Source organism: Oncorhynchus mykiss, chromosome 3, assembly GCF_057628025.1.
Source record: "Oncorhynchus mykiss isolate SJ-2025 chromosome 3, ASM5762802v1, whole genome shotgun sequence".
In the NCBI taxonomy this organism is placed as follows: Eukaryota; Metazoa; Chordata; class Actinopteri; order Salmoniformes; family Salmonidae; genus Oncorhynchus; species Oncorhynchus mykiss.
In genome coordinates this window covers 77354342-77426430 of record NC_143024.1, presented here as the reverse complement: position 1 = coordinate 77426430, position 72089 = coordinate 77354342, and the positions used below count along the sequence as shown (strand labels likewise).

The 72089-nt window shown below is 42.9% G+C and overlaps 3 protein-coding genes across 8 annotated transcripts in view; 2 read left to right on the top strand and 1 right to left on the bottom strand.

Moving 5' to 3' along the window:
• The window catches only part of wars2 (tryptophanyl tRNA synthetase 2, mitochondrial), a 17883-nt gene extending 8744 nt beyond the window's left edge, over positions 1-9139 (bottom strand). Inside the window, exons 1-3 of one of the 2 annotated variants that reach the window (XM_090230190.1) lie at positions 9016-9139; positions 4575-4672; positions 868-1125 (exon numbers count right to left, since the gene is read on the bottom strand). In XM_090230190.1, coding sequence (XP_090086316.1) covers positions 868-1125; positions 4575-4672; positions 9016-9031 — 372 coding nt within the window. In that variant the 5' untranslated portion in view covers positions 9032-9139. The remainder of the gene's footprint in view (positions 1-867; positions 1126-4574; positions 4673-9015) is intronic. The other variant, XM_090230191.1, reaches the window with a different exon arrangement.
• A 32079-nt stretch (positions 9140-41218) lies between these two features.
• LOC110520413 (2-Hydroxyacid oxidase 2-like) lies at positions 41219-54595 on the top strand. Of its 4 annotated transcripts, none has more exons than XM_090230189.1 (9): positions 41219-41337; positions 42422-42482; positions 51370-51522; positions 51668-51819; positions 51929-52212; positions 52555-52773; positions 52996-53154; positions 53242-53311; positions 53657-54595. In XM_090230189.1, the coding sequence occupies exons 2-9, from the start codon at positions 42463-42465 to the stop codon at positions 53713-53715; spliced, it is 1116 nt and encodes a 371-aa protein (XP_090086315.1). In that variant the 5' UTR covers positions 41219-41337; positions 42422-42462; the 3' UTR covers positions 53716-54595. The 4 variants fall into 4 exon arrangements, with proteins under 4 accessions (XP_090086315.1, XP_021453396.1, XP_021453397.1 ...); XM_021597721.3 differs by having other exon boundaries at positions 41227-41337; positions 51352-51522; XM_021597722.3 differs by having other exon boundaries at positions 41250-41337; positions 51929-52218.
• Positions 54596-54693: 98 nt separating this feature from the next.
• Positions 54694-70979, top strand: LOC110520412 (kelch-like protein 9). 2 transcript variants are annotated; one of them, XM_090230188.1, is made up of 10 exons: positions 55311-55538; positions 56138-56191; positions 56291-56365; positions 56672-57011; positions 57649-57781; positions 64274-64470; positions 64827-65649; positions 65773-65886; positions 68351-68559; positions 69035-70979. In XM_090230188.1, the coding sequence occupies exons 3-10, from the start codon at positions 56316-56318 to the stop codon at positions 69320-69322; spliced, it is 2154 nt and encodes a 717-aa protein (XP_090086314.1). In that variant the 5' UTR covers positions 55311-55538; positions 56138-56191; positions 56291-56315; the 3' UTR covers positions 69323-70979. The 2 variants fall into 2 exon arrangements, with proteins under 2 accessions (XP_021453393.1, XP_090086314.1); XM_021597718.3 differs by lacking the exon at positions 56291-56365 and having other exon boundaries at positions 54694-55538.
• The last annotated feature ends 1110 nt before the right edge of the window (positions 70980-72089 follow it).

The following is a 72089-nucleotide window of genomic DNA, read 5'->3' as shown; positions in this document are numbered from 1 at the left end:
CGGGATGAAATATGATTGTCTGTGTTTGTTTGATGGGGTGCTATCCTCAGATAATACAGCGGCTGGATTAACAAGAAGTTTATTTAAACCCGTGTATAACACTTGTATCTTTCATCAATATTTATGATGAGTATTTCTGTAATTTGATTTGGCTCTGCAATTTCACCAGATGTTATTTGAGACAATGCGCCAATTTAAACTGAGGTTTTTGGACATAAAGAGGGACTTTATTGAAAACAAAACAAACATTTATTGTGTAACATGGAGTCCTGGGAGTGCCACCAGATGAAGATCAAAGGTTAGCGATTTAGTTAATTGCTATTTCTGACTTTTGTGAACCCTCTCCTTGGCTGGAAAATGTCTGTTTTTTTGTGGCTAGGCTCTGTCCTAACAAATCGCATGGTGTGCTTTTGCCGTAAATCAATCTTAAAATCAGACACTGTGGTTGGATTAACAAGAAGTTTATCTTTAAAATGATGTATAATACTTGTATGTTCGAGGAATTTTAATTATGAGATTTCTGTTGTTTGAATTTGGCGCCCTGCAATTTCACTGGCTGTGAAACGCTAGCGTCCCACAAATCCCAGGGAGGTTAAAGAATCTCAAATACATTTTGATTTGTTTAACACTTTTTTGGTTACTACATGATTCCATATGTGTTATTTCATAGTTGTGATGTCTTCACCATTTTTCTACAATGTTGAAAATAGTACAAATAAAGAAAAACCCTTGAATGAGTAGGTGTCCAAACTTTTGACTGGTAGTGTAGGTTCAAACTCTTAATAGAGCAGTGTGTGTGTGGGGAGGGGGGGGGGTGAACACTATTGCAGGTGTATGGTGGTCTGTGTGTGTGCGTGTCTGACTAACCTGTGACTGTTGGAAGAGGATAGATGTCTCTGGGTTGATGCCACAGGCCAGCAGGCTGGCAGCCATGTCCAGTATGTTAACCCGCAGCAGGGCTTGGTCCTGGGGCTGGGTGATGGCATGCAGGTCCACTATGCTGTAGAGCACTGAGGGGTACTGGTTCTGCAGGGACACCCAGCTCTCCAGAGCCCCAAGGTAGTTCCCCAGGTGGGGCACACCCGTGGGCTGGATTCCTGAGAACACACGCCCACCTGGAGGCTCCTGGGGTGGAAGAGAGATTTGATTTTCATTGATGAGCTGTTATTGAGATGCTGAATTATCTCCATAGCTAGCACCTCTAACAGTCAGTGGGAGAACAGAACAGCCAACGAAATGAGCCAATGAGGCCAGAGCATGAACAACTACAAACTGCCAATGAAAGCAGGGCAGGCTATCAAACCAATAAGAGTAATTAAAAAGACTCCTCCTATTAAGTGTAGGTATATAGTCAGAGCACAAATCAAATTTGGGAGAGAGAGAGAGAGGTCATACTCAAGATCACCATAAACCAAAGTGTATCAGAAACAAAGGCCTTATTTTAAAGCCATGGAATGGGCCCTTTCCCCTCTAAAAGAGAGAGATCACTCTTCCCTTTCTGATCTGTGGGTAAATAGTGTTTCTGGTTCTGCTGGGTTCTGTCATGCTCAGGTCTGGCTTTGACTTACTCCATTGATCCATGGCATCGATAAAGTCTGCTAGGTTCTGCCCTTGGTCCATTCCTACTAGATATGACATTGTGCCAGGCCTGCACCAAATACTGCGGTATGGAGGTGGCATGGAAGGGGACCTGGAACTTCACTTATGACTTGAGGGGTTTCTTGGCTAAATATATTATACAGCACTGCTGTTCAGCAGAAAAGCGTAAACATTTTGTTTTAGTATGTTAGGAGGGACTGTCTGCTGACTCTGCTATGCCTGTGAGTTTTGGTTATACACAGTGCTTGAAATTGTATCGGTGCACTACCCTTCACACCACAAGCGAAAACAGGTGTCATAAAATCAATTCTGGATACCTTGCAAACAACAAAATTGGGTTGAAATCCCTTGCTGTGTAACTTGAGCTGCAATCTTTGAAATTCTTTATCTTTTTTATTGGTAGTTACCATCGTCTCATCGCTACAACTCCCGTACGGGCTTGGGAGACAAAGGTCGAAAGCCATGCATCCTCCAAAACACAACCCGCACTGCTTCTTAACACAGCGCGCATCCAACCGGTAGCCAGCCGCACCAATGTGTCGGAGGAAACACCGTGCACAGCGCCCGGCCCGCCACAGGAGTCGCTAGTGCGCGATGAGACAAGGATATCCCTACTACGATGCAGTGCCCTAGACCACAATGCCACCCGGGAGGCCCGAAATTCTTTATCTTGACAAATCTTTAGGAACTTACTCTCAGATATTGTGCAGGTAATTGTACAGTATTTTGGGTTATCATAACTAATCAGAAAACCAAAACACTAAAAGGATTTCTTGTACGTTCAGCAAACAGCAGCAGTAGTCTGAATCCCAATCAGTTTCTGTGATGGACAGACAGCCTTCCACAGCCTCTGGGATAAGATAACAGCAGTTCCTAGACCAGTCCCATCCTGTTTGTCGCCTGTCTGTTCGGCCTAGGGGATCAGATAACTGCTCTGAGACCAGCCCTCTGGGATCAGATTCCAGGTCAGTACGGGGCAAGCACTCAGCGCCAGCAGGAAGGAACTGGGTGCTTATGTCATTATTACTGAGGCGGTAATTTCAGCAGAGAGCCATTGATGCTGAGGGCCCCTTCAGAGGTGTCAGGAGTGATTTGGGTGTGGACGGCCTGAATATGGCTCATGTGTTCTCACCTCGCGTTGACATGCCAAATGCACCCCCCCTACTCTCACCCTGGGGGAGGCTATTAGCCATGCAGACATGGTAATGGTGTTATTTGAGACAATCGCAGACTAACAGAGTAAACGCTAACTGCTAACTAGCCACTGGGTAATCAGGCTCACACATCACAGACGCCTGCCTGACACCTCTGCTCAGTTTAGCATTTGGTCAGAGAAAATTCTAAAACTTTCTTTAACATGTGCGACTACAGTTGAGGAAATACATTAAGATACGTAGGAAAGTATGCTAAATGTTGACAACGCGACAATAAATCGGGATAATTAAGGCAAAAATTTAACATGAAAGCGGCTGTTCTTTGAGGAACTGAAATGACCAGATGCTAGGTGAATAGTCAACGATGCAGAATAACTCTCCCATTCGTAACCAAATCCCCTTAACCTGTCTCGCCCTCTCTCTGTGCGTCTCATCCTCTCTCCCACCCGCTGTGGGCCTGTTGATGACACGTAGCAGCATCGGTAACCTCTACTCATATTTTACTATGAGGGGTACGATGCTGTCCTACCACAGCGTAGCCTAGGTGACGAAAGGTTTCTTCATCCACATCTAACATATGGTGATTACATTACACACCGAGTGTGACTAACGCCAACAGCTAGAAGGGTTACGTATACTTTCAGGCCATGTTTCCACAATCACAGACACTTTCCGGGATGCGTGTTCGTATAACAGGTGTGAGTGTGTAAGAGAATGATGGAAATAAACTGAGGGATGGATGGAGGTTGTGTGTGTGTGTGTGTGCGCACAGCAGGAATATGACAGAACTCATCACAGATGGAAAAAGTGAATCACATCTGACATCGAAACCACACTAATGACATTACAGAAATGCAACGCACGGCTTCTATTAAGCAGAAAAACATCAACAATCATCGATGGAAGTTTTGGAAAAGATTCAGTTAATTAGAAAAAGTGTTTTCTTTATGACTTATTTAACCAGAGAAGACCTGTGGCCTAAATTCAACAGAACAGCACAACTCTCCTCCCCAAATTCTCCTCCTAGTTTCCCCCAGACCACATGTGGATCACAGCATATGTGTAAAGAGGAATGCCAGAAATCCTTATTAATTGTGTGCAAAGTACAGTGCTGTGACATCTTTCCACTGGAATGTTTAAAAGATGACAAATATATTGCTTTACAACGGGATAGAGAGAAATCATTTTTAATTGAATGAAGGATTGTGCTCTCAAAGGCCTTCCAAAGGGAAGTCCTCCAAGTTACCACAAAAAGAAGAGTCTGCTTTCCTGACAGTCCTCCAAGCATGTTGTGTAGGTCTACGTCACTTGAGCTACTTCATCTAGGTGGACTTCCAATCTCAGTTGAGTTGACTGGCTGCTGACTTGCAGCCTGTCTGTCTAAGTCTGTGTCCAGCTAGCCAACACCATAAATCACTGGAGTAGCTTGATTGCCATTGGGCAAGAGGCTGGGAAACTGATTTTCTTTTCTCCTCACACATCATATGAGAGTGGCTCACTGACATTCCCCTCACAGGGCTTCCAGAGGACCGGCCCCTGCAGTGGCCACAACTTCACCATGCCAATTTCAACACTTCTCAGAGTCTCCACCGGGGGCACCGGCCACCTCCACAGGGTACCGTCAGCCCCTCCGTGGGACCAGATCCGTCACAGCATGGGAAGGTTCGAGCTGGGCCTAAGCGGTGGGGATTAGATGCTCTCTGGTCCTTGTGTCCGTTTGCCTTAGTCCCTCTCGGTCTCCCACTGAGACAGACACACAGGGTTCAGTGTTCACCCTCACCCCAGGCATCCCATTAAACACAGAAACCATGCTGAACCAACCTCTAAAACAGGCCTCGGTCCTGCCGCTCCCACCACCTCCTTCGTCTCCCCCCTCTCCATCATCCCTCTTTCTCTCCATCCCACTCTCGCATAGGGACCTGTTAAGGCAGGCGACCAACAGAGTCCCACTTCAGTGAGCTATTGAGCAGGAAATGGTGTTTAATGTACACCCTCACTTTTAGAGGGTGATAGGGCAGTGTGTGTGTGTATAGCCTGTATCAGATCACAAAGTGTGAATGATCACAGAGAAAACACAGGGGTAGAATGAAAGCGAGAAGGAAGATATTAAAAAACCGAGAGAAGTTAAAGTGAAGGAGAGCAACGTAGAAGCCAGAGAGGGAAAGAAGGTAGGTCTGGGTGAAAGAGAGATTATTTGTTCTCTAAAAAGGGGTTGTGAGGGGTATGGATGGAGGAGTGGGGTGCCCAAACGGAGCGTTTGATTAAATCTGTGGTTGACGTGTGGGACAGGTGAGATTGATGAGGTTCCTCTGTGCTTCATACTGTGCAGAAAGCGGGGAGGAGAAGGGAGAGAGGAACAGAATGTGTCAGTGAGGCGGGACAGGGACCCCACGGCCATGGGGTCCCCCGGCTGATTAATGGGACTGGAGGCCCTTCAAAAACAGTGCTCCCCGCAGACAGAGACCGACAGCACTCCAAAAATAACCAGGAGGCAGCCCAGCACAGGACTACTCCAATACAGAGCTATGGCTACAGTCGGACATCAGACCAAGCTTAATGCCTACCCAATAAAGCCCTGGCCTAGCTAAGCCGATACAGCTACGGGCCTGGCCTAGCTAAGCCGATACAGCTACGGGCCTGGCCTAGCTAAGCCGATACAGCTACGGGCCTGGCCTAGCTAAGCCGATACAGCTACGGGCCTGGCCTAGCTAAGCCATTACAGCTACAGCTTTGTTGGGCACACCATGGACAAATCAAGACATTGGATAAATTAGGTCCTTGTCAACAGCATTTGATACCATTAATAGGCCATTGCATTAAGTAATGAGTGTTTTAAATTTGCCTATAAAAAGATGGCTGAATGAGTTAATGATGGAGTGGTGTAATTTTACTCCACAGACTAGAAATAATAATACCATAAACACAGCAAAAATAACCTGGAGACACTTCATAAATTATTCAATCTATAATGATGGTAACACTGAAGCCAGGGCCAACCTCTGCCAGGAAACACACGCAGCGTCTGTTGACTTGAGCGCGGCCCAAAAGCACGATTCCAGATACATCTTAATTAAAAACCATCAGACCTTCTGTCCAACGTCTGGGTCTCCACAGATTAAGACATGGGATTGGAAAGCTTTTAAGGCTCCCTGGGTATTAACATAGACATATTAGAGACAGACTTATTCTGCAATTCAGTTTAGGTACATCGAAGAGAGAAAGAAATGCTGACATTCGGGGGAGTTTGGACAAATGGCTGATTTGCAAAGCATTGGTGAGCCTAGCAGGCCTTTGACACACCTAATTATCCAGGATGGAGGAGACTGGTGAGAATTAGAGGGTTTTTCTGACAGTTTCAAATAAATAGAGCAATTAATGAATGTACTCAACTTGAAGTCCATGATGTTTCCCTGTTCCCCTTTCCCGGTTGTGTGGGGCTAGGGAGCTGCTCTAATGGTTTTAGCTGACACCACAGTGAGTGAACTTGGAACTGAGCAGAGCAGAGGCGAATTAGAAGTCACTTCCTTCTTCCTGGAGCGTGGGGTTGAGATGACTGATATCAGCCATTAGGAGCACAGACAAGTTAAGGAGCGGACAGAGAGGAAGGGAGGGAATACCATGTTACACAATGCTAGGAGGAATCATGGCTGCCCAAAGCTGCTGCCACAAGTCTGTACTCAGGTTACTCGCTCTCTGCCCCTAACAACGAATGTAATATCAGTTCTGCTACACCACACCCTAGCCTAAAATAGATGCACCATTATGGCCTTCTCTGGCCAGCTGTACATTCAAGTGCATCAACTGCACACATTCTCATGCTGCAAAATACTTCAAAAAGGTACAAAATCGCTACGCCATTTCCTGGTTGCTAAAATTTGAATAGTTTGCCTTATTTCACTTTCTGTGACAAAACAAGCAATTGTAGAGAATTATTCTACCATCTAAACTGCTGTGAAATATCCTTTCAATAACCAAAAATATTGTATCTTCAGCTGGTGTACAAAATCCAAAGCAAAACTAAACTTAAGAGCAGGAAGCATAGAATAGCACAATGAACAGATCTACTGCTTTTTAGATTTGCTTTCAATTTTATTTTTTATTTTATTTGACCTTTATTTAACTAGGCAAGTCAGTTATGAACAAATTCTTATTTTCAATGACGGCCTAGGAACAGTGGGTTAACTGCCTGTTCAGGGGCCGAACAACAGATTTTTACCTTGTCAGCTCGGGGATTTGAACTTGCAACTTTTCAGTTACTAGTCCAACACTAACCACTAAGCTACCCTGACAGATCTATAATTCACATTTCTATGTGAATTTGGTCAGGTCTCCCAAAAATGTACATATTGCAGATTTAAAGAAAATGTGTTAATACATTTAACTATTTACGTTAAAGGTCATTTCCAAACGAGTAGACAGATGCACCGTTTACCATGTATGCAGTCTCCGTGAATGCGGGAACATTAAATGTCAATCGAGCTATAATATAGATCTTCACCTATACTTCAACAATACGACCTTAGTATTTAAAGGTTCCATAATTTTCCACGACTTTGTAGACTGACGGAGCTGTGTAAACACAAGAGTTAAACTATCTCACTATAAATTGTATGTGTGGATAGGTTACTAAGAAAATATAGCTACAAAATGTGTTAAATAGTCTCAGATTTATAAAAGGCCAAGTCAAACGTCATGGGCTGCTCTAGATCAGTGACAGTTTATAGTTCATCTCTATTGGTCTGCAGAGGTTCTGTGATTTAACACACTTTTTCGAGCTCAATGTCTTGACGCACATCACACCTCGGAGCATTGTGTCCGGATTTGCGCGCTGCCGTCGACGTTTGGAGAAGATTTAAACAAATGAAAACCAACACTTCATTTCTGATGTTATTTCAGGTAATGAAGCACTGCTGTGATGATGCTTTCGGTTCCTCCACTTCCATCTAGCCTTCCGCCTCGGCGCGCACACACCTCTCCAAAATCTCGAGAGACTTAGCCTTAACAAAACACAGATGCAGCGGCGGTGAGCGCGCATTCCGTTCCTCAGCACCACTGGCCAGTCATTAAGGCCCCACAGCTCGTACATCAGTTTAAAAAAATAACTCGGTCGTAACACAATAATTAGCATTCTTACTGTGCCAAAACGCACAAACTATTGTTAGCGGATTGTTGTTGGATTTAACAGTCTATTAATTTATCCAAGGGGGCTCGTGTCATTGCAAGTCAAGGGTGCAGCGCAAGCTCAAAATAGTAAACCATCCTAGAATAAATTACGCATTTTAAGGAGATCAAATATGTAATAATTATAGACCTCTAAATTTGGACACATTTCCTCATGAAACAGCAGTCTAAAGCACTAGGCTTTATCAACTGCTGAGCATTTCACACATGGCCTTACTAAATAGCCTACTCAGTGTGCAGACTTTTGTTCCAGCCCAGTACTAATACACATGAGGGCTTGCTGATTGAGTTCATTAGTGGGGAGTTAGAACAAAAGCCTGCATGACCAGAGTTGGTGACCACCATTCTAGCATAAACTACTACATTAATTGCCTATTTAAGTGTAAGGTTTTTAGTAGTTAGGTTTATTTGATATTGTACACATTCGCAGCTAAAATCTGAATTACATGATAGACAAGAAATTGAACAAATAATTAGATTGAGGAAATTGAAGAGTGATGGATTAAAAAGTTGATTGAAGTAGTTCGGGATGAATGGCGTGTGGTGAAGCACTATTGTATCAAATATGACAAATGGCAGGATAATACTACACAGCCACATTGCTCATAATCTCAATATTTTACCACTAGGAAAATAATAGTAGGCAACTACTAGTTGCTATTATTGAACTCATACAAACTATCGAAATCATAATTATTATAGCACTAACATTGAATTAATACAGCCTACGCGGGGGGGGGGGAGCAAATTTAAATACATCAACTACATCGTTTTCGTTTATAAACAATGCATTTTCCCAACAAGATAATGTCAGGAAGCCTTGCATCAACTAGCACTGTTTCATGAAAATGAACTGTCAAAAACAGCGTCCTACAGTTATCTCCTGGTCTAAACATAATATCAAATCAAATTTGATTTGTCACATGCGCCGAATAGAAAAGGTGTAATGGATCTTTGTGAAATGTTCACTTACGAGCTCAATTTGGAAAAGGAAATGGTAACACAAAAAAATAACAAGGCTATATACAAGGTGTACAATAACAAATCAATATACAGTAAATGTGCATTTGAAACACACTACCTTTCCGTCTGCACATTGTCCAGCGCAGAATAGTCTTTTTGGAGAACGACTCTTTTGAATGAATTGAAGGAGATATTTCACATTGCCCCTGATCGGGAGCGCCATCTTGGAATAAGAAACTACGGTGGCTAACATAGGCCAAACAGCGCGTTCATAATGTACTCCTATATCGGCTACTCTCAGAAATGTGCCTTTTGAGAACTAACTTGAGTTGTATGAGATGGCTGGGGAACCTGCATATTTAATATAATATTATTATACAATAATATAATATTTACTATAATATAGTTACTCTAATGTAAGATATTTTTCACAGTAAAATTGTTTTAATCGAGCCCTTTTACTATAGATAAACCCTTTCAGAAACATGTAGCTACTTTTTTAAGTGGGAAAATAGTATTTGATTTAACAAATAGACATACATAAGTTAAAAGTTATAATAGTGCAAATGTGAAGATGCTGTATATTATATTATATACATTATATATTATGTATATTATCTACATTTTCAATTCCTATGATATTGTTTGTCTTTGTATTTTTAGTATGTATTGGGAAGGCACAGTATAGTAGACCCGACATATATATGTATACATATGTATAGTTGTGTGACAGACATGTATGGTTTCCTCTCTGTCTGAAACCTATGTCTAATTGGCGGGTGTTGTGTCTAGCCAGCTCCTAAAACTTCCCCAGCAGCTGCAGAACTCTGCTCCATACCTCCCTAATTACAAGAGGCGATATATATGATTATACGCTGAGGTGGATTGGATTTCACACGTTTGGAGGGCACGCTCGATCCTCCAAGTCCTCAGAGTTCAAACCCATTGTTTTGCCCCAATCAACATCTGCTCCTGGTTTTCCCCACCTTTACATCTGGCTGTATTTGCACAAATATAATTCCATATTCATTATTATTTCCTGAGGCGCTGAGCTCCTAATGCACCAGGTCTCTGTGGGGATCCTCTCCAATCTGAGTTAGCGGTGTGTGTGTGTGTGTGTGTGTGTGTGTGTGTGTGTGTGTGTGTGTGTGTGTGATGGGCCTGGTGTGTGTTGGCTGGTTTCTCCCGCTTCACCAATGAAGCCTCTGGCCCCGTTTCCTGGCCACCCACTTGAGGTTTGTCTCTCCTCTCCTCCTTCTCTCCCTCACTCAAGAGGAATTTACTCCCCTTGTTTCAAAGTACCAAAGTGTGTCTGCAGGTTATTCCTCTTCATCTCTATTGGTACGGGGAAGGAGGGTTTTGTTTTATCCCCTCTTTTTGTTATCGTCCTCTTCTGTTCTTTTCACACATGGTTTGTTAAATTAACACCCATGTCAAATTAGAGTTTTTAAGTAAATGCATTAAGAATGGGCCTTCCTTCATTGACAGTGTACACTGCCATCTACAGACTTTTGGCAGACTTTTCAGACAGTCCATCTGTGGAAAATGGAGGGAGAAACAACGAGGGCCATTTTGTGCCAAAGTCAGCAGATCTCCTGAGGCCCCTCCTGCATGTCCAGCAGCCTGCTGAGAAATGGTGAGAAGCTGCCAGCTTGCTGAGTGACAGCCTCACCCTTTCATCACTCTCCACAGATCACTAATTGTCTGTCCCTTCCCCACACGTCCATCTGGGGGATTTATCTTTGATCCTCCACAACTTGACTCCTTCACCTTCCTTCACCACCCCTTCAATAGGCAACATTGGGGCCCTATCCCCTTCCAATAGGCTATGTATTTGGGCCAAACCCCTTGTCCAGACATATGTATTTGGCCCGAGACCTATTGACCGCCCCTCCTGAGCTGAACAGAGAATGGGCAGGGTGGTGGCGACCGACGGCCCACCTGTGATAATAAAGACAGGCAGGGGGCAGCGGCCCACCGTGGGCCTGGGCTGGGAAGCCTGGGGCTCTGCAGCACTGTGTATGGGCCTCAGTGTGGATCAACGGATCCCCGACACGGCTGTATCCTGACACTGAAAGACAGGCCCTCCCCTCTGACACAGCGGCCGGCTGAGGCCATGGGGTGTCCGCCACCCAAGTGGATGGACAGATGAGTGGAGGGGTGGATGGATTGAGGAAAAAGAGGGGGCCGAGGGGGTCAGAAAATTGGAGAAGATGAAAATCTCTGCGTTATTTAATGGAAGGTGTCTCTATGGAGTGAGTGTGTAAGGCCTGCAGAAACATTCCCCAAACTCATTTTATTGTTTTCTTAGTGTGAAAGCCTCTGGAAGGATAATAAACATTTTTTGCACTAAAGTATTTTGTATAAAGCAATGTTTGCTTCCCTGAGGAAGGTCTGGCTTTCATTAAGGCAGCAGCGTGTTTGTCTGTCTGTTGTAGCCTGCAGGCAGGCAGGCAGCATAGAGAGACAAGCAGACAGGTAGAGCAGCTGGGCAGAACCCCCCAGGCCTGACAGAGAGGGGCTTTAAGTGAGTTGTCTCTGTCACAGCATCTGATTTGACTGACACCAGAACACCAATCACACGACCAGGGGTCACCTGGGCTTGGACATCAACTAACCACCATGAGCAAGACAGACACTCAGAGTTTCTCTTTTCTTTCTTACACACACTCTCTATCTCTATCTCTCTCTCATGTGCCTCTGATTTGATGGCATCTCCTATGGATAGGTATATACAGTGCCTTGCGAAAGTATTCGGCCCCCTTGAACTTTGCGACATTTTGCCACATTTCAGGCTTCAAACATAAAGATATAAAACTTTATTTTTTTATGAAGAATCAGCAACAAGTGGGACACAATCATGAAGTGGAACGACATTTATTGGATATTTCAAACTTTTTTAACAAATCAAAAACTGAAAAATTGGGCGTGCAGAATTATTCAGCCCCTTTACTTTCAGTGCAGCAAACTCTCTCCAGAAGTTCAGTGAGGATCTCTGAATGATCCAATGTTGACCTAAATGCCTAATGATGATAAATACAATCCACCTGTGTGTAATCAAGTCTCCGTATAAATGCACCTGCACTGTGATAGTCTCAGAGGTCCGTTAAAAGCGCAGAGAGCATCATGAAGAACAAGGAACACACCAGGCAGGTCCGAGATACTGTTGTAAAGAAGTTTAAAGCCGGATTTGGATACAAAAAGATTTCCCAAGCTTTAAACATCCCAAGGAGCACTGTGCAAGTGATAATATTGAAATGGAAGGAGTATCAGACCACTGCAAATCTACCAAGACCTGGCCGTCCCTCTAAACTTTCAGCTCATACAAGGAGAAGACTGATCAGAGATGCAGCCAAGAGGCCCATGATTACTCTGGATGAACTGCAGAGATCTACAGCTGAGGTGGGAGACTCTGTCCATAGGACAACAATCAGTCGTATATTGCACAAATCTGGCCTTTATGGAAGAGTGGCAAGAAGAAAGCCATTTCTTAAAGATATCCATAAAAAGTGTCGTTTAAAGTTTGCCACAAGCCACCTGGGAGACACACCAAACATGTGGAAGAAGGTGCTCTGGTCAGATGAAACCAAAATTGAACTTTTTGGCAACAGTGCAAAACGTTATGTTTGGCGTAAAAGCAACACAGCTGAACACACCATCCCCACTGTCAAACATGGTGGTGGCAGCATCATGGTTTGGGCCTGCTTTTCTTCAGCAGGGACAGGGAAGATGGTTAAAATTGATGGGAAGATGGATGGAGCCAAATACAGGACCATTCTGGAAGAAAACCTGATGGAGTCTGCAAAAGACCTGAGACTGGGACGGAGATTTGTCTTCCAACAAGACAATGATCCAAAACATAAAGCAAAATTTACAATGGAATGGTTCAAAAATAAACATATCCAGGTGTTAGAATGGCCAAGTCAAAGTCCAGACCTGAATCCAATCGAGAATCTGTGGAAAGAACTGAAAACTGCTGTTCACAAATGCTCTCCCTCCAACCTCACTGAGCTCGAGCTGTTTTGCAAGGAGGAATGGGAAAAAAATGTCAGTCTCTCGATGTGCAAAACTGATAGAGACATACCCCAAGCGACTTACAGCTGTAATCGCAGCAAAAGGTGGCGCTACAAAGTATTAACTTAAGGGGGCTGAATAATTTTGCACGCCCAATTTTTCAGTTTTTGATTTGTTAAAAAAGTTTGAAATATCCAATAAATGTCGTTCCACTTCATGATTGTGTCCCACTTGTTGTTGATTATTCACAAAAAAATACAGTTTTATATCTTTATGTTTGAAGCCTGAAATGTGGCAAAAGGTCGCAAAGTTCAAGGGGGCCGAATACTTTCGCAAGGCACTGTAGTATACAATGAGCGGGTACTGTAACTTTAGCATGTCTACAGCAAAAAAGGAAACCTACAAAACCCTTAGGCATGTTTTGCATTGTGGTTGAAAAATGGCGATGGTAACATTTGGTATATTGTCGATGATATATTGTCATCGTGTATATTTCTTTGTTGAAATATTTTGAAAACAACATTGATTGAACCAGTTTGTGTCCAGTAAGTTCTCTCTAGTGGGATTTTAAATCTGTTTAAACGATCTGAATTTCCATGAAAGCTATTTCTACAAGAGTGTCATCATGTCGGATTAAGACAACACACAAGGGGGTGTGTTTGCTGCTCATCTCCACAATAACAAAGATCTGGGGATGACTGCATGTTAGTTAGCGTGTAATCAAAGCCAGCTTCTTACATAAATCAATGCTTGGGTTTATCAGAAAACGACTGACGCTAGTAGATCAAGACTTCTCCTGATTTGACCACAATTGAGGACCAGCATTAGCCAGACTGGCATTATTCATTTAGTGTGAATGCATTAAAATAATGTCTGTCTCTTTAGATGCGAGGTCTTCCTGAATCCACCCTGAGACTGGGTGCCACAGAGCCAAACTCAATTTTGTTGACAGTTTTTTTCCCTTCATAGTTTCACTACATCCATGTGACCGATTACCAAGATCTATCTTCTTGCTCATATTTTCCTCTGTTTTTGTCTCACTAGTTTTGGGGTTCAGTAAGGATTCAGTGATGTGGGAGGAGAGAGGGAGGGAAAAGAAAGAAAAGAGGGTTTACCAGATCGTAGCCAAACAGCCTTGCTTGGCTTACTGTGTGGATTGGCACTGGCACACACACACACACACACACACACACACACACACACACACACACACACACACACACACACACACACACACACACACACAGAGATCGTAGCCAAACAGCCTTGCTTGGCTTACTGTGTGGCTTGGCACACACACACACACACACACACACACACACACACACACACACACACACACACACACACACACAGAATAGACTCTCCATGGAGCGAGGGAGTGTGGTCAAGCCCAGCTATGGAAGGGGGTTTACTTTTGCTCGGCCTATAAGCCTTTGATGATTAAATAATTCATTGTTTCAGGCTATAATTACCCTGCATTAACACATGGTGGAGGGCGGCAATGACGTAGGCGTCGCCCGCCTCTCTCACAACCTAATGACTGATGAAGCGTCAGAACAGTGCACACACTGTTCGCTCAAGTGTCAGTAATCTAGTGTGTCTAGTGTAAAAACACCTAATTTTCTCCAGTTTTAAAGCCAGAGTAGGGGTGAAGGAAAGGTCAGACGTTTTTTTCACTCTACAGATGTTCAAAACACATCAATTTACAGCAAAGTTTCAGCTGGAATTATCTAGATGAATTAGTGATCGTTAATTGATGATTAATTAAAGATGCAGTCCGGGATCTTAAGCACAAAAAATCTTAACATATTGTACGAATTGGATTCATAACATATAATACCAAATATATATATGTATATATATATATATATATATATATATATATACTTTTTTTTGTAGGACGTAACGTAGCATACGAAATGTACACAAAAAAATAGAGATTTCAAACCCAGCTGAAATCATACTAATATTCCAGAGCATCACTTTATAAAAATAAAACACAGAAAATCACGTTTTTGACTGCACTGGGCCTTTAACAAGATCTATATGAATAAGACTGTTTGGTCGGTAGAATGTTCCTGCTCCAGGCTCACCTGGTGCAAAGTCTGGCATCACCTGGTTCATGGATCAGACATGAGTAAGCACAAATCAAGATGTAGACTGTTGTAGTTCTTTACACTTGTACCAGTGTATGGGTTGAAAATGGCAGATTTGGGCACTGATAAGCGCCTAAATTGGAACTCGGTGGCTGAACAGTAAGCAACATTTCCTTTCGTAGGATACCCGGAGGCAAAGTCATTCATATCTGTTGGGTTGAGGCTTCTTGGGTGGCTTCTTGGGTGCTTGACATCACTCCGAGACCTTACCAAAACACAAAACATGGCAGTTAATTTCTCTTGCCTCGGATCTGAAACCAGTAGTAACCACCACCTTCAATTATAAATTGGTGGACTAATCTAACATTCTCGCGCGCAAATAACATTGTCTCTCTCTGTATCTTCCTCTACTTCTCTCTCTCAAGGTACTGATGTGCCCAATCACTCTTAAAATTCTCCTAGAAGATGATTATGCTTAGGTCCAACAAACACTGCCACCAACAGAAACAATCCTACAGTCCTCCAGCACTGGCATGTAATTAGATGCTTAATTACAGCACACAATAGCCAGCTCTGAGACACACAGGATCTGCCGGCTGCTTTTACAGGTAGCTTAGTTTAAGGTTCTTTCTCGGATAATGAAGCGTAGAGGAGCCCAGGCATACCCGCCCCAGTTGGAGTTCATCCTGAAATCCTAAATATGACTGCAACAAACCGTAAAAACAAACCCTAAACATTTCAGACAGATCATTACACGATCATTAGTGGTGGCTGTGTAGTGGCGGGAGGAAAGGCAATATCTACTGGTTGTAAGGCAGGAATGTCGTTAACAACGCAAACGTTGTTGTTTATGTTGCCAGCTAAAAGTCACAAGTTCACAGGTTGTTGTTGTTTCAATAAACAGGTTGTTGTTCTTTCCCATTTTCTGAAATTATTTGTGCAAAAATAAATATAGATAAACTGTAATAGTCTAATAAAAAGCATGCTAACACACCTTTTCTCCATTGGTATTGTTATACTCTTGGCAGTATTTATTCTGTTACTAATTACTTGATTCACATCTACAGTATGGTCTCAGATAAATCAATGAAAATCGATTTATAATTTTTATAATAATTATATCATTTGGATTATATAAGTAGTATATCAATCATAACTAGCCACAATATCTCTCTTTGAAACTAGGAAAGTGTCTTCTAGCGGAAGGGACCAGCCTTTTTACATTTCAAAGCGACTGACAGTTAGGGGGATAGTATTCTCACAGAGAGCGAGACAGAGAAATGGATCCTGCACATCTGCCTGATCTAAGCAGTGCCGCTTCCAAACGGCCTGCCTTTGTAACCCACATCCTCTGTACAGATGCAGGATCTTCATTTGGCCAGCATTGTCGCAGCAAAATAATCCTGCTGCAACAGGATTTCAATGTTTAATCCATATTCACACTTTTCCACCCACCGCTGTAATGTTGCTTGATCGGCCAAAATAAGGCGACAAGTTCAATACTGTTAATATAACATGTGTTAGTGCGGGTTTTCAGTGAATTTATGTAAATCCTGCAGTGCAGCAACAACAGAAGATCCTATATCTGTATGTTATCCAATGACTCTATTGACTTAGCATTTCAAACATCTCCCACATTCCTCCAGGCGTTTGTTCAGCTGGGTCCATACCTCAGGTTCAACAGTTTCTCAGCTCACAAGAGATTCGCACACCCACAACCCTCTGGCCCGAGGCTCAGAACAGACTGCCTCTGCTAACTGTCCACCTTGCCCGCAGCAGCCTGAGCAAATACGGTAACAATAATTACATTTACTGATTTCCCCATTTAAAAGAGGTCACAGGTGCTCCATGTCTTACGGCTGAATAATGTTCTTGTCTTTAGAGTAGTGAATGATTTGATTCATGGAGGTATGACATCTAATAACATGTTATAGTTTAATTAGTTTAAATAATGAGGTGTTGGCAAGAGAGGTAGGGCCCTCTACTGGTTCTGATTGGTCAGCCGGTCTCTCCTGACACTACTGGGGTTGTCCAGATGTTGTACACTCAATCCCAAATCCACCTATAACCCCTACCTCCACCACCCCTAACCCCTAAACTTTAAATGTGTAAATGTGCAATCTGGCAAATATTCCAATAGCCTATAAGAGGGCAAGGTAAAGATAGAACCCATCGAATAGTTCAATATACACAGACAAAGACACATCTTTCTCTGGTATATTTTCTGGCAACAAAAGTCAGGCAGAGATAGTCAGGTCATAAAAGCAGAGACATATTGAAGGCCTGCAAGACTTCTACGTCCCACGTCTGCTTGTCTTCTCCTCAGTCATTTCACATTTAATCTGCAAACCTCCTCTCTAGGAGAGATAGCTGAGGCCAGCAGGCAGAAGCCCTGACTCCACTCCAGGGGCAGACAGCAAGCCTTGGCAGAACACTACTGCAACTATAGCAACCCATGTCAAACAATCCTCCACTTTAGATGGTGAAAGATAACAGCTTTTATCAATTCCCAAATTAAGCAGAAGATGTACTGTATATATACAGTAAGGCACCATTTATTTCACCGTTATGTTAAAATTTTCCAAAAGCCCCCCCAAAATTATTGTTTTCACTAAAATACCAAATGTGACTACTGAACAGAGTAAATATTTCACTAGTTAAACCTCTACACAATATGTGGCATTCCTGATGACGTGGATGTCGTTTAAGGCAGCCTCCCGCCCCTCTCTCTCTGATTCAGAAGGGTTGGGTTAAATGCAGATGACACATTTCTGTTGAACGCATTCAGTTATACAACTGACCAGGTACCCCCCCCCCCCCCCCCCCCTTGCCTTTCCCTTTCCCAATACATGTAATGTACAAGCAGGCAGTGACTCTTTCCTGTGTGAAAGGCCTCCGCCTACTGGCCAGAATGAGAAACCCCTCAGAGAGCAGGGCCCCCATCCACCAGGCTCTTCCCTGAGCAGGAGAGACAGAGAAAAACAACAGAGTTAACCATCCATGACCACTCAGAGAGCGATAAGGTAATCCCAAAGCCGACCACAGTTTACTGGTGAACGAAGCAGAGGAGCGCTACACTAATGGCAGCAATACAGAGTGATCAGGCTTTAATGTGTTCTCAACCCAAGTGGATTGAATATCATAGTGGGGGAAAGTGTGTGTGAGCACATGCATGTGTGTGCGTATGCATGTCTGAGGGAATGAGGGGTGTACTGTATTCAAGATAAGGTGCATCAAGTGTGACACTACATCTGCGCATCAGCAGTCCCATCCCTCCATGAAAACGATCTTCAATCCCACTAATCAAGGGCCCTGGAATAAGAGGATTCAGGTCAGGAGCCGTGTAAATGGAGCTGGGTTGCCGTGGAAACCGAATACAGTACATACTAATTACGTGATCTATTGGTGCCATCTGGAATAGATTGGACCAGGGTGCCGTTGCTGCCTTCCTCTCTCTATATGAAGGGATTCATTACTGTATTTATTTGTGCAACTAAACCCTGGTCGGCGAATGAGATTATGTTGTGGGGGATTGAGAGTATATCCTAAACAAACAGAGCTATTAAAGCTGGATCTCAGCTATTTCCTGAACAATAATGCATTTGCAAGGCAAGAGTTTTCACTTTTCACAACCTCTTCATTTTCCAGAAATTGAAACCAGACCCAGAGAAAGAGAGAGTTCCCTGCTATGTGCACAGTGAGGGGGAGGGACCTGGCCAGTTTAGTTATCATAGTTTAAAAAATCTGAAGTGAGGGAGAGCGAGAGACGGAGATGGACTAGAGAGAGAATACTTACAGAATGAATGTACTTCTCCATACAAGCAAGTTCTGTCAATCTAACTTTTTCTGATCAGTCTAGCTACATTCCTTATTTCATCATCCCTTCTAAATCCTTTCTCCTGATCTCAGAAGAACATAATTCTACCTCTCTCTCTCTCTCCCTCTCTCCCTCTCTCCCTCCATATCTCTTTTTCTCTCTATCTCACCTACTTCTTTAGCATTCTCTCTTGCTCTTATTGTACATGCTCTACCGTTCGGTCTTCAGATTTTCTGTGTTCCTCTGAACAACTCTCTTGCCTTTCTCACGCCAACTGATCAGTGTCATTTTCACTTATTAAAAAACACTCAGGCAAGCAAACTCATGTTAAACTCAATCATCTCTCAGTCAGCAGTAGCGAGGGCTTCCCACAGTGGTGGTGGTAGCTAGTGAAGACTGGCTCTGGATCTGGCCTCTTCTCCATCAATAGACCGGGAGGAATCTTTATCTACTGTTAGTTACTCACTGCATACTTTTTCCATCTGAGCCGTGTCCAGAGGCCTGCTGTAATGTACTGCTCTCTGCTGTGTAGCCTCCTCCAGGGCCTCTGCTCTGTGTTCAATTCTCCGACATCTACCTGAGCAGAACCAGCTATGCTGTTCATCATGTACTGTCCATCATGTACTATACTGTCAATCATGTACTGTACTGAACTCAGCTACACACATATGTGTGAGATGTACAATATGCTTTAAAAACATGTGCGTATTGTATTTCTTCATGAGAAATATGTGAGTTTATATATGTGTGTGTCTAACAGTACAGTAGGCCTAATGCTCAGATGTATCTTTACATTCTTCTGTTAGTCTTGGGAGAGTAAGTTAGGTCCTGTCCCAGCCCTGTGAGTGAGACTGGTGATATCCCTGACCAGCTCTGAGTGAGTGAGACTGTTGATATCACTGACCAGCTCTGAGTGAGTGAGACTGTTGATATCACTGACCAGCTTTGAGTGAGTGAGACTGGTGATATCCCTGACCAGCTCTGAATGAGTGAGACTGTTGATATCCCTGACCAGCTCTGAGTGAGTGAGACTGTTGATATCACTGACCAGCTTTGAGTGAGTGAGGCTGGTGATATCCCTGACCAGCTCTGAGTGAGTGAGACTGGTGATATCCCTGACCAGCTTTGAGTGAGGGAGGCTGGTGATATCCCTGACCAGCTCTGAATGAGTGAGACTGTTGATATCCCTGACCAGCTCTGAGTGAGTGAGAGTGTTGATATCCCTGACCAGCTCTGAGTGAGTGAGACTGTTGATATCCCTGACCAGGTCTGAGTGAGTGAGACTGTTGATATCCCTGACCAGCTCTGAGTGAGTGAGACTGGTGATATCCCTGACCAGCTCTGAATGAGTGAGACTGTTGATATCCCTGACCAGCTCTGAATGAGTGAGACTGTTGATTTCCCTGACCAGCTCTGAGTGAGTGAGACTGGTGATATCCCTGACCAGCTCTGAGTGAGTGAGACTGGTGATATCCCTGACCAGCTCTGAGTGAGTGAGACTGGTGATATCCCTGACCAGCTCTGAGTGAGTGAGACTTGATATCCCTGACCAGGTCTGAGTGAGTGAGACTGTTGATATCCCTGACCAGGTCTGAGTGAGTGAGACTGTTGATATCCCTGACCAGCTCTGAGTGAGTGAGACTGTTGATATCCCTGACCAGTTCTGAGTGAGTGAGACTGGTGATATCCCTGACCAGCTCTGAGTGAGTGAGACTTGATATCCCTGACCAGTTCTGAGTGAGTGAGACTGGTGATATCCCTGACCAGCTCTGAATGAGTGAGACTGTTGATATCCCTGACCAGGTCTGAGTGAGTGAGACTGGTGATATCCCTGACCAGCTCTGAGTGAGTGAGACTGGTGATATCCCTGACCAGCTCTGAGTGAGTGAGACTGTTGATATCCCTGACCAGGTCTGTGTTTGTTTCTGATTGTAGCGGACCACCAACCTCAAAGCCTTGTCTCCATGTGTGTGTCAGCGCCAGGAAGGACCAATCAGGGTGTTGATCAGGAACGAGGGGGGAAACTGCCAGCTATCACGCACACACTGAAGATGACAGGCCCAGATCACAGACAGGAGATAAGAGGGAAATAAAGCGAGACAAAAAAACTGGACCGAGGTAGCTATACCCCCACGCCTTTACTCCCACCCCTATCGACACCCCCACCCCTCCACAGCTTCCACTCTACCTCTCCAATCAACACCAGAGGAACAGAGACAGAGATGGAGAAGGAGAGTGAACACAGAGTCTTTGGAACCTGTCCACAACACAGCTCAGTGGATCGGGCATGTCAACACCATCAGTGTAACATCTAAGGTAAGTCCTAAACACGGGCCTGGGATTCTGAACTGATTTCAATTATCAATCTAGAATCCAGACAGAGACCAAGACAGTTAAGGAGAGTCTGTTTGGAATAGATACAGATTATCAGCACTGATGATTTCTGTTGCCTCCCTCCCTCTCATCATTGGTTCTCATCTGGTCTTGATTTTTCTCTCTGCATCCTCCTCCTGTCTCTTAGTGCTCCAGCAACCAGCCAGCCAGGAACCAGCCAGCCAGGCCAGACCCAGGGAAAGCCGAGAGGAGACTCTGCCTAATTGGGCCTCTTCCACAGAGCCAAGAGGAAGTGGAGCTGCCAGGTCCCCTTTCCCCCACAATCCCTCACCCTGCCTGGGCACAGACCGCCCGGGGCTGGGCCCCTTCAATCTGGAGCTCTCTCCAAGTGCGAGGTGCCAGCTCCAATTTTTTCCGATTTCTCCTCATCTATGCTGGGATGCCCTCACCCCACTATCTGGGATTCTCACTGTGGTTATCCTTCCCTCGCTGTCCAAATTAGTTGTGATTGGGTCTCCTGTCTTGGGTTACGTGTTGACTTGTTAATGTAACTTTTTTTAACAAACAAAGATATGCCTAGGAGTGCAGCTGCATCTCAATTGTTGAACAACACACACACAAACACACACACATATCAACACACTATAGTACATTCCCATACAGTTCACACACTGACACGCACATGCCTGACAGACTCCCGAGGCAGATCGATGTCCACATGAAGCCGAGCACCCCGATACTCAATGTGCTCTACAGATGTGTGTTACCAGAGTTAACAGTTCAGCACAGCATGAGAGGTGTTCACATTTTTATCTGAGACTGTGGAGCCGTCACATTTTACTGGTGTATCTGACACCTTTGTGAAGTTCGAAGCTCAAAGACTGAGATGGCTCAGGATAAGCAGAGGATCAAAACATGAAACATATCTGAAGTCTGGTAGATACCCACACTGTTTGTCTGGTCCATTCCACCTCTCTCTCTCCCTCTCTCTCGATTGCTCTCTCTCTCTCTCTCTCTCTCTCTCTCTCTCTCTCTCTCTCTCTCTCTCTCTCTCTTCTGTTCTCTTTTTACAACAATCATTCTCTCTCTCTCTGAGACATAGTTAAAGTGTTAGTTTGTGAACCAAGTCCAGGTCTCTCTACTTCCCCTGGAGGTTTCCGTCGCTGGCACACAAACCAGGGGACCCCTATGGAGCAGTCTCCACAACAGAAACAACACTCTGTCATGTCTGTGTGGGTCCATTGTCTTTGTGCATGTGTGACTCATACTATAACAACAGCAATAACACATGGCTGATATTTTGATATCATATTAATCAAAGCTGTACTGGAGTATGTCTTTAACGGCATGTTTTGTAGAGCTACACACACACAACATGTTTCTATATAGTGCCAATTAAGGGTTATGGCTTGTAACCATAGCAGATCCCTTGTGCCTTCAGAAAGTATTCACACCTCTTGACTTGTTCCACATTTTGTTGTGTTACAGCCTGAATTTAAAATGGATTACTTTGAGATTTTGTGTCACTGGCTTACATACAATACCCCATAATGCCAAAGTGAAATTATGTTTTTATAAGTTTTTACAAATGATTCAAAATGAAAAGCTGAACTGTCTTGATTCAATAAGTATTCAACCCATTTGGTATGGCAAGCCTAAATAAGTTCAGGAGTAAAAATGTGCTTAACAAGTCACACAATAAGTTTCATGGATTCCCTCTGTGTGCAATAATAGTTTTTATCATGACTACCTCATCTCTGTACCCCACACATACAATTATCTGTAATGTCCCTCAGTCGAGCAGTGAATTTCAAACACAGATTCAACCACAAAGACCAGGGAGGTTTTCCAATATGCCCTCAAAGAAGGGCACCTATTGGTAGATGGGTAAAAAAAAACAGAATATCCCTTTGAGCATGGTGAAGTTATTAATTACACTTTGAATAATGTCTCAAAACACCCAGTCACTACAAAGCTACAGGCGTCCTTCCTAACTCAATTGCTGGAGAGGAAGGAAACCGCTCAGAGATTTAACCAATGAGACCAATGGTGACAATAAAACAGGTATAGAGTTAATGGCTGTGATAGGAGAAAATTAAAGATGGATCAACAGCATTGTAGTTACCCCACAATACTAACCTAATTGACAGAGTGAAAAGAAAGAAGCCTGTATAGAATAAAAAATATTACAAAACATGCATCCTGTTTGCAACAAGGCACTAAAGTAAAACACCTAAAAATGTGGCAAAGAAATTTACTTCATGTCCTGAATACAAATCGTTATGTTTGGGGCAAATCCAACACAACAAATCACTCACTACCAGCATGATACTGGCTGCATCATGTTGTGGGTATGCTTGTCATCGGCAAGGACTATGGAGTTTTTTAGGATAAAAACAAAAGGAATAGAGCTAAGCACAGGTATAGTCCTAAAGGAAAACCTGGTTCAGTCTGCTTTCCAACAGACACTGGGAGACAAATTGATCTCAGCAGGACAATAACCTAAAGCCAAATATACTGGTGTTGCTTACCAAGATGACATTCAATGTTCCTTGGTGGCATGGTTACAGTTTTGACTTAAATCGGCATGAAAATCTATGGCAAGACTTGAAAATGTCTGTCTAACTATGATCAACAACCACCTTGACAGAGCTTGAAGAATTGAAAAAATATAATGTGCAAATATTGTACAATCCGGGTGTGGAAAGCTCTTAGAGAGTTACCCAGAAAGACTCACAGCTGTAATCGCTGCAATATGCAATTTTAACATGTATGGACTCAGGGGTGTGAATACTTATGTAACATTTATATTTCTGCATTTTATTTTCAATTAATTGGCAAAAATGTCTAAAAACATGTTTTCACTTTGACGTTAAAGGGCAAAAATATCGATTGACTCCATTTTGAATTCAGGCTGTAACACAACAAAATGTGGAATAAGTGAAGGGGTATGAATACTTTCTAAAGGCACTGTATAACCATTTTTAAAGGTTCTATAAAGAACCATGCTCATAAGGTTTTAAGTAGAACCTTTATGATTCTAGAAAGAGCCTTCATAAAATATTCTATATAGCACCGAAAAAGGGTTCTGCTAATGTTACAACCTATTCTGGGGCTATATTGAACCCTGTTTTATGGTTCTTTAAATAACCTTCATGGAGAATGGTTATATAAAGAACCCTCAATCTCAAAGGTTCTTTGTAGATCCTTCTGAAGAACCATACAAGGCTTTTTATTCTGGTTAGCCATATTATATTGTTAAATTCCTTAGCCGTTGTTGTTGTATTAATTCAGTTGAATCAGGTGTGCTGGCTCTAGAACACCTAGGGGTTCCTGAGGAGAGATGTGAGAACAACTGATTTAGTCAACAGTTCTCGATTGACACAAGGCCTCATGAGAGTCTTTCACGAGACACTGTCACCGACCATTGAAAATTAGGGAATTTATGCATTGAATTAATTGTAATGAATAAATGAGAAATAAATACATTTCTATTAAATAGAAAAAGCGCATCAGCCCAATGTGAGCAGCCTACATGTGGTCAATATTTTAGCCCGCATTGGGCCCACATCATGCCAATGTGGGCGGCAGGTAGCCTAGTGCATTGGACCACTAACTGAAAGGTTACTGGTTCGAATCCCTAGTCAAAAAAAAAATCTACCGATGTGCCATTGAGCAAGGTACTTAACTCTGGCTAAAAGCATATGCTAAATGACTAAAATGTAAATGTTTGCTGGGAAAAGATGGGCTTATTTCAGGCAAAGTGAGGGCTGCCTTCACCAGATATGAGCTGGCCACACTGGGAAAATTCCTTGGGGACCAACGTAAAGCTGAAGTGCATTGGCCCAATGTTGGCAGCTTAGACATGGGACTAATATTTTAGACCGCATTGGGCCCACATCGTACCAATGTGGATATGTTTGCTGGGTTGTTGGTATGAGGACTGTTTGTACCAAATCTCCAAGTCTGTCAGCACCCATTTTTGACAAACACAGTGGCTTCACTTCAGTCCATTCTACGTTACCATACTCAGCATCAGGCTAGCAGAATACCAGAACAGCAAAGGCTCTAACCAAGAGTTAAATGGGGATAAAGATAAAGATGAAGAGGGGAAGAGCCAGGAGGTTCAGGACATGAGTATCTCTGCTCTGGAGCAGCAGTGGAGAGGTTCTCTATCAAAGACGCTTTTCCTTCCGCTCATAAATACCAAGTCAATGAATAATATCCCTCACTCCAAACGACGGCGGGCATAGAGTCAAAACCTCAGATCTGGTCAACACATGAGCTCCACCCCCCCCCCCCCCCCCCACCCTCTCTCAAAGAGAAGTCCAAATCTTTCTCTGAGTATTGAAGGCATTCAACATTTACTTACCCACAGTTCCTTTCCTAAGTCAGGCCCTGTGATCATTATTATTATTCATCAGTATAGAAATGGACCACTTAGTCAATTTAGAGTAAGTAGGATTCTGTCGAAGAGCAACAATGAAAGTCAGTTGCTCATCTGGCGACCAGTAGTGATGCGTGGATAAAATCACAGGGGAAGCAAAGCCATGGGGGAAAAGCCATATTACAACCTATGTGTTGTGATATTTGCGTTGTTTACTCTATAACCTGTTAGTTCATATGCTTTGACACCGTGATATATAGGTCTAAGGCCGAGACAATAACACAGTTGCAGAATGAATTCAACCACACCTTTGTTTCATTAGAGCAACATCTGTCCGGTCCACAAAAGTCCACAAAACATATTGCAGGTAACAAACAGTTACATGACCTACAGCATGGTCAAGTAAGTTCATGTTTTTCTGACCACTAAACTACTATTGATTTTGAACCACGAAGAGTTACCGCAAGTCGCGAAGAAAACAGGCGCTGCCTCCACTATTAAAGCACCATTTCATCATCAAATCACCTCTGCTTAGTCTAATACTTTGACAACTAAAAGATACCAAAAACGATTTAGTCCAATCAATGTAAGCTAAACATGGTGTGGCTGTCCATGGTACTGATTTGTGTGTGTGTGTGTGTGTGTGTGTGTGTGTGTGTGTGTGTGTGTGTGTGTGTGTGTGTGTGTGTGTGTGTGTGTGTGTGTGTGTGTGTGTTTGTATGTGTGGATGCGTGCGTGCATGCAAGTACAAAAACAAGTTGACTCACCCTACTTGTAGAGAAACTCATTTTTTAATTTAGTAATTTAGCAGACACTCTTATCCAGAGCAACTAACAATAGTGAGTACATACATTTTAATTTGTTCTGGTCCCCCTTGAGAATCTAACCCACAACCCTGGCATTGGAAGTGTCATGCTCTACCACCTAAGCCACACAGGACCCCTATGCCAAACTCCAATGCCATCCTCCTCTTTCATGTTTCCTAAACGGTCTTTGACTCTGTCATGCAGTACACACGTGTAGTTTTTGTAGTCCTAGGCTACATGGCTAAAATCCTTGCTTGCTATCCTAATTTCCTGTAATGGGCAACGATGCACCAGGCCAGCTAGTTAACAATAGTGTACTAGCTACATGTTGAGCATCCATCCATTCAGGCTCACAATGTATGAAATTATGGTTGGATCAGAATCACCGTTATAATCATTGGTCAGTACTGAGAATTAAGTAAAACCGCATGTCCAAATCCCTATCTCCATCCATGGATAATTTAGGAAAGAGGCGATTTTAGCTAGCTAGTCACCGGAAGACAATGACTCAACCAGATGCAACCATTCATTTTCTGTCAATGACGTTTGGCTTCTGATGTGATGTGATTGGTGTGAAGCCAAATCCAAAAATTGACACTTTTTTTGGTGAGCCAGGACCATTCACAGCTGAGCTCACTCAGTTTAGCTCAAAGCTGATTGGCTATTATTTTATATTTGTTTTATCAAGGGAGGACAAATGTTTGATGGCTTCCCTTCCATTCAATGCTACAGGTGAAAACAATGTCATACTCTTCTCGGCCAGACAGCATCAGAAAGACGGGCTACACATACTGAGACAGAGGGGCGCTGTTTCGTTCGCTGGGATGCTTTCTCTGGTGAGATACATTCAGCCTCTTGTGAATTTAAGCAAATTTATGAAACAGAGACAAAATATGAATGGGGAAGGTTTCCCTTGGCATCCATCAACACACGCCACTCCTAGTGACTCTATTTCTATGCTAATGACATAACCAGGATGTAGGCTCTGACAGACGGAAGCTGAGGTCACGCCTGACTTAGTGCAGCTCTGGCTGCAACCCCGGGGGGCTCCAACCAACCACCCAACCTCTGTCTCTCTGAGTCTGAGGAAGGGAATCCTCTAAGACGTCTTAACCAGACAAAGAGCCCAGTGGCCTTAAACACTTCATCTGAGGATTACCCCAGGATGCTCTCTGGCTGAGCCAAGACCGCGGAGAGGGGATATATTGGCCTCAAACAACCCTGCTGCTTCCTTTATTCTGTATCCTGTCTTTATCACGGAGCCAGGCTGAATAGGAGGAGCAGATTGGATTGTTTTTCTCCTTGGAAAAACGGAGCGGGTGGATGGGAGCTTTCCTTCCTTCCAACAGAGATTCAGCACCCAGGACTTTTGCCAGCGAGCAGCGCTTTGAAAGTGAAACACTAGAGTGGCAGATCACAGGCCAAGAAAAATGATATTCCTCTCGTTACGACTCCCCCAGCCGATTCCTTTGTTGTGGGGGCTTCTGCTTTTAACTGGAAACAGGTCTTCCTCTGCTGTCCTGTGTTTTGGAGCAGCCCGCACAGACACACACACACACCATCATCATCATTTCTCCATCTTCTGAGGCCTAGTGACAGCTTGTTAAACCTGATGCCACATGCACACTCTGTCTCTCTGCAGGAACTTTGTCCTCACCTGCCAGTGAGACGTGGGGTGGTGAGGTGGAGGGGTTGGGGGTGTCGACTGCCATAGTAGGCAGCTGGTTGGGGGACATTGATTGTAGTGTACTATAAGAGATCCAAGTGAGGTCTGACCAGGTAGATCTGCTGCAGCACAGAAGGTGAGGAGAGGGAAACGAGAGAGAGAAAGAGAGAGAGAGAGAGAGAGAGCGAGAGAGAGAGAGAGAAAATATAACATCCCTTCTGAGCGTGTTAACCTGTCAGCGGCATTTTTCTCTCTCCACCTGTTACACACCATACTGGGGACTGGTATTCAATCAAACACAACTTAAATTTGTAATGGGATAAGCCAATAACACATTTTCTTTACACTGCACTAATGCGCTAATGCACATGTGGGTTCATGTTCTCCTCAATACCACGTTTAGAGTGTGAAACTCAAAACAAGTTCAACTGCATATTCATTCCAAGAGCATCGATGTGTCTCTACAGAGCAACGTGGCATCTCATTTTCACCCCCAGCAGCCTGGTGCAGGGTGCTTCTGGCTGCCTGTTTTATTGCTGAAGCTGAGCCTTCCTTTCTGGCTGTGTGATGGTGTTGGGAGGCCTGTTACTAACCCAATGGTTAAATGAAACTCCCGTTCTCTGGCTCGGTATGGTAAACCATACCAGAGCACTGCATCCTTCCACAAGTCCATTCTCCAACATTCTTTAACGCTCATGTTTTTGATTTGCCATCTGATATTGCTGATTTGGGGGATTTCATGCTTTGTTTAATAAAACAGAAAATTGTGTAAAGCAAATCTGGCGCCACTTTCTAGTTGGCAAATATGCTTTTGTCTCTGTCACCCTGGTTCTATTTTCTGGAGGGGAGAGATCGGCAGGCTTCAGAGGCTGTGCCGAAGCCTGTAGCGTATGAGTGTGTAGCGTGTAGCATGTGATCGCTCATCTTTTTAGCATTAAAGGAGATTGACAGCTTTTGGTGGAAGCCGGAGGGTGGGATTTGGGACCACTTTTGGTTCCAAATACATACACACAAAACATCGACTCCCCTGTTGAACCCAAAGCGGCATAACAGATTTGTCTTCATAACAAAACAGCTGTTGACTCATTTATTTTTAAATTTAGGGGGGTCATAACCAAGGTCCCAAACTCATATAATATTGAAAATCGCTGAAACAATGCCACTTTGACCCCTGACCCTTCAGTAAAGGTCACAGGACTCGTTGGTTCCTTGTCATTAGTTTTTCACTAACAGGGCCATCATAAAAGCCGGAGTTCCCATGCCTTTCCTCCACATCTGCTGCATATCGTTAAACAGAGAAAACCAGTAAAACATATTTACTTCCCTCTGCCTCTTTGAGCTAAATATACTTGTGGAGACGTGGGAGTGATTGGGCTCTGAAAAATGGCCTTTCTGTCTCTGTGTGCAGCTGTAACAAATTGACTGGTTGATTTTCATCAGGTGGGTTTTCTCTCAGTCCTGTGATAAATTACTGTAGCACAACATCGCATTGCAACGTAACGCGTGAACCATGCTTGAGATTGATGCCTTCGCACCGCCATGAGTATAAAGCCAGAGATATTCAAGTGCTAGACTATTAGAGAGTGAAACGACAATGAGCTCTGTGCTTAGAAATGGACTAAAAACTCAATCACGGTCAGATTGTTATATCCCAGATGACTGCGTTCTCTCAGAGGTAGTCAGACTTCAGAAAATATTGGCAGCTCCAGCTTAAGCACTAAAGATCCCAGACTAGCCAACATGCTGGGCCAAATAAACTGTAGTTGATGCAGTCAGACCTGGGTTTGAGACTGCATCAATAATCCAGACCAAAAAAAGTCCAAGACAGATGTGGACAAACAGAGCACATCACTTGTACAGTGTATGAGTTGGCAGAGGTCCAATGAGTCAAATTGTCCAGCGTATCGCATAGTAGTTTGCATAATGTGCGAGTGGAGTATACAGAGAGTTGATTAGGGGAGATGTCAAAGTGGATTATTCAGATTTCAGCAGCAACTGATTGACCCAAATTAGCCCAGAGGACATGGAAAGTCTTGGAAAGTTGGAGAGAGAAAGAGAGAGACAAAGACACAGAGAGACAGAGAGAGAGACAGAGAGAGAGACAGACAGAGAGAAAGACAGAGAGAGAGAGAGAGACAAAGAGACAGAGGGGTGCTGGAGCATTGTTATCCTGCTCTTATTTCATAGGCATACTAAATCAAAAAATTGGGAGTGAAACTTGCTGGATTTTGGATGATCTGACAGATTCATTCCAGGATATTTACAACGAATGCCAAAGTTATAACGAGTCAGGCGTCATCATGTCTTTCAAGTCGTTCATGTCTGCTTTCATCCTGTCTGTCTCTAGAGGCACGCACAAATATTCATCCCAGTAAAAACGTGGACTAAGATAAGAGGACATAAAAGGTTTATTGTCAGCTTTATACTTTCACTTTGGATAAGGAGAGGCAGACAAATAGATTTGAATCGAGTAGAACTATAGGGAGATCTGTTCTATCTGATTTATATATAGAGGCTGGAGTAGGGCTGATGTCCAGCATAGATAGATGCTGGCAGGACTTTAGAGAGACTGGCTCTGTGCCTTGGGCTCTCCTGTAAAACTAACTGACGTGACAGAGAAGTCTCCGTTGGTGTCTCAGACAGATGGCATTAACACACACAGGCCTAACAGACAGGCCTGAGAAACACACACACACACCTACGGAATACACTGTACTACTTTTGTCCAAAGACATTTAAAAGTTACCCCTTGTCCCGCATGAGAGCTGCCCAGAGTGCTGAACACTACCAACCAACCTTTCTTTGAACATCGAAAGAACCCTGAAAACAACCTGAAAATATTGTGACAGTTTAGGGAGCAGTATGAACCCAGCTAGCACATAACGTTCTGAGAACCATATATTTCTGATATCTTGATGAGAGCGTGGTTGTCCTATGGTTATTTTGTATACAACCTTCCCACAACTTTCTGGGAATTGTTCAGGATAGGTGCTTGGCTTTGGAACATTCTCAGCACATTTATGGAACTTTCATTACTTTAACAGGACTTTTCCTAAAAGTTCAAACACGATTACATTTAATTTCAATTTTAGGTAATAGTAATGTTCTAAGAACGTTCTCCAACTGGTTTGACATTGGTAGTTCAGAGAACGTTAACAAACAACATTCTTCTGTGGGATTATCAGTACTTCAGCATCATGTTTCCTACAGGTTTCCTCATGGTTCTATTTAAAGTCATGTTCTCAAATTTTCCCAAGAACGTTAAGACAACTTTCCATGAAAACCACAAGAAAACTTTAGTAACATTCAGAGAGCGTTCTAAGAATGTTATTTAAAAACATATACAGTACCAGGCAAAAGTTTGGACACACCTACTCATTCCAGCAAAGTTGTCATCAAGGCAAAGGGTGGCTACTTTGAATGATCTCAAATGTAAAATATATTTTGATTTGTTTAACACTTTTTGGGTTACTACTTGATTCCATATGTGTTATTTCATCATTTTGATGACTTCACTATTATTCTACAATGTAGAAAATAGTAAAAATAAAGAAAACCCCTTGAATGAGTAGGTGTGTCCAAACTTTTGACTGGTACTGTACATTCCATTCTCAGCATCAACAAAAATCTCGCTATTCTCTATCTTGTTAAGTGTGATCAGGTGTATTGGCTGCGTCCAGTAATTGGCCACACCTGATCTTAATGAGTGCTTGTTTAATTTGAAATGGGGTCTGTTTGAATAGACTAAAATGAAGTGCTTTGTATGTGTAACAAAACATGGCATGCTATTTTTTTAATTTATCTGTTATTTTACCAGGTAAGTTGACTGAGAACACATTCTCAGTTGCAGCAACAACCTGGGGAATAGTTACAGGGGAGAGGAGGGGGATGAATGAACCAATTGTAAACTGGGGATTATTAGGTGACCGTGATGGTTTGATGGCCAGATTGGGAATTTAGCCAGGACACCACGGTTAACACCCCTACTCTTAAGATAAGTGCCATGGGATCTTTAATGACCTCAGAGAGTCAGGACACCCATTTAAGGTCCCATCCGAAAGACAGCACTCTACACAGGGCAGTGTCCCCAATCACTGCCCTGGGGATTGGGATATTTTTTAGACCAGAGGAAAGAGTGCCTCCTACTGGCCCTCCAACACCACTTCCAGCAGCATCTGTTCTCCCATCCAGGGACTGACCAGGACCAACCCTGCTTAGCTTCAGAAGCAAGCCAGCAGTGGTATGCAGGGTGGTATGCTGCTGGCAAAAATAAATATTCATCTTGGTGGCACAGTGGACTCATTACATGGATAGAGAACAGAATATTATTTGTTTGACTCTCACTGATATCGAGTCACAATAAAAACAAAAATGTGTTTGTGTTAGGGCTGTCCTCAACTAAAAAAATATATTGGTCAACAGAAAGTTGTCTGTTCTTTCAACCAATCAATTGGTCAAATTTTTTAAATGTGTATTTTTCCATATATAGACACACCCTATGTGTTTTAATAAAATCAACAATATGCATTGACCTTGTCCGATGCTTAAAGTTTACGGTTTGATGAATAAGAAATGCCTCAAGAGGGCGCCAGAGATCAAGATAACCAGAAGAAGAAAAAACTTCACCTGACCGAACTGTTCTCCTCCCGCTCTTGCTGGCTTTCGCAGATTCTGCCATTACTCTCCTGTCATGTGGTTAATCAAAATTCTATAAAAATCTAAATGAAAATGATACAAACCTAAAAAGTAACTTATTGCCATTGCCGACTATGTAAAAATAGCCTACATAAAGCCAACAAATAAAAACATTGCAGCCTGCAGGAGTGTGAAGGTGAACGGAAAGGCTCTGGAGCAACGAACCGCCCTTGCTGTCTCTGCCTGGCCGGTTTCCCTCTTTCCACTGGGATTCTCTGCCTCTAACCCTATTACAGGGGCTAAGTCACTGGCTTACTAGGGCTCTTTCATACCGTCCCTAGGAGGGGTGCGTCACTTGAATGGGTTGAGTCACTGATGTGATCTTCCTGTCTGGGTTGGCACCCCCCTTGGGTTGTGCCGTGGCGGAGATCTTTGTGGGCTATACTCGGCCTTGTCTCAGGATGGTAAGTTGGTGGTAGAAGATATCCCTCTGGTGGTGTGGGGGCTGTGCTTTGGCAAAGTGGGTGGGGTTATATCCTTCCTGTTTGGCCGTGTCCGGGGGTGTCATCGGATGGGGCCACAGTGTCTCCTGACCCCTCCTGTCTCAGCCTCCAGTATTTATGCTGCAGTAGTTTATGTGTCGGGGGGCTAGGGTCAGTTTGTTATATCTGGAGTACTTCTCCTGTCCTATCCGGTGTCCTGTGTGAATTTAAGTATGCTCTCTCTAATTCTCTCTCTCTTTCTCTCTTTCTCTCTCCCGGAGGACCTGAGCCCTAGGACCATGCCTCAGGACTACCTGACATGATGACTTCTTGCTGTCCCCAGTCCACCTGGCCGTGCTGCTGCTCCAGTTTCAACTGTTCTGCCTGTGATTATTATTATTTGACCATGCTGGTCATTTATGAACATTTGAACACCTTGGCTATGTTCTGTTATAATCTCCACCCGGCACAGCCAGAAGAGGACTGGCCACCCCACATAGCCTGGTTCCTCTCTAGGTTTCTTCCTAGGTTTTGGCCTTTCTAGGGAGTTTTTCCTAGCCACCATGCTGTTTGGGGTTTTAGGCTGGGTTTCTGTACAGCACTTTGAGATATCAGTTCATGTACGAAGGGCTATATAAATACATTTGATTTGATTTGATTTGCAGGTAGAAAATATCCTGATAAAAATAAATATCCTATAAATCACATTGTCTACTTATGGCCTGTCTGCAACAAACTTGAAACATTGTATCAATTGTTAACTTGGGTCCGACCAGAATTGCCCTAGCGAACTAACAACATTGTGTAAAATATGCTGGGCCCTCAGAGTTTCCTGTGCCAGTGAGCTCGGGACAGACACAGCTGTAGGCTATTTGCGCAAGGGATAAGAAGCCATGCTCGACTTGGGCAGGAGCTCACCAGAGCTGAGTACCAGCACCTCAAATTTGTTACTGCTTGAGCTCCTGTTCCTCTTATAGAATATTATCTCAAAAGTATTGTGGAGCTCCTGCACCTAAACATAAACAGTACCAGCACCCAAAATGAGTATCGGAACCTATTTCAGTCCAAGTCAGGCACTGATAAGAAGTAATCAGGTAGGCCTGTTTTATGATGTTTCCACTGGATCAGAGCATGACATTTTTCCCTTTCACGCTGAGTGGTTATCGAAAGGGAGAGAGTTGGAAAGATTTTTCAAATATATTGAGGAACTATTGCAATTATCAATGGATGTAAAAACAGACTTTGTTTGCTTGCTGTTTGAGTTGAAAAAAACACTACTTTGAGAAGTAACAAACTTTGTAGATGAGAAATGATAGGAATTAACAGTAAATGTACTACTGGTGATATATGTAAAGGGGAATTGATATACACTAACAATCAAATGCAAATGCAAGGTAGGCTAGTTGAGAACAAGTTCTCCTTTACAACTGCGACCTGGCTAAGATAAAGCACAGCAGTTCGACACATGCAACAAGACAGAGTTACACATGGAATAAACAAACATACAGTCAATAATACAGCAGAAAAAAAGAAAAATCTATACATAGTGAGTGCAAATGAGGTAAGATAAGGGAGGTAAGGCAATAAATAGGCCATGGTGGCGAAGTAATTACAATTTAGAAATTAAACACTGGAATGGTAGATGTGCAGAAGATGAATGTGCAAGTAGAGATACTGGGGTTCCAAGGAGAAAGATAAATATATAAATACAGTATGGGGATGAGGTAGTTGGATGGGCTGTTTACAGATGGGCTATGTACAGGTGCAGTGATCTGTGAGCTGCTCTGACAGCTGGTGCTTAAAGCTAGTGAGGGAGATATGAGTCTCCAGCTTCAGTGATTTTTGCAGTTCGTTCCAGTCATTGACAGCAGAGAACTGGAAGGAAAGGCAGCCAAAAGAGGAACTGGCTTTGGGGGTGAACAGTGAGATATACCTGCTGGAGCGCGTGCTACGGGTGGGTGCTGCTATGGTGACCAGTGAGCTGAGATAAGGCGGGGCTTTACCTAGCAGAGACTTGTAGATGACCTGGAGCCAGTGGGTTTGGCGACGAGCATGAAGCGAGGGCCAGCCAATGAGAGCATACAGGTCACAGTGGTGAGTAGTATATGGGGCTTTGGTGACAAAACGGATGGCACTGTGATAGACTGCATCCAATTTGCTGAGTAGAGTGTTGGAGACTATTTTGTAAATGACATCGCCGAAGTCGAGGATCGGCAGGATAGTCAGTTTTATGAGGGTGTGTTTGGCAGCATGAGTGAAGGATGCTTTGTTGCGGAATAGGAAGTCGTTTCTAGATTTAATTTTAGCTTGGAGATGCTTAATGTGAGTCTGGAAGGAGAGTTTACAGTTTAACCAGGTATATGTAGTTGTCCACATATTCTAAGTCAGAACCGTCCAGAGTAGTGATGCTGGATGGGCGGACAGGTGAGGGCAGTGATCGGTTGAAGAGCATGCATTTATCTCTACTTGCATGTAAGGGCAGTTGGAGGCCCAGAAGCCTGGAAGGGGCCCGGAAGGAGAGTTGTATGGCATTGAAGCTCGTCTGGAGGTTAGTTAACAGTGTCCAAAGAAGGGGCCAGAGGTATACAGAATGGTGTCGTCTGCATAGAGGTGGATCAGAGAATCACCAGCAGCAAGAGCGACATCATTGATGTATACAGAGAAGAGAGTCGGCCTGAGAATTGAACCCTGTGGCACCCCCATTGAGACTGCCAGAGGTCCGGACAACAGGCCCTCTGATTTGACACACGGAACGCTATCAGAGAAGTAGTTGGTGAACCAGGTGAGGCAGTCATTTGAGAAACCACGGCTGTTGAGTCTGCCAATAAGAATGTGGTGATTGACAGAGTCGAAAGCCTTGGCCAGGTCGATGAATACGGCTGCACAGTAATGTCTCTTATCGATGGCGGTTATGATATCGTTTAGGACCTTGAGCGTGGCTGAGGTGCACCCATGACCAGCTCGGAAGCCAGATTGCATAGTGGAGAAGGTACGGTGGGATTCGAAATGCTCGGTAAATCTGTTTGTTAACTTGGCTTTCGAAGACCTTAGAAAGGCAGGGTAGAATAGATATACAGTGGGGAAAACAAGTATTTGATAACCTGAAAAATCGGCAGTGTTTCCTACTTACAAAGCATGTAGAGGTCTGTAATTTTTATCATTGGTACACTTCAACTGTGAGAGACAGAATCTAAAAAAAAAATATTTAAAAAATACAGAAAATGATGATTGTATGATTTTTAAGTAATTAATTTGCATTTTATTGCATGACATAAGCATTTGATACATCAGAAAAGAAGAACTTAATATTTGGTACAGAAACCTTTGTTTGCAATTACAGATATCATATGTTTCCTGTAGTTCTTGACCAGGTTTGCACACACTGCAGCAGGGATTTTGGCCCACTCCTCCATACAGACCTCCAGATCCTTCAGGTTTCGGGGCTGTCGCTGGGCAATATGGACTTTCAGCTCCCTCCAAAGATTTTCTATTTGGTTCAGGTCTGGAGACTGGCTAGGCCACTCCAGGACCTTGAGGTGCTTCTTACGGAGACACTCCTTAGTTGCCCTGGCTGTGTGTTTTGGGTCGTTGTCATGCTGGAAGACCCATCTTCAATGCTCTTACTGAGGGAAGGAGGTTGTTGGCCAAGATCTCGCGATACATGACCCCATCCATCCTCCCCTCAATACGGTGCAGTCGTCCTGTCCCCTTTGCAGAAAAGCATCCCCGAAGAATGATGTTTCCACCTCCATGCTTCACGGTTGGGATGGTGTTCTTGGGGTTGTACTCATCCTTCTTCTTCCTCCAAACACGGCGAGTGGAGTTTAGACCAAAAAAAAATATTTTTGTCTCATCAGACCACATGACCTTCTCCCATTCCTCCTCTGGATCATCCAGATTGTCATTGGCAAACTTCAGACGGGCCTGGACATGCACTGGCTTGAGCAGGGTGACCTTGCGTGCAGTATTTTAATCCATGACGGCGTAGTATGTTACTAATGGTTTTCTTTGAGACTGTGGTCCCAGCTCTCTTCAGGTCATTGACCAGGTCCTGCCACGTAGTTCTGGGCTGATCCCTCACCTTCCTCATGATCACTGATGCCCCACGAGGTGAGATCTTGCACGGAGCCCCAGACCGAGGGTGATTGACCGTCATCTTGAACTTCTTCCATTTTCTAATAATTGCGCCAACAGTTGTTGCCTTCTCACCAAGCTGCTTGCTTATTGTCCTGTAGCCCATCCCAGCCTTGTGCAGGTCTACAATTTTATCCCTGATGTCCTTACACAGCTCTCTTCTCTTGGCCATTGTGGAGAGGTTGGAGTCTGTTTGATTGAGTGTGTGGACAGGTGTCTTTTATGCAGGTAACGAGTTCAAACAGGTGCAGTTAATACAGGTAATGAGTGGAGAACAGGAGGGCTTCTTAAATAAAAACTTACAGGTCTGTGAGAGCCGGAATTCTTACTGGTTGGTAGGTGATCAAATACTTATGTCATGCAGTAAAATGCAAATGAATTACTTAAAAATCATACAATGTGATTTTCTGGATTTTTGTTTTAGATTCCGTCGCTCACAGTTGAAGTGTACCTATGATAAAAAATTACAGACCTCTACATGCTTTGTAAGTAGGAAAACATGCAAAATCGGCAGTGTATCAAATACTTGTTCTGTAGGTCTGTAGCAGTTAGGGTCTAGAGTGTCTCCCCCTTTGAAGAGGGGGATGACCGCGGCAGCTTTCTAATCTTTGGGAATCTCAGACGATATGAAAGAGAGGTTGAACAGGCTAGTAATAGGGGTGGCAACAATTTCGGCAGTTAATTTTAAAAAGAGAGGGTCCAGATTGTCTAGCCCGGCTGATTTGTAGGGGTACAGATTTTTGCAGCTATTTCAGGAGAATCAACTTTCTGGATTTGGGTGAAGGAGAAATGGGGGAGGCTTGGGTGAGTTGCTCTGGGGAGTGCAGGGCTGTTGCCCGGGGTAGGGGTAGGCATTGCCAGCCGGAAAGCATGGCCAGCTGTAGAAAAATGCTTATTGAAATTCTTAATTATTGTGGATTTATCGGTGGTGACAGTTTTTCCTAGCCTCAGTGCAGTGGGCAGCTAGGAGGAGGTGCTCTTATTCTCCATGGACTTTACAGTGTCCCAGAACTTTTTGGAGTTTGTGATACAGGATGCAAATTTCTGCTTGAAAAAGCTAGCCTTAGCTTTCCTAACTGCCTGTGTATATTGGTTCCTAACTTCCCTGAAAAGTTGCATATCATGGGGGCTATTCGATGCTAATGCAGAACGCCACAGGATGTTTTTGTGCTGGTCAAGGGAAAGTCAGGTCTGGAGAGAACCAAAGGCTATATCTGTTCCTGGTTCTACATTTTTTGAAAGGGGAATGCTTATTTAAGATGGTGAGGAAGGCACTTTTAAAGAATGACCAGGCATCCTCTACTGACGGCACTGTGCATCTGGACGCATCGTCTGCATTAGCCGTGCAGCATTTACGGTGATACGGCCTCAGCAGAAGTCAGGGCATTCATACTTCTTGCGCTTCGCGGAGCAGTGCTGAGCTGTTGTCAAAGAAGTGAGTTTGTGTTTTCTTCCGTCAACCAATCATGTCAATGCGGAGCTATACAGCGCCCTCCAGATTGTTACAAAATTTGGAGGCGCATGGCGAAGCCGTACGGAACTTGATTTGGCCTCTGCATGCCTCTGGAGGCTCTGCAATCGCATCACACCCTCCATATGGAGCCTCCGACCACATTTTCGGATTAAGCATAAATTGGCTTTTAGTCTAGGCCTCCACAATGGATTAGTTCACTGAGATGGGTGCAAATATATACTGTATATATATGTATTACTGCTCGACTAAAACAATCGAACAACAGCCTAACAACCAAACAATTGACCAGTCGACTAATTGGGGTCAGCCCTAGTTTGCATAATTAATGCCTAAGGAAATTAATTTAATGTGTCTTATTTCATGTGAATTGTCATGTGTCCTTGGAGTTCAATAAAGTATACCCAAAATAAGCTAGCAGTGTTATGAAAAGTCAAATTGAAACATTCAGTGAAAGTTTTTATATTTTTTTTACTCCAAATAGTGTTAACAAAACCTCCCTGGAAAACTTTCAGGAACCATAGTAAAACATTCTCAGAACCTCCCTGCAAGCAATAGATTAATGTTAAATTTTCACTTTTGTTCTCAGAACGTTAAAACTATCAGTTTTACCAGTCGGGAAATGTATGGCTTTGTTCCCGGAACCAATTGGAAACCAAAAACCTACATTCCTACAGCTTCCAAGGAACCAAATGTGCTGGCTGGAAAGTATCCCATGCAGATACTGTAGATGAGAGGAGTGAGAATACAGAGTATAGATGAATCGTGACGGCTCATTGTCAGTTAAACTGTGAGTTATGCTCCCTGTCTCTCCCAGGCATTAAACACTGGAGACATCCATCATTCATCCAGTACATGACATTTACAGCAACTCATGTGTTCACTTTAGGGCTTTTTCACTCTACTGTTCACTGTACAGTAGAGAAGCAGAGAAACAACTACTGTATATCTGTGCCTGTGTAACAGATGGGGCTTACACCTGCTGTCACTGCATTGTGGATTTCTGTATAATGTGTTTATTTTGATTGCTGCATTCTTAGAACAGGTCTCCAATTTATTTTATTTTTTATCAGAGTAAAACGTTTAAGACCTTTTATTGGCCTAAAATCTGACCGTCTTTCGTTCCCAATTTTTACCCTCACAATTTAGTCAACTGCATGTCCAGTTCACAACCCAATCTGTTGGGTGGGAAATCTGCCACACATTTGACCCCTAGTCCCTGGTCACATACTGCTTTTCCCTGATCTAAGAACTGTAATTAACATCCAGCCTTATGGCCTCAATGCAAGGTGGAATGAAACAATGAGACCCAAACACCTGAGACTACAAACCTACAAAGTCTACAAAGTCATTTATTTTTTTCTCAAACTGAGAAAAAGAGGGCAACTTAGACAGAGGTATAGAAAGAGTTGAGGATGCTTGCCAGGGCAGGAGAACACCTTAACAATTCAACAAACATGTTCTGGGCTAGCCGAGCAAAAGCCTGAGGGAGAGACAACATGTGGAAGAGGTTTTCTCCCCTCCTCTAATAAAGCGTCTGAGGAGTTGGGAGCGAGATAGAAGCAGTGATAGGCATCAGAGCCAGCTGTGGAATAACACAATTTACACTTCACTTAGAGCAGGTAACAGAGCCACCTCCCCATGGCCCTCAGAGGGGACGCCAACGTGTGAGACTTGGCCAAAGCTTTAGAGTCCCAACCTCAGTCTCAACCCCCAGCCCCTGGCCTGCACCTTCACAGTCTTCAAATATAAACAAATAAAACACTCAGCAAAGAGCTGTTTTAAGAGAGCTGGCTCTGTTACTGCAGCGGTAAAATTGACTAAGAATGAACCGAATTCCAAGGTAGTAATGAAATAGAGAGACAAAATCTAATTTAGCACCACTACTCCCGCTGCTGTTTTAGAATGCTTGAACAACATTTCAGGGAATTTTGTTACGTTCGTGGCAAGTTCAGACGCTGTGACATTTATTGAATTCACTCTTATTTTCTTACTCTCTCTCTGTGTCAATCACTCTGTTTCTCTCTCGCTCTCTTTCTCTCTACTCCATCCTCCTTTCTATGTAGTGAAAAGATGTGTAGTGTGGGTATACAGCCTCCTTTGTAGGACCTTTCCAGAGGACTTTGACAGTAATGATTTACAGTCAACAGGGTACTGTGCACATGAAAAGATTAAGACAATAATGAATCAAGAATCCAAAAAGCGGTAGTCATTCAACTGTAACCAGGAGGACAGGATACACATGAATGTACACGCACACTATCTCGTAAGTGATGTGACTGTCGGCCACTCACCCACTCACTCTCACTCACTCACTCAGTCACCCACCTATCCATCCATACACCCATCAATACAATTGAAGAGAAGGGTTGCTATGCTATCCTATCTGCCACCCTTTATCAGGCATGTACAAAGAGAGAACAGGGGCCCCATACTGCTGACAGGGGATGTTAGTATTGAGCCAGTGTGTGTGAATGAGTGGAGGGGGAGTGGAGCTAGAGTTGCCCTGCCCCTGACACTGTCCTGCCCTGCACACTTGTGTCATATGAAAGGTGACAGGCTTGGAGAGCAAACTAGGACAGGTTAAAGGACAAGGTAAGACACCTCACATATTCCTCCTGTGTGTTTTCCCCAGGGCCTTTTTACATCATCTACTGTAGGACTACATCTATCAACATAGTAGAGAGAGGGAGAGAGGGAGAGGGAAGAAGACACTGTAAACTAAATGTACAAGATGTGCATTGCTCAGTAACACCATCACTTCCTGTATCTTTGGAAACTGATATGTAGCTGCTTTCTTTGATAAATATCAAAACATCTGAAGTCATAATCATTTACATGTGATGTGATCTACAGTAAACCAAACCGTGAATTTTCTTTCAAACGGTCATTTTATTTTCTGTCATATGTATGCTATCTTCCATAGATGTTTATTATAATACACACAGCTGCTCTTCTAGAAATGTACCATAACAATGTGCTTTGAACTCCCATTGAGAGCACCTAAATGACCAACATTGACAGGTGTAGAGAGGGAGGTAATTTATCATTCACAATCTATAGGACACAGGTTAACATTCATTTAACATCATGTTCATCGAACTTGACTGATATTTGTGGAGAATCATTACTTTAGAACTGATCGGATCTGAACCTTACCTGCAAGTCTATCTTACAAATTCTATAGAAGACATAATTGATGGGAAATAGTATGATCATTGTTTAAACAACTAATGTAGCGGTTTTTGACGTCACCTCATCTAAGGGTTTTTAATGTAGGCCTCAAAATTCAACACAAATCATTTTACAGTAGGCCACTTGAGATACAGTATTATGTCAACAGCCATTTTCATTTGAATGGCTGAACAGTGGGTATTTGACATGTCATGTTCTCTCGTTGAATGTGTGATAGCCTGGCATATTATACAGGTAGAGATTGAGCAGCTCTGTTTATAATCCCTTTATTCTGTATTGCACTGCCCTCATGTGTTCATGGATCACATTGTTGTCAATCACAGCATGGGAGATGTACAGTCAACAGTCATACACACCGCACAACAAAAAGCATCATTGAGTTTTTATGATTTGTGTTTTTTGATATTGTTTTATTGAAGGTTGACTATATATTTTTTGCTTTTCAATCTGGGGAAAAATCATTTGTATCTTCATTTTCTTCCAGGTTATGACTCTGCCAGGAGTATTGCATTTCATTCAGAGACAATGAGCACCAGCTGTAATCGGTGAGTGGTTCTCCATGGATGGCTACTCAGGTCAGCAGGTGAACTCAGCGACTGTCAGATACAGTCACACTCAGTAAACTCAGATAAAATTGCACAATAAAAATCTCTGTCAGGCAAACTCAAAGATAAACCTATGTCAGTTGAGGAGTCACTAACAACCCTGTGATAATTTGGTATGTAGACTACAGTAGTCGTTCAAGTTATTGTGTGCAATGTACTCTAAGTCTAGGTCACTGACCACCCTGCTATACATATACTGTAGTGCTGTGTGTTACTGACCATGCTGCGACTTGCCACATTCTGTGTGTTTTATGTGTAGGCCTAGTATGTATGTCCCCATCTGTGCTGTAGTATGTAATGTGCAACCACCCTCCCTTCTCTATGGCTTGCTGTGCCATCAGCACAATTCCAGCCTCTGTAAGCACAATGACTCCAAAGGTCACAGCGGGGTCACACTCACTGCCAGTGTTAATCTCTATGATAGTTTTATTTAACTCACACAAAAGCACACAATCACAAAATTGGAATTAGATCTAACTCTGAGCTGCATTGCTCTGTTAACCAGACAATTCCGAATGAATTTGTGTGTGTCTATGTCACTGAGGACTAGAGTGATTAGTTGTATCAGAATGATATTAGTAGACCCTTCATAATGTCATTTGACATGTTGCTGTGTGTGTTGCATTTCCGCTTTTTTGCTCACATGACCACCTCTATTGATGTGAGTTTTTTTCGCAGATTGACATTTCATGAAATGGCAATGACTAGATGAATACATTTATTTTAAAAAAATGTATACTGCCTGTTAAATGTCCAGACCAGTCTAAATCCACTTTTTCCTCACTGAAAGAGGATGGCCAGAACTTACCCATGCTGTTGCACAACGATTTAAATCAATCAGTCATCGTTTTAGACAAAGTATGATATTTTTTCACTTTAAGTGACAAATCTGACCTGCCCACTTCCTGCAAATCCATGTGATTGCAGTGTTTTTTCTTATGCTATTACATCCCAATTCTTTTCAGCCTACATTTAGTTTCAGGACTGAGTTTTATTTTAATGTTACCATCCACCAGCATGGCGTTGTTTATTAGTCAGAAACAGCTGCAAAGTTCTTCCTCTTCATGACTGAGATGAGTCAAACAGCCTTGTGTCCACTTGGCCGCCTGAGCCATGGAGCAAATTAAAATAGTGGGTGCAAACTTGTGTTTTTTTACACTAGGGCTGTTCTAGTCACAGTATTACCGCAACACCACAGTCATGAGTCAACACCACAGTCATGAGTCAACACCACAGTCATGAGACCGCAGTAAAATTCTATGTGACCATTGAGTCACAGTAATCTCCTGCTTGGAATCTGGACATGTATTGGTAGTACGTACCCAACTTGCTAACTACCATCAGCTCCTAATGGCCTGGTACTCAAGCACTCTATTGTCCCTCTAACCACTCTGATGTCAATGCAAATGCTAGCAAAAGTCACATAAATCACTTGTCTTCAAAACAGTATCACACTTTTAAAACTCACCCCACTGTGATGACCAATTCGAAGAAAGAAGCCCAACAGCAGGTTGAAACTGAGTGTTAAACATGGTAATTGTGAATGTTGTTTTCAAGCCTAACACAACAAAACAGATTTGACTTGGTTTCCCAAATTAAGCACTGGGTAGATGCAGGAACAGGGTTGGAGAGGCCATGGTATACAGTTTGGGCGGAATATAACCTGTCGCGCAGAGCATGCTCCTCACACAGTAGTTGATGCTTTGATTTAAATAAGTTCTCATATTTATTTGTCAGCTTGCTCATATTAAGCACATGATCTGATATAAAAACGAAGTAGCCTACCAGGCATCATTGAAAACCAGACGGTGGGAAAGCGTGCTGCCTTCATTCTCTATTCCAGTGCATACAGATGACATGGATTCTTCCTCTGCCCCTGTTCCTGACCATTTAATGAGGGGCCATTCTAAATCAAAACTAATTTTACATATTAGTAAAGACAAGATTAAATTGAGAATAGTCTGATCCAGAACATCCCAAACATGCTCAGTGGGTGACATTTGTAAGCAGGCCATGGAAGAACTGGGACATTTTCAGCTTCCAGGAATTGTGTACAGATCCTTGCGACATGAGACTGTGCATTATCATGCTGAAACATGAGGTGAATGGAATGACAATGGGCCTCAGGATCTCGTCACGGTATCTCTGTGCATTCAAATTGCTATCAATAAAATGCAATCTTGTTTGTTGTCTGTAGCTTATGCCTGCCCATACCATAATCCCAACTCCACCATGGGGCACTCTGTTCGCAACGTTGACATCAGCAAACCACTCGCCCACATGATGCCATACAAGTGGTCTGTGGATGTGAGGCCTGGTTGTACATACGGTCAAATTCTCTCAAACAACGATGGAGGCCGCTTATGTTAGGGAAACTAACATTCAATTCTCTGGCAACAGCTCTGGGGGACATTCCTGCAGTCAGCATGCCAATTGCACACACCCTCAAAACTTGAGGCATCTGTGGCATTGTGTGTGACAAAACTGAAAATTTCAGTGTGGCCTTACACTGTCCCCAGCACAAGGTAATGATCATGCTGTTTAATCAATTTCTTGATATGCCACACCTGTCAGGTGGATGGATTATCTTGGCAAATGAGAAATGCTCACTAACAGGGATGTAAACACATTTGTGCACAACATTTTTGAGAAAAAGCTTTTATGTGCATGGAACATTTCGTGGATCTTTTATTTCAGCTCATGAAACATGGGACCAACACTTTAAATGTTGCATTTATATTTTTGTTCAGTGTAAATATATATATATGAACATTTTATAAATGGTATAATTGGGTGTAATGATCCCGCCGTCACCCCAAGATGAAAGGTTTTGACCACTAAAGTTTTGCTTCACTATTCACTCCCCTGCTTTGATTGGTGTAACAGCTAGAAACGATAAGTGTGTAAAGGGTGAAATGGCACCCTTGAAAGAAAATTCCAGAAACTTACTGTAACGGATTTCCTCCTCTTCGTCAGAGGATGAGTAAGGATCGGACCAAAGCGCAGCGTTGTAAGTGTTCATGATATAATCTTTAATGAAACGAACTGAACACTGAAATACAAAACAATAAACGTGAAATATACAAAACCGAAACAGTACCGTGTGGACCAAACACTCACACGGAAAACAAACACCCACAAACCAAAAGTGAAACCCAGGCTACCTAAGTATGATTATCAAGCAGAGACAACTAACGACACCTGCCTCTGATTGAGAACCATACTAGGCCGAACACAAAAACCAACATAGAAAAACAAACAGACTGCCCACCCCAACTCACGCCCTGACCATACTAAAACAAAGAATAAAATAACAGAACTATGGTCAGAACGTGACACTTACAGTATATAGTGCCTTCAGAAAGTAGTCATACCCCTTGACTTATTCTATTTGTTGTCTTACAGCCTGAATTAAAAATAGATTTTTTTAAAACACACAATAGCCCATAATGACAAAGTGAAAACATGTTTTTAGACATTTTTGCAAATGTATTTAAAATAGAATACAGAAATATCTCATTTCCATAAGTATTCACACCCCTGAGTCAAAACATGTTAGAATCACCTTTGGCAGCGATTACAGCTGTGAGACTTTCTGGGTAAGTCTCTAAGAGCTTTGCACACCTGGATTGTACAATATTTGCCCATTATTCTTTTCAGAATTTTTTTAATTGGTTGTTGATCATGGCTAGACAACCATTTTCAAGTTTTGCCATAGATTTTCAATCAGATTTAAGTCAAAACTGTAACTCGGCCACTCAGGAACATTCACTGTCTTCTTGGTAAGCAACCGCAGTGTAGATTTTGCCAAGTGTTTTAGTGTATTGTCCTGCTGAAAGGTGAATTAATCTTCCAGTCTCTGGTGGAAAGCAGACTGAATCAGGTTTTCCTCTAGGATTTTGTCTGTGCTTAGCTGCCTTCTGTTTCTTTTTTATCCTGAAAAACTCCCCAGTCCTTAACAATTACAAGCATACCCATAACATGATGAAGCCACCATTATGCTTGAAAATATGGAGTGTTCCCCAAACATAACACTGTATTCAGGACAAAAATTAATTGCTTTGCCACATTTTTTGCAGCATTACTTTAGTGCCTTGTTGCAAACAGGATGCATGTTTGGGAATATTTGTATTATGTACAGGCTTCCTTCTTTTCACTCTGTCAATTAGATTAGTATTGTAGAGTAACTCAAATGTTGTTGATCCATCCTCAGTTTTCTCCTATCACAGCCATTAAACTCTGTAACTGTTTTAAAGTCTACATTGGCCTCATGGTAAAATCCCTGATCGGTTTTCTTCCTCTCCAGCAACTGAGTTAGGAAGGACGCCTGTATCTTTGTAGCGACTGGATCTATTGATATTCCATCCAAAGTGTAATGAATAACTTCACCATGCTCAAAGGAATATTCAATGTCTGCTTTTTTTTTTACCCATCTACCAATACATGCCCTTCTTTGCGAGGCATTGGAAACCCCCTCCGGTCGTTGTGGATGAATATGTGTTTGAAATTCACTGCTTGACTGAGGGACCTTACATATAATTGTATGTGTGGGGTACAGAGATGAGGTAGTCATTCAAAAATCATGTTAAACACTATTACTGCACACGGAGTGAGTCCATGCAACTTATTATGTGACTTGTTAAGCACATTTTTACTCCTGAACTTAATTAGATTTCCCATAACAATAGGTTTGAATACTTACTGACACAATACATTTCAGATTTTCATTTTTAATTGATTTGTAAACTTTTTGAAAAACATAATTCCACTTTGAGGGATATTGTGTGTAAGCCAGTGACCAAAAAAATCTAAATGTAATCTATTTTAAATTCAGGCTGTTGTAACACAACAAAATGTAGAAAAAGTCAAGGGGTGTGAATACTTTCTGAAAGCACTGTAATTACTGAACATGTCATTTGTGGCGTGCATGATCATGAGCAAAGTCATTGTAGTCTATCATTTAACTTCCCCTGTAAGAACCCTGAGCATGGGCTTTCTTGGTCCCGTGTTGCTCAGTTAGTAGAGCATGGTGCTTGCAACGCCAGGGGTGTGGGTTCAATTCCCACAGGGACCAGTACAAAGATGTATGCACTCACAATTATAAGTTGCTCTGGATAAAAGTGTTTACTAAAGTATAAAATGCTTTACTGCAGCCTACCTACCAAAGGTTGCACCATGTCCTTTATAATGTAGAAAAACACATATCTTTCAATAGTTATCAATATGACCAGAGTTTCATCTTGTTCTTTTTAACTCTTTCAATCACAGATTCACGGAAGCAATTTATGGAGGATGCCAAAACTTAAAATAGCAATAGATGGCAAAGACAAAGATAGACCAGTGGTTTAAAACAAATCAATAAAAAACGGTGTGCAGGTGGGTTTGGAAGCCCAAAGGATTATATCAAAACCACAAAACAATATACAATAGATAAGTTCAAAGATAAAACAGATAACAAAACCCACCAATCCTAAATGTACAAATAAACCGATCAGCAATCACAATAAAATAATAAACAGCATATGTTTTTTTTTATGTGTGTGTGTGTGTATGTGTGTGTGGGGGGGGGGGGGGGGGGGGGGTGAGTGTGTGAGAGTTGGGCTATATGGAGGAGATTACTGAGTAGTTTGGTTCATCAGGCTGACCCCCAGTCTTCGTTATTGAGGGAATTTTGACAATGTGAAGATAAGAATTCCAGAGTATGGTACCTCTGTATCTGATAGAGAATTGACTACGTGAGGTGCGACAGAGAGGAAGGTGAAGGTTATCGCAGCGTCTTGCGTTATATAGATGGATTTCAAAATAAACCTGGAAGAATCCATGGAAGGGTTTAGGTGAACTGTTTTTGAGGCATGAGTATTTGTAGATGAAAATGCACAATTGGCGTACATTGATGTCGTATATAGACAATATTTCAAGTTTCTTAAACAAAGGTGCAGATAGAGCCAGGTAATTAGAGGAGGTGGCTAGTCTTGCAAATGTATTTCGTATGATGAGTAATTTTTGTATGTAGGAGAAATATTTACTGGCCCAGACAATATAACAGTAAATGAGATATGGGTAAATGAAGCTATAGTAAAGAGTAAGGAAGCAAGACTGATGAACCAAACCACTAATCTTCCTAATGACACCAACAGATTTCATCACTTCGCTGCACACCTACTGAATATGATCTTTCCAGGACAACTGTTCATCAATAAGAAATATGAGTAATCTAGTGGATGTGACTTGATCCATATCAGTCCTACCAATTGGGATTCTGGCTTTTTTTTTTTTTTTACAATATTTCTTGTTCTAACTAGTGAATACAATAAAGTTAGATTTTTTTTAAACATTTCAAGATCATTTGTATATCTGAAACCATTCAGAAATTTGGTCATGCCTGAGTTGGCTTCATTAATTAGTGAATCAAAATTCTTGTGTGATAAAATCAAATTGGTATCATCAGCAAAGAGAATGGGAAGTAAGACATTTATTTTGTATTAATGTTTTTATTGAACCTTTATTTAACTAGGCATGTCATTCTTATTTACAATAACGGCCTACCCCAGCCAAACCCGGACGGCGCCAGGTCAATTGTGCGCCGCCCTATGGGAAATAACGATACAACCAATTATATGTATAATCAGCTATATTCGGTTAGTATGCTAGCTAGCTACACTGACAGCTGTCAGTGCCCTATTTGTTGATGTTTATCAAATCCACATGAAAATTCCAACACCTAATTTGTGAATATGTATAAGTAGCCTTCGTCATTCTTCGGAGATGAAACCTAAACATACATTTCCTCTCTAGGACAGGACATTACATTGAAATACTGGCGTACACCCTATTCTATCCAATGCCGTAGAGAAATAGATAGGTGAGGTCAAACTAGCCCGGTTCATTGGAAAATGAAAATTGTTAATATTTTGTGGTAGCCAGGCTCGGCAAGGGAAGATTCTGCAAATGGAAAAGCTTATTTGGAAGAAGATTAAAAGCCATGTCCCTTGTGCTTACTCTAGGTTGAGGAGAGTCATCACTGGGGTCCCAATATCTATGTCCATAGATGATATTAAAGAACATGTGAAGGGAGGAAGAGTGATAGAGGCCAAAAGGTTGATCCGTAGAAAAGAAAGTCAACGAAGTGAAAGCTTACCAGTGCTGCTGAGGTTTGAAAAGGTTTTACCTGGAAAAGTACAGATAGTTTCAATGTCAGAGAATTTGTCCCATCCCCATGGCAGTGTTTAAATGCCAAAGAATGGGTCATGTAGCAGTTCAGTGTAAAGGAAAGAAGAGATGTGCCACGTGTGGAGAGGAACATGATTACGGTGAATGTGGAAGCAATATGAAGGCCAAGTGTTGTAATTGTGGGGGGGGACATAGTGCAGCATTTGGTGGATGCCAGGTGCAGAGAGAGGCTCAGAGATATATAATCATTCATGATGTATCATATGCAGAGTCTGTAAAACAGATTGGTGGAATGAATGGGCTGTGTCACTTTGACACTTTGATAGTGAACATAGTTTTCATTGGTAAGGTTATCAACATGACTCGGTTTGTGGAAAGCACAAATGCCAGGTTGAAGGTTATAGTGGATATGACAAAATAGTTATTGGGGGTAGCATATGTTCCTGTTGAAATGGTAGAAGTTAGTAGGGATTTATTTGGTCATTTAATGTTATTTTCTTAGTAGTACAGAATTAAGCAAACCATGATTGATTGCACACTCCAGCAAAGTAGGTGGCGGCATGCACCTTAAACGTTTGTTTGCGGACCACCATGATATCATAGAAGAAGAAGAAGTAGTGGCGTCAACTTCCTCTGGGGGGGGTCTATAATAGTTAAACTACTCAAATGAAGACAATGAGATTCATAGGCTGCTGTAATTATTTTTTAGAAATGGAAAAAGATGAATATGACTGCACTGTTATGTTTTCTGGCATTTTGATTGTGTAGATTGCTTTCTCTGTTGTGATAATTGCTTAGTATTGTACTAGTCCACTAGGAATATTTACAATAAACATGGGTGTTGGCAAGTTGGCTAGTTTTGTATTGTGTCCTTAATTAACTTTAGGTTATTTGAGGTCATCTCTGTGCGTACAGATCCAAGCCCAGCTGTATTTCCAATGCAGTTGTCACGTTCTGACCTTTATTTCCTTTGTTTTGTCATTATTTAGTATGGTCAGGGCGTGAGTTGGGGTGGGCAGTCTATGTTTGTTTTTCTATGATTTGGGTATTTCTATGTTTCGGCCTAGTACGTTTCTCATTCAGAGGCAGGTGTCATTAGTTGTCTCTGATTGAGAATCATACTTAGGTAGCCTGGGTTTGACTGTGTGTTTGTTTCTGTGTTTTTCACCACACGGTACTGTTTTGGGTTTCGTTCATTGTTTGTATTCAGTTCGTGTACATTTTTGTATTAAAAGAACCATGGACACTTACCATGCTGCATATTGGTCCTCCGATCCTTTTCGCCTCTCCTCTTCAGAAGAGGAGGAAATCCCTTACAGCAGTGTGTAATGTTGTGTAGCTTAGTTTAATTCACCATCCCAGCAGCGCAAAAGACTCGCTGTTGAGCCAAAATCATTTGGGTCGAAAGCTCTGAAAGCCAGGTTCTGGTGACACCACAAACATTTCCACACTGTATTCTTGTGAAATATGCACCAGAAGCTGTTTGCAGTTATGATGTGTTTCAATTGCACAACAATGTACAGTGATTTTACTGTGTTAAATCTCCAATGCCATAACTATTTCTCCAGTTCTGCTTTTAAGACAGGCTTACCTGATAGTGTAATTGACAACATTGCTTTACATCTGCTGTCCCTGACAGTGATCATATATCCCACAGAGAGGGGATCCGCTGTGCTGAGATGGCTATGGTATGTCTCACAGATTTTGAGGAGTATGCCAAAGAGCACCTCTCCAAGGCAACCTGGGACTACTACGCAGCCGGAGCAGACGAGTGCTGCACCAGGGATGACAATCTGCTGGCCTACAAACGGTAGGTGCTTCTCCCTGTCCTGTAAACTACAAGACATACAATTCAATGTCACAAAAACCACTCAACAACACCACATGTCAAACTGGAGTGCTAGGAAGATCTGGTAACAATGTGACTCAAAATAATACATTTGTCTCTGTCCCAGGATCCGTCTGCGACCACGGATTCTACGAGATGTGTCGGTGAGTGACACCAGGACCACGGTGCAGGGCACAGAGATCAGCTTCCCTGTGGGCATCGCCCCCACTGCCTTCCACTGCCTGGCCTGGCATGAGGGAGAGATGGCCACTGCCAGGGGTGAGGACTAGGAGGGGTTTAACAGCTGTAGAGGTTGAGCTCTGCAGAGCAATAGCTTTGTTGTCAGTGTATCCTAGGGGTGATCAACTCAAAAGCTCTCTTTCCTCAGGTACGGAGGCAGTGAACACCTGTTACATCACCAGTACCTACTCCACCTGCTCTGTGGAGGAGATCGTGGCTGCAGCGCCTAACGGCTACCGTTGGTTCCAGCTCTATGTGTACCGGGACAGGAAGCTGTCTGAGTCGATCGTTCACCGTGTGGAGGCCCTGGGCTACAAAGCCTTGGTCCTCACCGTCGACGTGCCCTACACTGGGAAGCGGCGCAACGATATACGCAACCAGTTCAAGCTCCCGCCCCACCTCAAGGTCAAAAACTTTGACGGGGTCATCCAGGTAATGGTAAAATAAACATATTTTTTGCTTTTCTAGATTAAATATTTTTAACAGTAATGATTTAACCGTAAAATCATATTGGGACCATTTCTCGGACAAAGATTCATCATAATTTTGGATTAAGAAGTACTTTCAATGAAGAATCTCTATTGAACATTTAGTCCTTTTTAGTCCAGGACTAGGCTTAATCTGTGTCCAGGAAACTAGCCCATAGTGCGCATAGTAGAGACAGCTGCTTTTGAATGATTGAATAAATCCAACGAATGCATTTCCCCTGAGGCGTCCTTCTGTGTGTATATGTTACTGTACTGTATGTTTGTGTACTGCATTTTATGTCTGTAGGAGGCTGCGAGTTCTGAAGAGTATGGTATCCCCTCCAACACCCTGGACCCCTCCATCAGCTGGAAGGACGTATACTGGCTGCAGTCTCTCACCCGCCTTCCCATCATCATCAAGGGCATCCTGACCAAGGAAGATGCTGAGCTGGCCGTGGAGCACGGCGTCCAGGGCATCATCGTGTCCAACCATGGAGGACGCCAGCTGGACGGGGGGCCCGCCACAGTAAGAACGGGGACAAATTACACCACCTCGTCCTCATGTCCCTTCTATTTCACTCTACAATCAGCAAGCCAAACAATATTTAGTTAATGAAATGGTGATATTAAAGGGCTGTTCATTTGAGGACTCCTACTGTACAGTAGGAGTCCTTAAATTTACTGTCCTTTATGTCATGGCTAAGTAGGCTTTTCTTCTCTACCTCCCTCTGCTCTCTCTAACACACAGATAGATGCCCTATCTGAGATCGTGGATACGGTTCAAGGGCGTATCGAGGTGTATCTGGACGGGGGAATTCGCACCGGTAGTGACGTGTTGAAGGCCGTAGCTCTGGGAGCCAAGTGTGTGTTCATCGGGAGGCCAGCCGTGTGGGGCCTTGCCTATAAAGTAACTATTAACGTTGTGTGTCATCAACCTATTAAGTTAAGATACTGAGAGTAACGACTGTCTTGCTGCCTGTGTTTGTTTACTCAGGGCGAGGAGGGGGTGAGGGAGGTACTACAGATCCTCAACGATGAGTTCCGTCTGTCAATGGCTCTGTCTGGTGAGTGAGGAACAAAACGTCTTTTTTGTTTGAGCCAGGTTGCTACAACAGGAAAATAATTCTACAGCAATAGGACATGTGAATTATTATGTGGATTATAATTAATGGACATTGTTGTAAGGGTTGATACATTTGAAGTGGAAATGACAATCTTTAGAATACTTTTTAAACCTCAAATACACTACACATTTGCATTTCCTGCTGTGCAAGAACATTTTTAGCAACAAATTAAGATTCTACATCTGTAATTATATTATTTCCAGTCTGAGATTAAAAAGCCTTAGCTATCATTACATCAACCTCATAACAATGCAACAAATGTTTTGTTGGTCTTTCCTCCCCCAGGGTGCAGAAACGTGGCTGAGATCAACAGGAACCTCATCCAGTTCTCTAAATTGACTTGACAGCAGGGGGCGCCAGAAACAGCCAGACGACTATGAGGAAGCAACAAAACGGAGCTATCTTCTCAATCAGTATAACTTCGAACTAAACCGGAATTTGGGACAACAAAACAATACCTGTCACATGAATCATAATGAACTGAATCTGACATCAATCTAATACATCAACTTTAATAGTTGAATCCAATGTGGCTGCCTGAATTCTTGTGGGGAAATAACTGGACATTTCAATACAAGCAGCTTCCATATGATATAACCAGCAAAATATGGTAATCACTCAGCTGAGATATGTTGACATGATATAGATCATGCCGTTTAACCTATTCCTAACTCTCATTGGCTGCAGGCCCAGTGTTAACCCATGTATGATTGAGAGGCCTGATATTGTGTCTCTGATACAGTGACTAAAGTTTAGGGAATTGTGAAGGTGGTCTGCCTTTAGATCAATGTTTAACAGAGATCCCTCAGTCAAAGCAGATCTGAGGGTTAAATGATTGATCCCTTCTGGTTTGATTGTAATAACTGTTCTGGATGGTGAGGTGGAATACGGTTGTGAATGCAGCAGTGAGAGGAGTGTGGTTGATTGGTTGATAGAGTGATGTAACATGGCCATTTGGAATTCCAGTTCCTAATCCTCTGAGAACAGTGTGATTTGATTCAGAACCCTGGAGACACAATGACATGACAACTCATAGAAAAAAGAATGAATAGAATGGACTTGGAAGTGCTAACCCTGGCAATTGACTGGTAAACTCATGGGTACACTTGCAATGACTGCCTGGTGTTAAGATACAATCATTTCCATGGTATTTTGGAATGTTCCATCAACTGATTCTGGAGTGCCGTGGTAATGTAGAATGTTCATTAAAATGATGCTAACTGATGTGGCTCATGCAATGGAGTGTGTTTTTTGTCAGTTGAATTGACTCAACAAATCACAGCACAGATTGAAGGGATCCTTCCTGATTTTACTTCCTGGCATGGGTACACTCAATGGCTGCCAGTCCACCCATGTCATCATTGACTTGAATTGAGATGCCCTTTTTATTTATTCTTATTTCTGAGAACTACTGTAAAAATAAGTGAGTAAAATATTTTAGATGACTTTATGCCTCTTATCTTTCATTCAGTTTGATTTGATACAAAAAAATGGTGTTTGCTATTTGTTTCCCCGTACAATTGAACTCACATTTCTTTACATACTAATTATTTGAAACATGAGATTATAATTTTAAAATATATAAATTTAAGACACTGTAGTGCCCCATTTGACACTAAAGTACAGTATAGGAGTCTCTGGAGTTTGAAAGGATGAGCAACAAGTCATTGTATACATCTGTCAAAGATGTTGGTTAAATGAAGATGTCCCATCCATTACCATGAAAAAAAAAAAGTCAGTTTTGGTCTGCTTATGGGGGTGGCTCTCCCATAGGCACCAATGCATTAGCAGCTGAGTCTGTTCTGCTTAGTTCATTGTCTGTATATGAACCAGAAACAAATTGCATGTGGGATGTCTCGCTTTCTCTTCCATCTCTGCATCTGTCTTTACAACACCCAATGTGTCAAAATAAGGGTGGGGAGGGTTAAATGAAATGAGCGAGAAAGAGAACTGACACAGGAAGTGACTGAGCTCTCGGTTAGCTGTGAGAAACTGACTGTGCTGCTGTTTACCACGCTCTACATAACGGTTCCACTCTGCATCCAGCTGCTGCAGGAAGACATTTAGTGATCTGTAAAGCATTAAACAGATTGCTGTATGTTTATGTGTGTATGCCGGAAGAAGGCCGTCCGGTTAGGGAGAACCTGTTGAAAATAATCACTTCAAGGTAGGTTCCTTCCTTTCCTCGCATGTTTGTTGATGCAGGTTTAAAGTGTGTACATTTGATATAAAGCACAAAGTCTTGCACAGAAACATCCATGATCCAAAAATAGAATATAAACAGAAATTATGAATATGTAGTGAGGTGGAATTCCAGAGGTTACTGTTAGATGTAAAAAAAAATAAAAACTATTGTAATCCACTAGAAACATCAGAAAATGTGTTGAAGTATTGAAGTTACACCATAGCAACATAAATGTTGTGTGAAGTTACGGGAATGTCTTAACATTTACAGCGTACACGTACATGTATACACTGACACAGAGACAGTATGGTAACGATATGATCAAGAAAGTCCCACATTGCAAACATGCACCTCTAGCCCTGGGCCTGTTCTGATGAAGTGAGTCATACTATACAGCATTGAGTACCAGACAACCTATGTATGAAACAAAGACATACTCAACTGTTTCATTTCCCAAATTGTAGCTTGTTCAGAGTGAAGAGGTTCTGAAAGAGAGAATAGAAAAGTATATTGTACTGATAGACTAAACATCAATTTAATCCTGCCCTGTTTTAGTTTTGTCTCATGTCTCTGTTTCTAAGGAACCTTTCACAGAGGGGCAGCAGGACATCCAGCAAGACACCAACTGAGATGGGGTAGGCTGATCCAAATATTTGTCATTTTTAGGTTTAAGTATTTTGTCAGGGACACAACTTTCACACCACATTCAAAAATTGTATTTTTGTCCCCCCCAGTTTTATAACTGGAATGTGATACCAAATGAGACAACGGTGTGCTTTAGGGCCATGCAGATGCCTCCGAGCAGTCGGGTAGGCTGTTTGGAATGTTTCTCCGATAGGATAATTTTTTAAATTATAATTATGCCCCCACACTTCTAAAACCAAAGTTGCGCCCCTGATTTTTGTATATGAATCAATGTGCGAATTCAAAAGACGAGCCACTGTAAACCTTAATGTAAATGGACAAAAATCCAATATATGCACTTTTCAGCACTGAAGATATGAGTTTATGTGAAAAACAATGTCATAGACAGATTAATGTGATAAAGGGTGGAGTTAATTTATACTGTAGCTGAGGATGATACAGCAGCTCTCAGACCCGTCGTTGTGTTCCAGGGGCAGTGGAGAGGAGAAGGAGAGTGTGCAGGGGAGGTTTCACAGGAGACTGTCTCGTCTGGGGAGCAGAGGCTCTATTAGAGATCCACCCAGACCTCCACCCCAACCTGTCCAACCCTCAGCCACATCTCCGCCCCTAGCCCCGGCCCCAGCTCCAGCCCCGGCCACAGTTGAAAGTCCCACTCCCCCAGCAGCGAAACCTCCAACCCCTACAGCCCCAGCCCCTAAACCCTTGGAGCTTCCCCCGAAACCCACTGATATAAGCCTGAAGCCAAGCCTCCCTCCAAGGCCTCTAACCAGGTGGTTCAGCAGCAATGAGCATGGCACCACAGTCCTACAGGTATAACCCAACCAGCCCTCATACACCAGGCAGAGATATTAAAGTTGTAATAGGGTTATCCCACATAACAAATACTACATTTTACTATAGAATACTATAGTACTTACTATAGAATTTTATAGTAAAATGTAGTAAACTGTAGTATACTGTAAAATACTATACTATACACTGTAGCATCCCTCGATCATGTAGTGCTTATAAATATCATTTTGTGGTATTCTGTAGAATATTATACTACACACGGTCGTATCCCTCGATCGTGTAGTGCTTACTGTAGAATTGTGTTGTATACTGTAGAATACTACACTACACACTGTACTGATACGCACATGTTTAATATGCATATAATCCACCCATTCCCCTCCCCAATATCCATATCCCAATAAATACACTACAGTAAATACTACAGTGTACTACAGTCATATCCACAAAAACACTGCAGTAAATACTACGTATAAAAATATTACAGTATACTATAGTGTTTTTTTCGTAGGATTATTTAGCTGTGAGGGTTGCCAAGATGAAAAAGAATCCTGGGACGATTATTTCAGTAATCTATCTGAATGGTTGCTAACATCATTTAACATGGAGCGGATCGAGACGATTGATGGAAGATGAATCTTATTCTTCCTTCCAGGGGTTTGAGTTGTTCCGTGGTGATGAGACTCTGTGTGATGTCATCCTGGTGCCTGGGGACAGCAGTGACACCTTCCCCGTGCACAGAGTCATTATGGCCTCTGCCAGCAACTACTTCAAAGCCATGTTCACTGGTTAGTCTGTGATAAATTACATTCAAAGAGGGCTTTCAATTTATGCAATATGTCAATATATTTTTATATGTCAAATTATTTCACTGGTGATTGTTTTAAAATGAGAAAAAAAGGAACCCGCCCACTGCTCTTGATAGTATCACTGCTCTTTAATAAGCTTTACATATTGGCCTCACAGCCTTCTCAGAGATTTGGTGAGTTTTTTAAATTAGCACCCTCAACCTAGCCCCACCCACATCCGTTCCACGCATCGAATGGGGTTGGAGTTGAAGGAAAACAAATAAGTGCTACCAAATATAACAATATGCATTTCATAAATATTCTAATAAAGTGTGAACATAAAACACGTCTGTAAACCACAATGTGGACATCGACCTACCAAGCAAGTTTTCATAAATCATTGGGTACAGCGCAAGAAAAATGTCAGAGTAATCTGAAAGCAGCACAACAAGGCTCCACGAAGGAAAAGATGTAGGAGATGCAAGTGGTCAAAGAGGGGACCAGGAACACAGGCCGTGGACACGGAGCTACAGCAGGAATCAGTAATTAACCTCTCCAAAAAAGTCTGACACGCAAATCTCAAGGGCCGCGGCTTTTGTGGCGCAAGGGGTAACGATGCTTCGAGGGTGGCTGTTGTCGGTGTGTGCAGAGGGTCCCTGGTTTGAACCCAGTCTTATCTAAGGGCCTCTCTTTTGTACCTGCATGTGCAGACAAACCATTTGATACGAAAGTAGATCTGTTTATGTTCTTTCGCAAGAAGTCAACTTAAGCACGTGTTTTCTCAAAACACTGTTTCGTGCCTAGAAACTCAACAAAGAACTGGTACCCATTTTAAGCCCAAAAGCAAATTATGGTCCTATGGTTAACAACTCCTCAATTAATACCTCCTCAATTATAGTCGAACAAGATGCCATGTCAGTGTAACAGTTTAGCTTCCGTCCCTCTCCTCGCCCCATACCTGGGCTCGAACCAGGGACCCTCTGCACACACCGACAACAGCCACCCTCGAAGCATCGTTACCCATTGCACCACAAAAGCCTCGGCCCTTGCAGAGCAAGGGGAACAACTATTTCAAGGTCTCAGAGCGAGTGACGTCACCGATTGAAACGCTATTAGTGTGCATCCTGCTAACAAGCTAGCCATTTCACATCGGTTACACTCACCCCCCTTTTGACCTTCCTCTTTTCCGCAGCAACCAGTGATCCGGGTCACGGCACCAATGTAACAGTTTAGCTTCCGTCCCTCTCCTCACCCCGAACCAGTTACCCTCTGCACACACCGACAACAGCCACCCTTGAAGTATCATTACCCATCGCGCCACAAAAGCCAAGGCCCTTGCAGAGCAAGGGGAACAACTACTTCAAGGTCTCAGAGCGAGTGACATCACCGATTGAAACGCTATTAGCGAGCACCCCACTAACTAGCTAGCCATTTCACATCGGTTACATCAGTACATACGAGAAAAACAAACTACATTCAGAAGAACCTCACTAGAACAGAAGAACAGGCACTTAATGAACTAATGAAAGATTAATCTTTGGTTATTAAACCTGCAGACAAGGGGGGGTGCTGTTGTCGTTTTAGACTATGAAAAATACAAAGAAGAGATTCAGAGACAAATCAGCAATGAACGTTTCTATAGAAAACGGAGTGTTGATCCCACACAGGTGTTCCAAAGGGATATATGCTCTAATCTGGAGCCCTATTAAATAACCTTATCTCAAAACCTGAATATGAATATCCTTGCTGCAAATGTGCCATACATCCATGCCTGTACATTTTGTCGAAATTACACAACCCTAAAACACAACAAGGCAATAATCCAGGCAAACCAGTGGTTGCAGGAATAGGCTCAATGCTAGAGCCATTGTCGAACTTCACAGACTCTTTTATTAAAATGAATGTGCAAGCATTGCCATCATATGTGAAAGACTGTAGACTTCATAAACAAGATTTCACTAATAACGGGTTTAACAGAAGACTGTATTTTGGTCACATTAGATGTCGAGAGTCTTACTATTTCAGGTCTGATGATGAACACTATCTCCAAACAAATGGAACATAGATGGACTCCACATTCGCTCCGAGCTATGCTAACCTTTATGTACCGAGGTAAAGACAGTTTCAGGTTGGATATTCAACGGATATACGCGCTTTCAATCCTGAATAGCTTTCAAACCACTTGAGCCACAGACTCCAAATAAGTGTCATGATGTTGGAAAAATTGCGCAGGTCTTATTTTCACTATTTGACCCTTAATTAGCTTTGAAAAGCTAATAAACATGTGGAAATGTGAGCAGCATTTTGTATTCCTAGTTGAATTAGAGAATGTAAACAAAGTACAAACTTTTTTTATATTTGAATTTCAATAGCTCCTTGGTCATGTGACCTACTGACTTCAAACAAGGTTCAGAATGTCCACTGACCACCCTTCTATATTGCACACCCTTGAGTTTGTCCATTTTCATCTCACAAGTTTTTACATTAATGTTTTTAATTTTCTAATTTCAATAGCTCCTTGGTCATGTGACCTACTGACTTCAAACAAGATTCAGAATGTACCCCCCTTGGGCCTACACATTGCATACCCTTTTGTTGTCAATTTTCATCTCACGCGATTTTACATTAATTTGCCTGCTCTGCCCCCATGAAGGACAGTGTCACTCACACACCTATTCACTTGGGACTTCTCCCTGGGGCCTTCCTGACCTCCAGCAGGCCCCCATTGACCTGGTGACCTCTGACTCCAGGCCTCTAGGCCCACACGCCTGCCTGCCCTCTCCTTGGGCCTGAGAGTGTATAGCTTTCTCCCAGGAACTACAGCCCTTCAGGCCTCCACACCTACTCTCCCTACCCGGTCAACACCCCTCTCCCTTAGCATATAGCTTACTCCGTGGAATTACTAAAACATCTATAGTCCTGCTGTCAGGAACCACGTGCACCTGGTAACCCGTAAGTCCCCGCTCCAACATCCATGGCCATGGCCTGAGTGCAATCCTTATCCCGGAGTTACAGATCTTTTTTGCCAACTTCCCTTACCTACATTGTTGTAATATGCCAGAGGCTGTTCCCCTTGGAGACCTGCTGCGGATATGGGTACTGCCCTGCGTGAGATTTGCACCTTCTCCCTCAGATTTTCAAGGGCCAGGGAGAGCTGACCGGACGCCGCAGAAACCGCAAAGCTTTCCAGGGCTTGGGCCCCTCTCTCGGGGCGAACCCATTCCAGGGCGCCCTGCCCTTCACAAAGAAAATAAAACTCTCCCCGGGGCTCCCGCCAGCTTCTCCGGGATCGGTCGTGTTACCATACTGGATGCCTCGTGGCCCCCATCTCAACCAGTCCGTGGACATTCTGAAAGTAATTTGAGGTCAGTAGGTCACATGACCAAGGAGCTATTGAAATTAGAAACATTGAAAAACATAAAAAATTCATGTAGAATTGTGAGAGATGAAATGGACAAACTAAAGGGTGTGCAATGTGTAGGCCCACTGAGTGTACATTCTGAACCTTGTTTGAAGTCAGTAGGTCACATGACCAAGGAGCTATTGAAATTTAAAAAAAAATAATAATAATTTAAAATAGTGTGAGTTGTAAATCGACCCAAAAAAGTGTTTGTCATATGTGTCTATGCCATCGGGTTAGATAGAACCAGTTTCGAAAGTTTTACGAGTAATGGTTAAAGAGCTATTCAAATTTGAAAACTGAGATATGTCACTATGTTGACGGTCCCTAACTGCGGTTGGTGGACGTAAGGAAAACTACAGGCGACTGACTATCCGTTGAATATCCAACCAGAGTCTGTGTTTACCTCGGTCCTTTATGTGGGTCTTTTTGAAGAACGTTTTGTTAATAATGAAAACGAAAATCTATTTTTGAATAAAGTCCTGAAGTGGTATCGATATATTGACGACATTTTTTTGCATATGGGGAGGAACGGGAAAAGAGCTGTCAGACTTTATGGTATTACTCAATAACATTGACCCCAATCGCAAATTCACTATTGAATGTGAGTCTAAACGTGTTCATTACCTCGATATGTGGATTGAGAAATCAAATGGAACCCTGTTTACAGATCTGTATAGAAAAGAAACGGACATAAATAATATTACAGGAGGACCGCTTCCATCCTGAGCCATTAAAAAGAGGACTTCCATGAAGCCCGTTTTTCAGACTGCTCCGTATATGTCACTCCACAGAGGACTATCTAGAAAAAGCAGCGGAGATGCGCAATAGGTTTCTAACACTGAACCTAAACCGGCTGCGCGCGTGCGTTATCATGCATAAATTTATTTTGCCTCCCCCACACGCAGGTTAAAATATCAAAATAAATTCTGAACCAATGACATTCATTTGGGGACAGGTCGAAAAGCATTAAACATGTATGGTAATTTAGCTAGCTAGTTAGCTTGCACTTGCTAGCTAACGTTAATTTGTCCTATCTAGCTAGCTTGCTGTTGCTAGCTAATTTGTCCTGGGAAATAAACATTGAGTTATTTTACCTGAAATGAACAAGGACCTCTACTCCGACAATTAATCCACACATAAAACGGCCAACCGAATCGTTTCTAGTCATCTCTCCTCCTTCCAGGCTTTTTCATCGTTTAACTTATATGGTGATCGCATCTAAACTTTCATTGTATTACCACGACTACTGGCAAAACAGTTTGTCTTTCAACCACCCATGTGGGTATAACCAATGAGGAGATGGCACGCAGGTACCTGCTTCTATAAACCAATGGGATGGGAGAGGCAGGACTTGCAGCAAGATCTGCGTCAGAAATAGGAATGAGTTCTATTTTAGCCCTTGGCATCGCAGACGCTCGTTGGCGCGCTCGAGCAGTGTGGGTGCAATAATTGGATAACATGGATTTCTACATTTATTTTGCAACGCTCGCGCATGCGACGTGTCCGGTTTGGTCAGCATGTTAGAAGAGGCTATTCTCCACAATGTGTGAATGAAGCTCTTAATTTGCCATTGGGGAAAACAGAGATGAACTGCTACAAAAAAAGACCAACTAGAGCTAAAGAACACTCTGTAATGTTCACAACCACATATACTGTACTTTGAACTCGTGAAACGTGGGAGATGCTGTCAAGAAACACTGGCATGTTTAATTATCGGACCCAGCTTTGCCGGCTGAATTTAAGAATACACTACTTGTTGTATATAAGAGAGGTCACAATTTACACAATAAATTGGTCCATGCCAACTGAACTGCCAGCCACAAAAGAAAATCAGACAGGCTCTTTTACGCCCTCTTCTGAATGGCAGCTATAAATGCAGAGGTTGCGCACAGTGCAACAATATGATGAAGTGTGAATATTTCTGCCACCCACATACAGAAAAACGGTTCCAAATAAATGACATTATTACGTGCTCCACCACCCATGTTATCTACATTATTAAATGTCCATGTGGGCTGTGCCATGTAGGTAAAACCTCTTGTTCTCTCAAAGAGAGAATCATTGAACATAAAAGTTCAATTAGGAGAAACGACAGGGATTATCCAGTCGCAGTACATTTTAATGACCTAAAACATGACCTTTCTACCTTTTAGATTTTGTGGCATAGGGAAAGTTTAGATATAAGACAGGGGAGGTGATAGTAATAATACTCTGAGTAAAAGAGAATGTTTTGGGATTTTCACCCTCCAGACATTATTTCCTAAAGGTCTTAATGATGAAATGCCAATGTATGTTATGTTGAAAATTTGAACATGAATTATGCCCCTATTTCAGATTACGCTGACGTTTTTCTTGCGCTGTACCCAATGATTTATGAAAACTTGCTTGGTAGGTCGATATCCTCATTGTGGTTTTACAGACGTGTTTTATGTTCACACTTTATTAGAATATTTATGAAATGCATATTGTTATATTTGGTAGCACTTATTTGTTTTCCTTCGACTTCAACCCCATTCGACGCGTGGAACGAATGTGGGTGGGGCTAGGCCTACATAAGGGTGCTAATTTTAAAAAACTCACCAAAGCTCTAAGGTAGACTGTGAAGGCGATACGTAAAGCTTATTAAAGAGCCTTGATACTATCAAGAGCCTTGTGCAGGTTCCTGCTTTTTTTCTCATTGTATTCAACTGTTACCATGCACCTGCAAAAAAGATAGCTTTAAAAGGCGAGTGCCTTTTAAATTACTGGTGATTGTTTTACAATGTGTGGTGGAGAGGATTTGTCGAGGGCATATGCTCCCAAAGGATCAATGATCCTAAGTATGTAAGATTGTTTCACAGACGAGTTCAGGGCTGAGCTAATAAAGTCTCTCTCTTACTGTACTTGCACTCATCACGTCCACTCAGACCAATCACCATAAAGGGGAAATGTGGTAAGAAACAAATTCCAGACAAGGACACTGACACCTTGACTTAAAACGTCCTCTTTTTACATCTCACTATGTTAAAATATACTTGCACTCTTACACCATTAACTGTAACAGCTTCCACCCTCTATATCTCTCCCTTTTCCTCGCTCCCTCTCTCTAGGGGGTATGAGAGAACAGGATATGAGGGAGATTAAGCTCCATGGGGTGAGTAAAACAGGTCTGAAGAACATCATAGAGTTCATCTACACATCCCGGCTGAGTCTGAGCATGACCAACCTGCAGGACACTCTGGAGGCTGCCAACTTCCTCCAGGTCCTCCCCGTCCTCGGCTTCTGCAACAAGCTGCTCAGCACTGAGGTTAGTGAATCCGGATACCTACTGGTACTGAAACATAAAAAATAAAAAATCATTTTTCATTTAACTAGGCAAGTCAGCTAAGAACAAATTCTTATTTACAATGACGGCCTACCAGTGAACAGTGGGTTAACTGCCTTGTTTAAGGGCAGAACAACAGATTTTTACCTTGTCAGCTCGGGGATTCGATCCAGCAATCTTTCGGGTACTGGCCCAACGCGCTAACCACCTGCCGCCCCACAAACAACAGGCAGGTGGATGGGTGGATTGAAGAGTCACTGGAAAGTTTGGCAGATGTAAAAACAGGAGACCCTTCACAAGTTCATCCAGTCTTGTCTGTTTACCTGTTTGTGTGGCAGATCACCATTGATAACTGTATGGAGGTGGAGCGCATCGCCGGGGACCTGCTCCTGGAGGATGTACAGGCCCACATTGGGAAGTTTGTATGTCAGAACCTGTCAGCATTGCTACAGTCTGGCCACTACCTGCAGCTCTCTCAGCCCAGCCTGGCCAACGCCCTGGCCAGCGACAGCCTCAAGGGCTTCTCTGAGATGGAGCTGTACCGCATCGCCCGCTCCTGGCTGGACCACGACCCCCCCACTCGCCGCTCCGCCGCCTACTCCCTGATGAGCCAGGTCCGCTTCCCCCTCATGACCCCCACTGAGCTGCTCGAGATCTCCCAGGAGGATGAGGGGCACGATGATGGCGGAGCGGCCATGATGCGCTCGGACACGGCCTGCGTCAACCTCCTGCTAGAGGCCAGCAACTACCAGATGATGCCCTTCCTCCAGCCTTCCTTACAGACGGAGCGCACACGCATCCGGTCGGACGCCAAACACCTGCTGGCGCTGGGCGGGGTGATGAAGCAGCAGCTGGTGGTGAGCAGGGAGCTGAGACTGTATGATGAGGAGATCGGCCATTGGAGGGCGCTGAGGCCTATGGAGGTTCCCCGCTACCAGCACGGCGTTGCCCTGCTCGGGGGCTTTCTCTACATCGTAGGCGGCCAGAGCACCTACGACACCAAGGGCAAGACGGCGGTGGACAGCGCCTACCTCTACGACCCGCGCTTCGACCGGTGGTTGCAGGTGGCCTCGCTCAATGAGAAGAGAACCTTCTTCCACCTGAGCACCCTGAAAGGGAAGCTGTATGCTGTTGGGGGCCGGAACGCCTCAGGAGAGATTGGTGAGTCACTAAGTGTACTGGATAGGTTTTTCCTGCAATCTGTTACACAGAAATATCAATAAATTACAAGGGATTATGATCTTTAAGGTGCATGTTGAGTGAATTTGTTTTTTACTCCTTTAGACACCATGGAGTGCTACAACCTTAGAAGGAATGAGTGGACATTCGTGTCTCCCATGGTCGACCCCCACTACGGGCATGCTGGGACAGTCCATGGTGACCTGATGTATGTCTCAGGTGAGTTTCTCAGACCACTGGTAGTTAGATTACAAACTTACCAAACTGTTAAAACCTACAATGTGAAGGCCTGAATTGACTGTGATTGTTGCCCTGATAAAAACAGCTGAGACTGGAGAGGTTATGAGTTAATTAATTCAAACAAAGGCTGTGTTGTTGACATGTTTTAATCGACTCTTGTCAATTAACAGCTTTGATAGACTTTAACAAAACATAGTAGTTCTGGAATGTTCTCATTCTCATCTTGGTCGATTTCTATGTCGGTCTCCTAGCAACTATGAGGGCCAGGAAACACAAAGACCTTTGGTTGAAATGGGTCATACACTTATTTTCCGACGAGGTTAACCACAGCTCTCTGAAAAGCAATTGTGTAAAAGTCTTGCACACAGATAGCCAGAAAACAGCTTATTCTGAACACATGTTTTGAAAGTGCATGTAGAAAATGTATCATTTTTAATCTGCAATCATTTAAACAGTGGTTTAGTAGTTTGAGCCCAAAAAGCAGGTGGATCCCATTGGATGTGTTATGGAACATGTAGAGGAGGGTGTAATGTGCAAAAGAAGCTGGTGGGATGGAATAAATGGAATGTAGTCAAATGTGGTTTCCATATGTTTGATACTGTTCCCTTTATTCCCTTCCAGCCATTACAATGAGCATGTCCTCCTATAGCTCCTCCCACCAGCCTCCTCTGGTAATGGGTTAATGGCATAGACATTGAAACCAGTAGATAGTGATAGCGCTGACGCCATCCATGTATTCCTATGGAAAACTCCCGATTGCGCATAAAGCCGGAAGTATTTGAATTTGAAGCCACCATATTGCTGAATGGGGCAATCAGTGGAGGCTGCTGAGGAGAGGTTGGCTCATAATAATGGCTGGAATGGAGCAAATGGAAACCATGTGTTTGATGTTGTTAATTTGAAAATAAAAGAGAGCCGCACACTTTAGGAGCTCAGATGCAAAAATGTAATTATCAACGTTTCGACAGCCAAGCTGTCTTCATCAGGGTATAATGTTCATCAGGGTATAATGTTCATCAGGGTATAATGTTCATCAGGGTATTTGATGTTTTTAATACCTTTCCATTTATTCTGCTCTAGCCATTACCACGAGCCCATCCTCCCCAAATAAGGTGCCACCAACCTCATGTGGGCTGAATTGCACCAAAAAATTGTAAAGGATCATGGTGAAAGTGGCCCTAGCAAGCAAAGGATCATGGTCAATGTAGTCGTTTTCTTCCTGCCTGAGAGAGTAAACCGGGAGTCTCCTTGTAGCCTGCCAGCCCGTGATTGTTCTGTTTCAGCATGTGGTCCTGTGTGACTACAAATGTAGTAGTCAAGAATGGATCACCATTTAATTAAATATCTCGATTTCTAGCGAATTTTAAAATAATTCACAGTGGGGCTCGAACTTGATCATAATAAACACATTTTAGAGGCCAAAACGGTTGTCTATTTTTTGTGTTTGGCCGTTCTGGCAATCGTAATTTACATAGGCTTTCTAGGGCAGACTAGGGCTTTCGGCACTGCTACATTGCTACACAGTAGCCGACCAGCAGAGCTCGTGACTTCACACTCCAGACCGGAAACTGGGAGCCTGGGTAATGGCCACAGCTCTCTGCAGCTCGCAGCACCAGACCACGTCCTTCCTGTTCAGACCTAAACATTTCTGTTTTTCACATTAATGCTCCTATCCCACTCTACGCTGGTGGTTGACAGTATGTATAGGAAAGCACCTGACCACCGGCTCACAGTTCAGTTCCCTACACCATCAATCTTTCCTTCTCATGGTCCATCCTTCACATTTACTACCAAAGTTACACTGCCTTCCCCTTGAACTCCATGGATCTGTTAAAGTCAGGGGAAGTGAGCTGGAGTCAACGACCTCGGTGGAACTTCACATGATTATGCATAGTATTGACGTCAGACGAAAGCAGCAAGGACACCGATCGTGTGAAACAGTGTGTCTTCCTAATGTTGTGAGATTTTCTGTTGTTTACAGAACACTGGTGCTGTGAGATTAGAATATCAGGGCCTGCTTAGAAAGTAGGAGAAAAAATGAATGGCTGCAGTATTGCCGTTAACATGTATGTATGAGCATATGAGCATATGATGCATGGAATGTTAAGGCCTACTTATATGAATGTATTCTTATTTTACATTTATGTAGTTCTGTCCTTAAGCTGTTCTTGTCTATTAATGCTCTGTATTATGTCCTGTTTAGTGTTTTGTGTGGACCCCAAAAAGAGTAACTGCTGATTTAGCAGTAGCTAATGGGGATCCTAATAAAATCCCAAAATAAAACTCTCTCTGACCATGGTATATGGATTGAAATTAAAATGTTTGTCTTGTTAAAACCATAGTATACTAGTTTGTAGACATAAAATAGTATTTTAGTAAACATGTTGTCATAGTATCTACAGTATCTAACAATGAAACCAATGTCAATTCACTGATCCAACAGGCGGAATCACAGGGGACACGTTCCAGAAGGAGCTGTTGTGTTATGACCCTGAGACTGACGCATGGAGTCGCCGTGCCGACATGATGGAACTGCGTGGCCTACACTGCATGTGCACAGTGGGCGATCGGCTCTATGTGATGGGAGGGAACCACTTCCGAGGCAGCAGCGACTATGATGACGTACTTAACTGTGAATTCTACAGCCCTGAGGTGAAACAAGGCAAAGGCCCTGATTTTGGTCCCAACAATATGATAAGCAATTTTACCACTTTTCCGAAACCTCTAATCCTAACTGTTACTTAAGTCCTGAGTTTGATGATCAGGTAGCCTAGTGGTTAGAGCATTGGGCCAGTAAACAAAAGGTTGCTGGATCAAATCCCCAAGCTGACAAGGTAAAAATCTGTCATTCTGCCCCTGAGCAAGGCCGTTAACCCACTTTTCCCTGGGCGCCAACGACGTGAATGTCGAATAAGGCAGCCCCCTGCACCTCTCTGATTCAGAGGTTGGGTTAAATGCGGAAGTTGAATGTATTCAGTTGTACAACTGACTAGGTATCCTCCTTTCCCTTAAAGTTTAGGAACTTTCTGGGTTGGGTGAAAATTACAACCAAACAAGGAACCAATGGCATTTGGAGAAATGCGGAATTCTGAGAATTCTCATACCTGCGTTTTATATCTTCCCCCAGGTGGACCAGTGGACGGTGGTGGCGGCCATGCCACGAGGCCAGAGTGATGTAGGGGTGGCCGTGCTCCAGGGCCAGATCTACGTGGTTGGGGGCTACTCCTGGAACAGCCGCTGCATGGTGGACATCGTGCAGCGCTACGACCCAGAGAAGGACGAGTGGGACCGGGTGTTCAATGTGCTGGAACCCCTGGGCGGCATCCGGGCCTGCACCATGACTGTGCATCTGCCTGAGGGTGCCGTGGACGACGGCCAGATGCAGGAGTGCCCGCTGGACACTGCCAAGAACTGAAAGCTGAGATCAAGAACATATAGATTTAGCTTCTCTGTGTTTGAGATGCTGGAAAGTGTGACTTTTTTGTGGGAGAAGTGGAAAATGTGCAGTAGAATCACTCGAATAGGTCCCACAAGGGGTTGGAACTGGTTCAGGAAACACAACAGAAAACCGGAAAATAACAAAACATTTCAAAGAACAGAATTGGAACCGGGAATGAAAGTGATCCATACTGTTCCGGAACTGAACCGTTATTTTTTTAAATGCATGACAACCGGTTAATAACGTTATTTTACTTTCCTGGCATTTTTTTTTTGTCCCACAAAAAAATGCAACAAAGTATCTATGGAAAGCCCTCACTCTGCCGCTCTACACACACGAGTTTGTTATCTAACTAGCTCAAGCTTGTTAGCAAGCTAGCTCAAAGGACAGTCAGTTTCTCCATACAAGCCGCTACTCATAGGTATAATTCTGTGGACCTAATTCAGATAATGCATGTCATAACAAGATGCCCAGATCTTCAAGCCTCCTCCTCAACCCTCTCTCCCCACCAGTAAAATATCAGTTGCATCTTCCGTTATAGGCTACATTTCTGTCCATCACGCATGTAAACAACTAGTTTGCCTGTTCTATCCACACTGATTGGTGAAGTAATTTAATGAGCTAAATGTAAAAAAAAAAACGGTTGATTTCACAGGTTAAAAAAGAAACAGGGGCACTGCATTGCAGTGCTAGCTGTGCCACCAGAGACTCTGGGTTCGAGCCCAGGCTCTGTCGCAGCCGGCCGCGACCTGGAGGTCCATGGGGCGATACACAATTGGCCTAGCGTCGTCCGGGCTAGGGAGGGTTTGGCCAGTAGGGATATCCTTGTCCCATCGCGCACTAGAAACTCCTGTGGCGGGCCGTGCGCAGTGCACGCTAGCCAGGTCGCCAGGTGCACGGTGTTTCCTCCGACACATTGGTGCGACTGGCTTCCGGGTTGGATGCGCGCTGTGTTAAGAAGCAGTGCGGCTTGGTTGGGTTGTGTTTTGGAGGACGCATGGCTTTCGACCTTCGTCTCTCCCGAGCCCGTACGGGGGTTGTAGCCATGAGACAAGATCTTAACTACTAACAATTGTATACCACGAAAATTGGAGAGAAAAGGGGGTAAAATTAAAATAAAATAAATAAAAACAGAAAGGAATGATTTAAACCAGTACTTTTTGAGGGGGGGGGGGGTTCAAACCAGTTCAGAACTTTATTTTTCTGGTCAGAACAGTGGAACGGAACAACAACAAAGTGGTTCTCTTCAGAACAATATGATTGGGAAATCATTTTGGTTCAAATCCCTGGGTCTCAGCTATGTAGTTGACTGACTGTACATGTAGTTGACTGACTGTACATGTAGTTGACTGACTGTACATGTAGTTCACTGACTGTACATGTAGTTGACTGACTGTACATGTAGTTGACTGACTGTTTGTTTCCACTCCTTGAGTCTATTTTGTTGGAACTATCGTTGTATCTGAGTGACTTCTGCTATGCTATTTAATGTAGAACACTTATGTTTTTAACTTTGGCATTGTATTTTCAAACTGTAAATGATAGCTTAAATTATGTTTGATTGATAAAATAGTATTTTGTATTTTATATGAATGACTAGTGTATTTTAAGAAATTAAAATGCATACTATGAATCATCCTTTTCAAGTCAAACCAAACACCACACAATCTAACATGTCATCCCACTAACTAGTCTAGAGGGGTTGATTGAGTTGAAGGGATGTGGGTTGAACATGGAGGTCTTTGCATGTTTCAGCTGTGGCCTTGGCACAGTGACATTATCCTTCATCCTCCAGATAAGACAGCAGAGAGGGAGGCCCTAATACCAGACCAAGGTCTACTAACACGTCTGTTATCACAGGGAGATGGAGAGCTTATGAAACTGGAAACAAACTCAATAGACACCTAAACCATCTTTTTAAAACCATCCCATAACAGACATGTCCAGTGTGTTACTCTAGAATCTTGAGCTGTTCAAAATGTCACAAAACCACCTGCAATCACATACATTTGGCAGTTTATGAGAGGATAAAACTACTTCAACATATGCTACTTAAGACCAAACTGATCCTAATGCAGATCCGGATTAGGTTTAAAATCTGGAATAAATGACACAGGGTGAATACAGTGCCGTGCGAAAGTATTCGGCCCCCTTGAACTTTGCGACCTTTTGCCACATTTCAGGCTTCAAACATAAAGATATAAAACTGTATTTTTTTGTGAAGAATCAACAACAAGTGGGACACAATCATGAAGTGGAAGGACATTTATTGGATATTTCAAACTTTTTTAACAAATCAAAAACTGAAAAATTGGGCGTGCAAAATTATTCAGACCCTTTACTTTCAGTGCAGCAAACTCTCTCCAGAAGTTCAGTGAGGATCTCTGAATGATCCAATGTTGACCTAAATGACTAATGATGATAAATACAATCCACCTGTGTGTAATCAAGTCTCCGTATAAATGCACCTGCACTGTGATAGTCTCAGAGGTCCGTTATAAGCGCAGAGAGCATCATGAAGAACAAGGAACACACCAGGCAGGTCCGAGATACTGTTGTGAAGAAGTTTAAAGCCGGATTTGGATACAAAAAGATTTCCCAAGCTTTAAACATCCCAAGGAGCACTGTGCAAGCGATAATATTGAAATGGAAGGAGTATCAGACCACTGCAAATCTACCAAGACCTGGCCGTCCCTCTAAACTTTCAGCTCATACAAGGAGAAGACTGATCAGAGATGCAGCC

Bases quoted from the DNA above. Each gene is read 5' to 3' on its own strand.
- LOC110520412 (XM_021597718.3), top strand. From the start codon at position 55,483: ATGCCGGAAGAAGGCCGTCCGGTTAGGGAGAACCTGTTGAAAATAATC. The intron at 56,192-56,671 runs GTAGGCTGATCC...GTTGTGTTCCAG, and splicing joins AAGACACCAACTGAGATGGG to GGGCAGTGGAGAGGAGAAGG. The intron at 65,887-68,350 runs GTGAGTTTCTCA...CTGATCCAACAG, and splicing joins TGACCTGATGTATGTCTCAG to GCGGAATCACAGGGGACACG.
- LOC110520413 (XM_021597720.3), top strand. From the start codon at position 42,463: ATGAGCACCAGCTGTAATCG. The intron at 51,523-51,667 runs GTAGGTGCTTCT...TCTCTGTCCCAG, and splicing joins AATCTGCTGGCCTACAAACG to GATCCGTCTGCGACCACGGA. The intron at 53,312-53,656 runs GTGAGTGAGGAA...TTCCTCCCCCAG, and splicing joins TCTGTCAATGGCTCTGTCTG to GGTGCAGAAACGTGGCTGAG.